This window comes from Emys orbicularis, chromosome 10 (genome assembly GCF_028017835.1).
Source record: "Emys orbicularis isolate rEmyOrb1 chromosome 10, rEmyOrb1.hap1, whole genome shotgun sequence".
NCBI lineage: Eukaryota > Metazoa > Chordata > Testudines > Emydidae > Emys > Emys orbicularis.
Window position 1 is genome coordinate 25,323,106 of NC_088692.1, and position 72,089 is coordinate 25,395,194.

Below are 72,089 nucleotides of genomic sequence, written 5' to 3' on the forward strand. Positions count from 1 at the left end.
AGAGGTAACATTGCAGTGGCTGCTACAGAGCTTGTGGTAGTGTGGGTAACTCCCCCACCAGCCCTGAAAATCAGGAGAAACGCAGAAAGTGCCTAGAAAAGGTTCAAACAGCAATTGAGCTGTATGTGAAAGCCACAAGGGCAAATAAACTGAAGGAAGAGCAAAAGACTGCTCTACTTGTAACAGTAACAGGCACAGAAGACCTAGTTGTATTCAATGCATTCCACATAGATGGAGGGAGGAAAGCTTTGCAGAAATAATGAAAGTGTTTGAGGATCATTGTGTCCCTAAAAAAAAAAAAACGTTAGATGTAAGTAGGCTTGGCAGAATTCGATTTTTTTTGTTATAGGTTAGACAGATAATATCAATGTTTATTTTTAAGCATTTGTTTTGTTTTGTTATCAATTTAAATTTTCACAGTTGCACAAAATTATGGGGTCTACGCTTTTTTTTTCAATTTTCATCAATTTAAATTTTCACACATGAGAAATTATGGGAAGGCTAGTTTAGACAATTATTTAATGACAGTAGATGTTAAGACACAAAAAGTTAAAGCTTTAAAACAAAGTGTTTTAACCATTAAAACACAACACCACATGTAAAAGTATACAAAGTAAATATCTCTACATCAAACTCTAATAAGTTGTCAAGCAGCATTTTCCCTACTTTGTTTATCCGTAAATTTCAATTACTGGCCCACAGACAACCCGCCAACCTTAAGCATATTCTCACCAGCAACCACACACTGCACCATAGTAACGCTAACTCAGGAACCAATCCATGCAACAAACCTCAATGCCAAACTCTGCCCACATATTTACACCAGCGACACCATCACAGGACCTAACCAGATCAGCCACAACCACATCACTGGTTCATTCACCTGTACATCCACCAATGTAATATACGCCATCATGTGCCAGCAATGCCCCTCTGCTATGTACAATGGCCAAACTGGACAATCCCTACGTAAAAGGATAAATGGACACAAGTCAGATATTAGGAATGGCAATATACAAAAACCTGTAGGAGAACACTTCAACCTCCCTGGCCACACAATAGCAGATTTAAAGGTAGCCATCCTGCAGCAAAAAAAAAAAAACTTCAAGACCAGACTTCAAAGAGAAACTGCTGAATTTCAGTTCATTTGCAAATTTGACACCATCAGATCAGGATTAAACAAAGATTGTGAATGGCTAGCCAACTACAAAAGCAGTTTCTTCTCCCTTCGTGTTCACACCTCAACTGCTAGAAGAGGGCCTCATCCTCCCTGATTGAACTATCCTCGTTATCTTTAGACTGATTCTTGCCTGCATATTTATACCTGCCTCTGGAAATTTCCACTACATGCGTCTGACGAAGTGGGTATTCACCCACGAAAGCTTATGCTCCAGTATGTCTGTTAGTCTATAAGGTGCCACAGGACTCTTTGTCGCTTTTTACAGATCCAGACTAACATGGCTACCCTTCTGATACTAAAGTCCCAACAGTCCACCTTGCATGTATTCCATCTTGAAAGGACAGCAATATGCCCTGAGATTGAAGAGCTTAAGACCTTCTGGAGATTCTTGAGAAGAAGCCTTGGCTTTTGAGCCTGCCATAAATTGGGAGAAGCATTCAGAGATTATAAATCCAGAAGGGACCACTGTGATCATCTAGTATCACACAGGCCATCAGACTTCCTGGAATGAACTCCTGTTTGAACTAAGGCATATATTTTAGAAAAATATCCAATTTTGACTTAATGCCTTGTGATAAAGAATCCACCACAACCCTTGGTAAATTGATCCAAAGATTAATTACCCTCACTGTTAAAAACTAGCACCTTAATTCCAGTCTAAATTTCCTTAGCTGCAACTTCCAGCCATTGGATCTTGTTATACCTTTGTCTGTTAGGTGAAAGAGCCCGCTATTATCAAATATCTGCTTCCCATGTAGGGGACTGATCAAGTCACCCCTTAAGCTTCTCTTTGTTAACCTAAATAGATTTAACTCCTTGAGCCTTTCACTATAAAGCATGTTTTCTAATCCTTTAATCATTCTTGTGGCTCTTCTCTGAACCCTCTCCAGTTCATCAACATCCTTCTTGAATTGTGGACACCAGAACAGGACACATTATAGCAGCAGTCACACCAATGAGGTAATATAACCAGACCCTACTCCTACTCGAGATTCCCCTGTTTATACATCCAAGGATTGCATTTAGCTCTTTTGGCCACAGCATCTCACTGGGAGTTTATGTTCAACAGATTATCTACCATAAACCCTCCAATCATTTTCATGGTCATTGCTGCCCAGGATAGACTCCCCCATCCTATAAAAATGGCCTACATTCTGTGTTACTAGATGTATGACTTTACATTTGGCCATGTTAAAACCCATATTATTTGCTTACACCCAGTTTACCAAGTGATCCAGATCACTCAGTATCAGTGACCTGTCCTCTTCATTATTTATCACTCCCCCATTTTTCAATCATCTGAAAACTTTATCAGTAATGAGTTTATGTTTTCTTTCAGCTTATTGATAAAAATATTAAACAGTGCAGGGCCAAGAACCTATCCTGGTAGGACCCCACTAAAAACACAACTTCTCTATAATTCCCTATTTACAGCTCAACCCCGATATAACGCAACCTGATATAACATGAATTCGGATATAACGTGGTAAAGCAGTGCTCCGGGGGGGTGTGGGTGGGAGGGGGCAGGGCTGAGCACTCCGGCGGATCAAAGCAAGTTCGATATAATGTGGTTTCACCTATAACGTGGTAAGATTTTTTGGCTCCCAAGGGCAGCGTTATATCAGGGTAGAGGTGTACCATTAGACTGAGACTTATCAGTTAGCCAGTTCTTAATCCATTTAATGTGTGCCATGTAGATTTTTGTATCACTCTAGTTTCTTAATAAAAATGTCGTGGTACAACATCAAATGCTTTACAGAAGTCCAAGTCTATTACTTTAACTCTATGGCCTCTATCAACTAAACTTGTAATCCATATTTATCAAGCTAGTCGGATGGTTTCTGTTTTCCATAAACTTGCGTAATTAATGTCAATCATGAAATTAAAAATTGCTTCACCTTAATGCCAGGCAGCCTCCCAGATAAAGGAAGAGCCATCCCTGACTGTCAGGCCCCCATCTTCCAAGCCCAGCACAGTAGGTGCCCACAATTGCTATGGGTCAAGTAAAGAGGGTGGGATGCCCCACTCCAGGACTCCTAGTGATGTCTTCCCTGTATCATGTTGGATGGGATCCCAGCTAAGTGGGGGAGCCTCTCTCAACTCCAATGAAAATAAATTCAGATCTTGGAAAGGGGGTCCCTGCTGAATGGCTCCTTGCCATCTGTCACTACACCCAACCTGACAGAACTAGTGGCAAAAAGACTGCACATCATATTCAGGGAGGAGGCACAGACATGCAGGTCACCATGGGTACCTCAGAACCTGGGGCTCTGTCCTCCAAAACTGTAATGAAAAATATTGGTTGTATGTTCATGTTTTCCAGGGCAGAAGCCCAAAACTAAAGAGTGGGGCACTGCAGAAAGCAATCGAATGTTGCCATCAAATGTACTTAATTTAGTAAAAGGATGTGAAATCATTACTGTCCAATAAACGCAGGCTTCCTTGAGGATTTCTTAATCCAAGCAACATACTGTTTGTCTGCCAATGATTTTTTTCCACTCATCTAGCTTTGTCCATGTGCCTGCCCTTTCCCTTTTCTGCCTTTCAGCAGCATGGTTTGTACATATTCTATGGATCAATTAATTTATGCTCCCACACTTTCAGACAATTTAAGCTGATTGCTAGTGCTGGGGTGGGGGAGAGGGGTGCACTTAGATAATGACCCATCTTCCCAATACAATGGAATCTTAAGGCCTGTGCATTATTTTGAGCCTTGTGGCTCAAATCTAAGGTCTTTATGCAAATGTAAGTACATTACATGAGCAGAAGACCGTAGCTTCATATTTGGCATGGCTCAAGCATGCTATTAATGAGAAAGCATAGAGAGAAGACAAATTAATCATTGGACTAAAATATAACTTGATATAAAATTCCAGGTCTTGTAACAGACCAGCTGTAAGCCAGCTTGATTTAGACTAGTGTGTGTTTTCTGTGCGGGAGGAGGAGGAGACCAAATGAAAAGAATAAAAGTGGTCAACACCTCCAACTGCTCAACTTAGCTCAAGTGACATATTGGGGCATTGGGTTCAGCAAAGCAAATAACCATATGCTTAAATTCATTTCCTTAAGCTCTTAGCTGAATTGGGATGATTTGCTGAGTCAGGGCCTCAAAGAGAAATCAGTCATAGCATTGCCAAAACATTCTTTTTCACAAGTCATGTTTTTCTGAAAGCTGAAGCCATGTGATGATGTGATAATCCCAGTTTTTTCTTTTCTTTTTTTTAAAGTCAGCTTTTACCTCTATTTGCTGAAACAACCTGAAAAGCAACAGAGAGTCCTGTGGCACCTTTAAGACTAACAGATGTATTGGAGCATAATCTTTCGTGGGTGAATGCCCACTTCATCGGATGCATGTAATGGAAATTTCCAGGGGCAGGTATAAATATGCTGGCAAGAATCAGTCTGGAGATAACGAGGTTAGTTCAATCAGAGAGGATGATGTCCTCTGCTAGCAGTTGAAGTGTGAACACCAAGGGAGGAGAAACTGCTTCTGTAGTTGGCTAGCCATTCACAGTCTTTGTTTAATCCTGATCTGATGGTGTCAAATTTGCAAATGAACTGAAGCTCAGCAGTTTCTCTTTGGAGTCTGGTCCTGAAGTTTTTTTTCTGTAAGATGGCTACCTTTACATCTGTTATTGTGTGGCCAGGGAGGTTGAAGTGTTCTCCTACAGGTTTTTGTATATTGCCATTCCTGATATCTGACTTGAGTCCATTTATCCTTTTACGTAGTGACTGTCCAGTTTGGCCAATGTACATAGCAGAGGGGCATTGCTGGCACATGATGACATATATAACATTGGTGGACGTGCAGGTGAATGAACCGGTGATGTTGTAGCTGATCTGGTTAGGTCCTGTGATGATGTTGTTGGTGTAGATATGTGGGCAGAGTTGGCATCGAGGTTTGTTGCATGGATTGGTTCCTGAGTTAGAGTTGTTATGGTGCGGTGTGTGGTTGCTGGTGAGAATATGCTTAAGGTTGGCAGGTTGTCTGTGGGCGAGGACTGGCCTGCCTCCCAAGGTCTGTGAAAGAGAGGGATCATTGTCCAGGATGGGTTGTAGATCACTGATGATGCATTGGAGAGGTTTAAGCTGAGGACTGTAGGTGATGGCCAGTGGAGTTCTGTTGGTTTCTTTCTTGGGCTTGTCTTGTAGCAGGAGGCTTCTGGGTACACGTCTGGCTCTGTTGATTTGTTTCCTTATTTCCTTGTGCGGGTATCGTAGTTTTGAGAATGCTTGGTGAAGATCTTGTAGGTGTTGGTCTCTGTCTGAGGGGTTGGAGTAGATGCGGTTGTACCTCAGTGCTTGGCTGTAGACGATGGATCGTGTGGTGTGTCCAGGGTGGAAGCTGGAGGCATGAAGGCAGGCATAGCGGTCGGTGGGTTTTCGGTAGAGGGTGGTGTTAACGTGGCCATCACTTATTTGTACTGTGGTGTCTAGGAAGTGGACCTCCCATGTAGATCGGTCCAGGCTGAGGTTGATGGTGGGATGGAAGCTGTTGAAATCGTGGTGGAATTCTTCCAGAGTCTCCTTCCCATGGGTCCAGATGATGAAGATGTTGTCAATGTAGCGTAGGTAGAGGAGGGGTGTGAGTGGGCGAGAGCTGAGGAAGCGTTGTTCCAGGTCAGCCATAAAAATGTTGGCATATTGTGGGGCCATGCGCGTGCCCATGGCGGTGCCACTGGTCTGGAGGTATATATTATCACCAAATTTGAAATAGTTGTGCGTGAGGATAAAGTCACAGAGCTCAGCAACAAGTTGTGCTGTGTCATCATCAAGGAAAAGACGAACCTAAAGGCTCAAAGAACAGAAAGCAAATAAAAAAAAAACAAATTTATTATTTTAACATCGCATTATTTGTTGAGGCCTGACTTATTTTTGAGTGCTCCAGACTGCCAATAATGCAGTAATTTACTGCATCACCAGCATTAGTTGCTGTAGTAAGCTAGAGTTTCCTTGCAGTGTTATACAGTAAGTACTGACAAGGTGGGACCTTGCTTATCTTGTCAGATATGAGCAATTTAGAGCCTGAGGGATATCACTGTAAATTTTGCCATCCACTTGCAGGATATGATAGGCAAGTCTACAATTCCAGTGTGAAAAAAGTCCTTGTGATCCCTCACTCCTCTTGTTTTCCATGTTCACCCCATAAAATTAAGAAGAAAATGGGGTCATAAACATGGAGGCAGCTATCATTGGTTACACAGAGAGCAGGCTGACATTTTTCCACTGAAACTTTTTTTGAATAAAGACATCTTTTTGACCAAAACCAATATTTAAATGGAAACATTTCATTTTAGTTTAAATATTCTTATTTTACAATGTTAAGACAATTTTAGTTTTCGGTAAAAATTATTTTTAAAAATATTTTTTGAAATATTTTCTTAAAATAATTTCAAAAATTGAAAGTGTTTTCAATTTAAGTTTCAATTTTTTGTTTGAAAAACTGAAACATTCTCACGGGATATTTTAAATGAACATTTTTAAAATTCCCTTCTCCTCCCAAAACAACTGGCTTTTTTGACTAGCTTTGGTTGGATAAGCAGGTTGACTCAGTTGTACACACTGCACATGGTGTATCTGTGATGAAAATGGTGTTCTACTACCGCTGGATGAATAACTCACATTCATTTTCTGTGAGCAAACTGATCAGACCATAATTTTCTTACAACTTATTTGGTATCTGGTTCAATAATATTCATCAGCTTTACGAAATGAGAACTTTGTGTCAGAGCCTTTATGAAACAATTTTCAAATAAATTATCTGAATTTTTTTTTTTTGCGGCTTATGAGGTCTCATCCAAAGCCCTTTGAAGTCACTAGAAAGACTCCCACTGACTTCAGTGAGTTTCGGATCAGGCTCTATTTACTGGGTGCATAAAGCTAACTAAATAAATCCACAAATATAGCCATGGAATTATTCATTTGCAGATTTTACTACTTTAAAATAAACCATTGGATTAATATGTCCCCCCATTATTCACTCAGCTTTAACTAAGCAACTCACTTGTTGACAAACAAGTGCAGCTGAAGCAGCACTGGACTGGGTCAGAGAACCCCTTTCTCTTGAGAACTAGCTCTTGGGTTTTATGTAACTAGAACGACATGTATGGTAAAAGAGGGCTTTGGGTGAGGGATTTGCTGACATGTAATGTATCCGAAAACACACAGAGGAAGTGCTCGCCATTTTCAGTCTGTGCCAAGCACTACAAGTACTAGCAGCCACTGTGTAGGAGCAGCTGTTTGGACTCAGCCTGAGGGATTCAGGCCCTACCTCTTTCTTGCTAAGCAGACACCTACATATCAAGCTCCCTTTCCTGTGACAATAGGATTCCTCTCCCCTTAGTTATGGCAATATGTAATAATCTGCTTTGCCGTGGGACTATGATGCAGTAAACACCTGCACCCTGCTGTAACGATGCGGTTCTGGCGGGACCCAACTGAGAGTGCCAATTCAGGACAAATCGCTTAAAACAGGGCAGTTACAGCCCTAGGCTGGGGTTTTTCCACCTCTAAGGCAAACCAAACCAGCCAGACTAAGAGGACTTTGGTCTCACCCCACTGGCTAACCACAAGTCACACAGGCAATTCCCTTAGACACTCCAGTTTCCCAGTATCACCACCAGTGCCACTTGTTATGGGGACAAATGGTTATGAAAACCAATACCCCAATAAAAGAAAAAAGGTTCTCCTGAACCCATAGGACCAAGCCCCAGACCCAGGTCAATATACAAATCAGATCTTACCCACAAATCACGCTGTTGCCAATCCTTTAGAATCTAAAATCTAAAGGTTTATTCATAAAAGGAAAAAGATATAGATGAGAGTTAGAATCGGTTAAAAGGAATCCATTACATACAGTAATGGCAAAGTTCTTGGTTCAGGCTTGTAGCAGTGATAGAATAAACTGCAGGTTTAACTCAAATCTCTGGAGTACATCCCCAGTTGGGATGGGTCCTCAGTCCTTTGTTTAGAGCTTCAGTTTGTAGCAAAGTCCCTCCAGAGGTAAGAAGCAGGATTGAAGACAAGATGGAGATCAGGCATCAGCCTTTTATAGTCTTTTCCAGGTGTAAGAACACCTCTTTGTTCTTACTGTGGAAAATCACAGCAAGATGGAGTCTGCAGTCACATGGGCACATCCCTGCATACTTTGCTGAGTTACAAGGCGTATCTGCCTTCCCTCAATGGGTCAATTGTATAGCTGATGGTCCTTAATGGGCCATCAAGCAGGCTAGGCAGAGCTAACACCAACTTGTCTGCGATGTTTCCCAGAAGCATAGCATGAGTTTGAAATACAGACAGTATAGAGCCAATATTCATAACTTCAACTACAAAATTGATACACACATATAGACAGCATAATCATAACCAGCAAACCATAACCTTGTCTTAGACACCTCATTTGACCCCCTTTATACAAGATGTAGTGCCACTACAGGACTTTGGTTGCAACCATGTTCTATATGGTCCCAGTTCAAATCAATAACGTGACACCTACATTTTAGCAACTTCCTTCTCCTCACCTTCTGAAAGTTTGAATGTCCCGCTTACTCAGTGACACATTGATCCGGACGCAGCAGCGAAATGAGGACAGGCACGTGGATGGATTTTAAGCCACAGACCTCAGCTTTAATTACATTTAAATACAGGGAAAGGGTGCTTCCTACGCATCACCCATACTCTTCTATACCAGGCATTTAGTTGGTTCCAGAGTTCCCACCATATAACCTGTAACTCAGGTTAGGGTCTTCTCAGCCTACCCCACCCAGGAGTCAGCTCGTTCTGAGTCCTACCACTCCCCACCACCCATGAGGAGGACAGAGGGTGCAGAAGGTCTCACCCTCAGCCTGTGAGGGCCACAAGGTCTCACCTTATCCCATGAGCTCAATGCCTCAGCAAAATCCAAGGTCTTTTGCCTCTGGGGAACTATTCATTTTAACTGCACTGGAAACCGGCCACAGGGGACACCAGCAACTAGCTTGGTTAAACCACCACCACCCAGTCCTCTGATATCACAACTTGTAGGATCACATTGAAAAGCGAGCCAACCACTATGCTCCTGAGTTTCACAAAGGGTATGCTTGCTGGAATGCAGAGCAGTTGGCTGTATCTCTGCTATTTACCTTTGCAACTGCACGCTAGACAGCTGAGATCTTTTATTATTATTATTATTTATTATAAAGATCACCTACTTTATGTGAAGCCCAACAGAAGCAGATTAACATTTGATATAGTTTCCTACGGATATTGTAATTTTCCCTCCTGCACACTCAGCCAAAATATTTGTATCCCAGTGTATCTGATTGAAAACTTGGCAAAAGAACTGACGTGACCCTCCATCAATTTATTTTCAATTCACTGAACAGGTAGATTAGCCAGGGAAGGTGTAGAATACATAAAAGCAAAATACTGAGTCAGTCACTGGCAAACAACTCGCTTCAGAATTAAGACATTTTGACCTTTTATTGCAAATGACTAAAAGAAAATGAAAGTTTCATAACACTGGTTATCTTGTTATAGATATCACAATAAATATGCCGCACATTAAAGACTTCAGTACAAAGGGATGCACACGAAATGCCATGAACTAAAGGCTTTTAATACACAAGAATATTTGGACAGACTAGAGACACAGCATTAGCATATGCTAAAGTAGAAGGGAAGAGCAGGGGCTAGTTCGTTCTCCCACCCCAAAAAGGGATGAAACATGGCAGGGGAGTCAAGGAAGTTTAACGCAGTGGTTCTCAACCAGGGGTACATGCACCCCTGGGGGTATGCAGAGGTCTTCCAGGGGATACAGCAACTCATCTAGATATTTGCCTAGTTTTACAACAGGCTACAAAAAAAAAAGCACTAGCGAAGTCAGTACAGACAAAAACTTCATACAAATGACTTGTTTATACTGTTCTATATAGTATACACTGAAATGTAAGTACAATATTTATATTGCAATTGATTTATTTCACAATTATATAGTCAGCAGTTTTTCAGTAATAATGTGCTGTGACACTTGTATTTTTATGTCTGATTTTGTAAGCAAGTCATTTTTAAGTGAGATGAAACTTGGGGTTATGCAGGACAAATCAGACTCCTGGAAGGGGTACAGTGGTCTGGAAAGGTTGAGAGCCACTGGTGTAACTCACTTTTGATCCCTGGTGTCTCCCTTCATGATTCTCGTGGAGTTTTCCAGACTAAGTTGGCTCAAGGGGGAGAGAGATTCTGGAGAATGTAGAGTGGGGAAGGAATCATTCTGCCAAAATTTTGGACCTTGTATTGTTAGATCTCCAGGGCAATGCTGTCTTGATATCTGTGTCTGATACACGATAAAGCACCTTGCCAGTGCTTTAATTAATAGCGTTGGTACTTAGTATTTATTCACTTAGTGCCCAAAGTCATAATCTGGTTCTTGATCTGCTCCTGTAGCAGCAAAATCGTGCACTGCCCCTTACATGGGACTTGTGATAAAACCACAACTGAGCCCTTAGTGGGTACTGTTCACTGATCATGCCAAATCCCAGCAAGCTGCATATATTTACTCAAGTCTGTTAGTCTTTCTCCACAGATCACTCCCTTGATAAATCTTACTGTTCTTTTCAGAATGCCCGGAAAGCCACTGATGGCCACACGGACAAACACACACTTTGTAGCAGGCTAAAAAGACATTGCAGAAAGAAGGATCAGTCTGGTCTGTCTTAAATCCTTTCAAGAGTGCTGCATTTTCTCAGATTCTTTTCATTTCTGAAAATGCTGGTGATATTTGACAGCGAAATTGCGCTTCAGAAATATTAATTAGCTTGTTTTGTTTCGATCACTTGACCACGTCACTGCTGGGGTAAACACAATGTCCTCCAGCTGGTGGAATTTCAACTATAACTTGTGTCTCTCCAGCTTTGAAAAAAACTAGTTGTACCATAATCCTTCACGAGGCAGGCCGCACAGTAAAGAGGGCCATTCAAGTAAACTTTACACAAGAAAGAAACAACAAAATGAAATGTAAGATATACTGATCTCCAGCCAAGGTTTCAATCATGTTTCATTCCATACTGGTGAATCACGGTGAACTCAGCCATTCATTTTAAAAAGGAGCCGTTCGGGTGGTGCCAGTGGCTTAGGCCATGCAACGTAGATGCTACTGGAGAGAAACCAGAAGATGGCTTATATTAATGTTTTGACAATACTGAATTTTCAGTCTTCATTCTCATTCGCTCTTCCTTTGCTCTCTCTTTTCAGATACTTCCTGACCCCTATTGTCGCGGGTTTTTCATACTGATGTCAGAGAGCTTGGTTGGCAATGTAAAGAGGCCTTAAAGTGAGTGTTAATGACCTGCCTCCCTAACCAGTGTAGAGCTGGGGTAAGGGCTATGCACCAGTACTGCTGCCAGGCACTGGTACAGAGGGCAAATTGGGGTGTGGCTGGAATGCACTGTACTGTGGACCTTCTGTTTCCTATGGCCCATAGGGAGTTGCAGGAACAGAGTGGAAATTAGCCTGCCCCAGAACACGGGGAATGCCAAATGGGCTTATAGCAGCCTTTGCTTTGAGTCTCTCCCCTGTCGCTTCTGTGAATGCAGGAACGCAATAAGAATCAGCCCCAGTGTTTCCTGAAGTGGCCTACTCGGCTCCTCGAGGGACACTTGTATGGGATTGTGCAAATAACTTCCATTCGCAGACTCAACCCACAAGACAAACTCTGCCCACACAAATTCTTGAGTGTTACCTGACAGCACCAGTGGCTGCCTATACACACAGCCCTCACTTCCAGAGACGTGCTGTGAGACTGCAGCTTCAAACCTGAGACAACCAGGGCTCTCCTACACTGAACTGGAAAGCACTGGCACAGGATGATGAACCTATATAAGACATAACTGTAGGGTTCCCACTACTACATAATAAGAAAATAGAGCTCAAAAGCCAAATCCAAGTATAACTGCTCAGACTCCACTTGCTATTACAGTGTATGGGCCCATCTTCAAGCTACTTTGGGGCACAGAAGTAATTTAATGGCATATTCCACTAAAAAGGACTGTATGAGATGGGAAATGTTCCAGTATAGTAAATATTACATTAAAAGTAGGTTCACTAAGGCTACTCAGAACCCTTTCTTCCCCCGTATACAGTACTTGCCATTCTACATACTAGTCATCTTTCAAGTGACAGGCAAGATCTTGCATGTTTTATAGTTTAGAAGTCCTTTGTGCCAAGCAGAGCTGGGACAGTGAAGGGAAAAATAAATGACACCACCTTTGGTAAAAGGTGAGAAATATTAACTGAACCGGGAATAGGTAGGAGCTAAACTGGAAGTCCAGAATGTCACTAGAAAGCGTTCCCCTTGACCCAGGGTTCATGCAGCTGAATGGCACATAAATAGCAAAAATAATAAAATAAAAAAAGGAGGGGGGAATATTTCAAAGTCAGTCTCTGATTTCAAAACTCTGGAGGCTGTATTCAGAGTTGGAACATTCCCACAGAGAAGAGGTGAGGGAACAATGGCCAAAAATAAACAGCTTTTGTTGGGAATTTGTTTCCTTCTTTGGGACAGGTTATGAAATTGGTGAGTTACTTTGTGATTCTTAGAGGCTTGTTTTCCAGACTAAAATTACATGCAAGTTGGGCCTGATTCTCTTTTCCCTCACCTCAGTGTAAAAAAATAAAATAAATGGAGATAATTAAAAACTATAGCATGACATGCTGATTGTCAGCACAATTTGCCTGTGCAGACACAATGGCATTCATAGAACTAAATCATTCTTTACAATCTGTGTTACTACAAAGGGATTATTTACAGTCCAAGCCATTGATTAAAACTTGTCTAGAAGAGAAATTATTCTATAGTCCACAGTCTATTTTAGACACGTGAAACCTTGTTGGCCTTCTGGCCAGGTTTGTGTGTCAAGTACTCCACATTGTAATAATAAACCCTGACTCATGAGTATTCTGACCAGTGGCTATTGTCATCATATACTCTCCCAAACTTCCCACAAGATGCTGAATGAACCGGGCATGACTTATTTTTGGTATGAAACTGTCTGGAGAATGTAACTCAGTGTCATGAAATGTACTGCCCAGAATAACGCTGTTTGCAGAAATGAGAGTTTCCAGGGAAAACTTCCAGGCTTGTGAACGCATGAGAAGTTCCTGGAAAGTGACTGTTCATTTTTGACTAGTGCATCTCCCTCTTCTCTTCCCTTTCTTTGCAGTTATGAATCATTGCTATGAGATATCATGGGAATAAGATCAGAGTAGGTCTGATAGGTCCTGAACCTTTGAATGTTCCTGGGAATTGAAAACAACGTGAGGCAGAGCCTGTGAAGTGTGCACATGAGGCAGTTCAAAAGCCATATTCAGAGGCAATGTGTAGTGAGTGGGTGGAAGTAGGTGTAAGAGAACCTGCTTCTAAGTGAGCATACGGAGTCGAAGATGGTGTAATTTTCCCACCATTCTAAGGAAGTGCAATTTATGAGCTGAGAAAGCCAGAAATAAATATGTTACACCAATTTAGCCTCACTTCTGAATTTGGTTCTAACAATCTATCCATCAAGAGCTTCAGCACGTATAGACAGCTCAGGCTATTTGTGGGACACACAGGGACTGTCAGGGCCGGCTCCAGGCACCAGGCAACCAAGCACATGCTTGGGGTGGCACCTGGTAAGGGGCGGCGGGGGGAGCGCGGTGCGGCATTCCGCGGTGGGGGGGCGCTCCGGCGGCGCGGTGCTCGGCGGGGGGGGGGGGCGGGCTCCGGTGGCGCGGCGCTCGGCGGGGGGGGCGGCGTGGGCGTGGCGCTTGGGGGGGGTTCCGGCGGCGCTTGGCAGGGGGGCGGGCTCCGGCGGCGCGGCGCTCGGCGGGGGGGGGCGGCGCGGGGCGCAGCGCTCGGCGGGGGGGTTCCGGCGGCGCTCGGCGGGAGGAGCGGGCTCCGGCGGCGCTTGGCGTGGGGGCGGCGCGGGGCGCGGCGCTTGGGGGGAGGGGTTCCGGCGGCGCGGCGCTCGGCGGGGGGGGGGGTCGGGGGGCGGCGCTTTTTTTTGCTGCTTCGGGCAGCAAAAAAGTTAGAGCCAGCCCTGGGGACTGTATATAAAGATCACCGTCAACTTGGTTTATTCCAGAATACACACCAATTGCTCTAGACATGTAGCCAAACACCACATCGTATATTCTGATTTTACCTGATGGGGATTCCGTGGGACTCTTAGCACACAGTGTGCCAGCCGCTTCAGAGCCCCAATCTAAAAAGATACAAATTCCAATTGCAACCCATACGTATTCCAAAATGGTATCTTTGGAAAGAGTGCCATGTAATGGGGAAATCAGCAGACAAAAAGTCAGAACTCGTGTATTTTAATCCTGGGTTTGCCACTGATGGGCAGTGTGGCCTAGAGCAAATCACTTCACTTTACTGCCTCTATTTAACCATTTTATAGATGGGTAAACAATACCTGCCTCACAGGGATGGTGGGAGGCTTAAATAGTGCTATAAAGTGGTCTGAAGTCTTCAAATAAAAGGTGCTGCAACCGTGCTGAGTGGTAATATAATGGAACATGAATGGTAGGCTTAGCTTTTAGAGGTCTGAGTTGATGATAGAGATAATGCGCGTATTTCCTACCTGTAATTTCAAATTCACACTAATACAGTTATACGAGAACCTCTGAAACTGCCCCCCGTTAGGTTTAGAAGCAATAGGGATGGATACAATTGATCAGATTCTCTTTGAAGCAGAGACAGTCTTTTTGTTCTGTGCCTATACAGCTCCTAGCACAATGGTGGCCCTGGTCCATGGCTGGGGCTCCTCGGTGTTACCGCAATACAAATAATAAATGCTGACAATAGCCCATCCAAGGCTGAAGTATGTGCTGTGACCAGATCCATTCATTACTTGTACAGAAAATGAATTGAAATTGTGACTGCTTATTGTCATCTGCTCTTATTTGGTTGTCTGCATTATACTGTTTGGGAAGTTCTGAACTACACTTGCTGGAGTAAGGTTTCATGACTGCTGCCGAGTTAGGAAGCAACAGGAAAGAAGACGTGTGTCAGGTGTGAAGACTCCAGGAAGCAACTATAGAAGTAAATAAAATCAGCACATGGCCCTTCTTTTTTGGCAAGACCAGTTGCTGCTCTTAATCCTCCCTCATGGTAGATTGCAGGCACTTTTCTGCTCCTCCTAGTAAGTCTCCCCATACTGTAATGAATTTGCTGCATTTGTGAAGGCTTTCGGCTGCTTAGGCCCCAATCATACAATTGGATCCAGGCTGGCAGACCTCCGTTGACTTTCATTGAAAGAGTGAGGCCATTAAGTCAATTGCAGGACTGGGGCCTTTATATGTAGGGTTGCCAACTTTCTAATCACACAAAACCCAACATCCTAGTCCCGCCCCATCCCTGAGGCCACACCCCTTGCCCCATCCCCCGCTCACTACATTCCCCCTCCCTGTGTGGTTGGCAGTGCTGCGGAGGTAAGGCAAGCTAGTCCCTACCTGTCCTGCCTCCACGCTGCGCTCTGGAAGCAGCCAGCAGGTCCAGCTTCTAGGCAGGGGGACAATAAGGCTCTGCGCGCTGCCCCCACCCCGAGCACCGGCTCCGCACTCCCATTGGCCGGGAATTGTGGCCAATAGGAGCTGTGGGGGCGGTGCCTGCAGGCCAGGGCAGCGTGCAGAGCTGCCTGCTGCGCCTCCACCTAGGAGCCAGACCTGCTTGCTGGCCGCTTCCGGGGTGCAGCGTGGAGGCAGAACAGGTAGGGACTAGCCTGCCTTACCGCCGCAGCACTGCCAACCAGACTTTTAAGGGCCCAGTTGGTGGTGCTGACTGGAGCCACCATGGTCCCTTTTTGACCGGGTGTTCCAGTCAAAAAACGGACACCTGGTCACCCTATTTGTATGTAGAGTATGAAAATGTCAGCTTCCCCAAGTTAGCTGCTGAGTTTTGTCTTTTCCATTTGTAGAAGCAGGACACAGTGACCAATTATGAGCTGTAAAAGGGTAAATTGGAGGAGATCTCATCTCTTCTCTCAGTCTTGCTAGATAAAACTGCTACAAATTTGAGGATAGTTCTACACTGACCGACAGATTCACATCAGAGTCTATGTTAGCTTCTGCTAATAAAGGATGTTGTAGAGGGCCCCCCATCAATGGGAAGTCTGTCGGAGATGGTGTGTGAGGGGAAGTGTGGGGGGCATTGCAGCACCAGAAAGCAGCCTCAATTCCCCCTCCACCATGGAATCAGTGCAACGCCTGAAGTGGGCAGTGCTAGGCAGACAAAAGGCATGGACCAGTCACGTTCCCTGAGCAGCCTCTTTACAATGGACTCTATCAAGGCTGCTTCCCCACTTTGAACTTAGGGTACAAATGTGGGGGCCAGCATGAAGACTTCTAAGCTTAACTACCAGCTTAGATCTGGTCCGCTGCCACCACTCCCAATGGGCTAACTCCCTTCCCTGGGTAGCCTCGAGAGACCTTCACCAATTCCCTGGTGAATACAGATCCAAACCCCTTGGATCTTAAAACAAGGAGAAATTAACCATCCCCCCCTCCTTCCTTCCACCAACTCCTGGTGAATACAGATCCAACCCCCTTGGATCTAAAAACAAGGAAAAGTCAATCAGGTTCTTAAAAAGAAGGCTTTTAATTAAAGAAAAAGGTAAAAATCATCTCTGTAAAATCAGGAGGGAAAATAACTTTACATGGTAATCAAACTTAAAGAGCTCAGAGGACCCCCCTCTAGTCTCAGGTTCAAAGTACAGCAAACAAAGATAAACACTCTAGTAAAAGGTACATTTACAAGTTGAGAAAACAAAGATAAAAACTAACACGCCTTGCCTGGCTGTTTACTTACAAGTTTGAAATATGAGAGACTTGTTTAGAAAGATGTGGAGAACCTGGATTGATGTCTGGTCCCTCTCAGTCCCAAGAGCAAACAACCCCCAAAACAAAGAGCACAAACAAAAGCCTTCCCCCCCCCAAGATTTGAAAGTATCTTGTCCCCTTATTGGTCCTTTGGGTCAGGTGTCAGCCAGGTTACCCGAGCTTCTTAACCCTTTACAGGTAAAAGGATTTTGAAATCTCTGGCCAGGAGGGATTTTATGGCACTGTACACAGGAGAGCTGTTACCCTTCCCTTTATAGTTATGACAACTCCTGTGAAACTCCCACTACAGCTAAAACCGGTTTCACGCCAGTGGTAACCAGAAAAGAAACTGGCTGTGCCAGCAACTGCCCTCCCTTGGGTTGAATCTACTGGGATTGCAGTGTCATGTTTGGCACAAGGAATGTAAATTATGACTTACTGCACCACAACAGGTAAACCTAGCTCAATGTATTTGTTTGTCATGCGCTGAACTGTTATTCATACATACAACTGTTTCCTATAAGTCTTCCTTTCCCATACAGTTTGTTTAAATAATCTATTTAGTGGCGGGGAGAGATGACTAATATCCACTTACTGATAAGATTGGAGGGTTCTTTGCTCTAGTGGATTACATTTGGGACTAGAAATTACCAGAACTTTGTTCTGCCACTGACTTTAGATGTGATCATGGGCAAGCTACTTAACCTTTTCCTTCTCTGTAAGATGGGGATATCAATATTGGTGAAATTACTAAGTACATAAGAACGGCCATACTGGGTCAGACCAAAGGTCCATCTAGCCCAGTATCCCGTCTTCCGACAGTGGCCAATGCCAAGTGCTCCAGAGGGAATGTATAGAACAGGTAATCATCAAGTGATCCATCCCTTGTCACTCAGTCCCAGCTCCTGGCAAACAGAGGCTAGGGACACCCTTCCCATCCATCTTGTCTAATAAGTATGGTGCATCTTACATAGGCATTTTTAGAAAAACTTTACTACTCTCACTCTCCTCTTATCTGGGCCAGGGAGAGTTTGAAAATCCCACTCTCAGCTTACAGGGAAGATGTATTTATATGGCTGTAAAAAGTACTGAGTAGTTGATGAGCATGTAAGCAAATTATAAGAGGTTGATGGCATGGTGACTGACAAGAATGATTAAAATACACAGTTAAGTTCCTCTTAACAATAATATAAACTGCAGCATGTTTGGACCCAGCACTTTTTCTCCAAAAAGAAGATCACTTTTGTGTGATCTAACTGGAGTATGGTGATCAGTTCAACATTTGCAGCCCAGAAGTTTGTTTCCTGAAGCTGGAGTCATTACCTTTCTTGGATGACATTGCCACATCTATTAAAAACAATTATGTGGTGCTAGTTTGAGTCTACTGCAAGAGCTGGTATTTTAAAACCGCTCAGGTGTGAATAACATGGGCTGGCTGGTATTTGAAATCACTTTGGCAATATTAGCCTAGGCTGGCTGGTATTTGAAATCACCCTGGCACTGCAGAGCATTAGTGGCAGATTTAGCAGCAGCAGCCACTGCAGGTGTTGAGATAATGATTCCCGAGGCTAATACTTTACTGCTACTACTAGGAGAGGAGTCCCTGTGCATGAACAAGTACTTTATGGAACTGCTGGGTCTTAAGTTGGTTCTTTGGACAAAAAAACATGTGAAAAATTCAGCAGAAAATGAAACCAGCAACTTTTGATTTTTTTAACAATACCCCTGAAAAGACAGGAGGGGTAAAAAGCCATTCACCAATGTACTTTGTGAACTTTTACTGTTAATGAAAGGCAGATTAAGGCACTAAAAAGTGATTTTCACTTTACAAAAGCAGAAAATGGGATGCTACCCAGGGGCCCAGTCACAGGATTCATAGATTTTAAGCCAGAAGGGATCACTAGTCTCATCTAGTCTGACTTCCTGCACAACGCAGACCATAGAATTTTATCCACTGATTCCTGCTTTGAGCCCAGTAACTTCTACCTGAACTAAAACCTCTTTTTACAAAGGAATCCAGTCTTGATATGTAATTATTAAATCAGGTGCCAGCTGTTGCCATCAACACTGTTGCAGTTTTTTGTTTCACCTTTTACCTTCTCCACTTAGAGTGACATCATCTTTGGCTTGTCATAATTAAGAGAAAATCAGAATGTCTGTCACTATTTAGAGGAAATGAAATTAGAGAATCAAAACAAGAGAAGAGGTGCTGGCAAGCGCAAAGGTAATTCATATTATGGAAATTTCATGAAGCAAAGAAACTGCCTTCCCCCAGATAAACCCTCATGACCTAATTGGCTATGCTAGTCAATTGTTAATGGATCTGAAGTTATGCTTCATTGCAGCAGAGCATGATCTTTTGATCTGTGCATGCTTTAGCCAGAGCAATTCAGCTGATAACCAGACCAATAAACATTTTATTCTAATGATTTTAGAACTATGGTTATTAAAATCATCACTAAATCTAAAAGATTAACTGGAGGTTCAGGTTTAGATGCCCATGCAGAGGTTTATTGTGGGGGATTATTTCTAGCTGCATTCCTTCCATGTAGGTTGATAATCAATAAACAGAAAAATTCATTAACCCTGCAAAGTAACTCCTCTATCCTCCTTCCCAGCAGTCCCTGCTTTGGCTTCCAGTCAGCACAAGCCCCTCTCCCCCCTTCTAACTAAGCACAATGCCACTCTTTTAAAGGTGATGAGTCTGAGTGAATTCAGCTGCATATAATCAGTTCTCAGCTGGTAGTGACCCCTTGCACTCCCTCTGGGAATTAGCCCCTCAATCCTTGGCTTGGTAGGGCCTCCTCCTAAAATCCCTGCTGAAGTGGGGTGTGGTAGGGCTTTTCAAGCTCCCTCCAAGGGCACCAATAGGTCTGGATACTCCTTCACCAGCTCCTTTCTCACACACTAAAATTCAATTAATTTAAACATTATAGTTAATACTCCACCACATGAGCATATCCCACATATACACAAACACACTTCAATCCTGGATGCTCAGCCTGTCTATCATTCTGCAATTCTCAATACATTTTTTGGGTAGCAGATGAAAGAAGAGAATTTCATCCTCAAACCCTAATATGATTTGGGTAATGCTCCTTTGGCTGGGTCATCACAGATGGGACTGAACCAGGACTTCTTGCTATAATGCACAGAGTTATACCACTTAGTTAAATGACTAACACCACTAACTGCAGCAGAGACAGTAGCAGGGACTGAACCCAGGTTCTTTAGCTCTGAAGTACAGACCTCTGCTATGGTGTATTGTAAAGTGTGTTACTTTAAACATAAGGGGTTTCCTGGTCCTGCTTGTATACAGCAGGGGAGCTCTGCAGCAAAGTTGGAGTTCTCAGTCAGTCTGCAAAGATCTGGCCTCCCACAGCAAGGTGTATTGAGTTGTGTCTCTTTGCCTGAGGGAGAATCCTGCTTTGCCTCTCTCTCTTTTTGATTCTTGTGTGTTAAGGGAATAAAGTCATGTTACGTCACGACCTTCCAACAAGAGCGTTTTCTGTTTTTTATCCAACATCTGTGTGTGCGTGCTGTGAACACAGCAGCTGCCTCTTGAGCTGAATGACAACAGAGAGCATTTTCAAGAAGCAGAGGAAGCTAGGAGCATAAGTCACACTGACCTACAATGAGATGACTGAATGGGACATGTGCTGCTCACTGCCTCAGGTGCTTTTGAAAGTCTCCCCCCTCATTTACATATTTAAATGAGGATCCGTTATGATGTTTGGATGATGTTGTCTTCTAAGGTGTTCCCCTACAAACTATAGGGAATAGGCTGAAGATTGAGATTACTTTCAATGAGTTACATATGTGACAGACCCAGACCAGTGGGGTACAGGAGTCTGGTAGAGGGCAAATATACTGGTCATTAGATGAGTAGTTTTCTGTTCCCTGAGTGACCAGACCTATTGGGATCCAGGAAGTGGGCGGGCGAAGCCCGCCCACTGCTAAAGAATCCCCCCCAGCCTAAGGGGGGGTCCACAGGACCTGGAGACCAAAAAATTACGGGGGACAACTAATAAAAGAACAGGGACAGGAGTGAGGTCAAAGGGTCAAACGAAGCGAACCAGACGGGGACACCGAGCAGAGAACCCCGGACAGCGCCCACTGCTCCTCGAAGGCGTCAAGGGAGCCAGTGGACGCCGCCCAGAGGAACTCTGCCCGGATACGTGAAAGAACGGAGGACCTGAAATACACCCCACAGTCACAGGAAACTCCATCGGCCAACCTCCTCACTCTGGTTTTATAGATGGCCAGTTTCGCTAGGGCCAGAAGGAGGTTGACCAGGAGGTCCCGCAACTTTGTGGGGCGACGGATAGGGAGTGCATAAATAAAAAGGTGAGGAGAAAAGTGCAACCAAAATCTTAACAAAATATCCGTGAGGAGCCGGAATAGGGGCTGCAGCCTGGCGCACTCTAGGTAAACATGCGCCAGGCTCTCCCTCACGCCGCAAAAGGGGCAGGTGTCTGGGATAGGGGTAAACCGCGCCAAGTACACGCCCGTGCTCTCGGCTCCGTGAAGGAGCCGCCAACTGATGTCCCCGGTGGGCTTCGGGATCAGAGCAGAATAAAGGCTGGCCCACCGGGGTTCCTCACCCTCCAGAGGTGGCAGAAGGTCCCGCCACTTCGTATCGGGGTGGGACGCGAGGGTGAGGACATGAAGAACATGGAGCACGAGCGTGTATAGATGTTTCCTTGGCGCGGTCCGGAACAGAACCGGCTGCAGATGGTGCAGCCGGCTCATGGCGAATGGACGGCGAGGGGGCTGGTTGGGTCCACGGGGCAAGGGCCCGATGAAAAAGTCTGGAGGGCTCAGAGTGGAGGGTGGGCGGGGCGTGCCCTCTCGCAGGACCCGGTCGAGATAGTCCCGAGCAGCGGGCGGCAAAGCGGCCCTCACCTCCTGAAGTACGCACCGGGGAGTACGAGGTCTGGAGAGCCCCATGCGCTGAGCGAGCGTCAGGGGATCCAGCCAGTCTCCCCGGTTGTAGTCCAGGAGGTCTCCGACTTTGGTGACTTCTGCTAGGACCAACCTCTGGCGCACCACGGGGGACTCCGCCACCTGCACACGAAGCTGGGGGTTGTGTAGCAGGGGCTCCGCGAGGAGATCTGCCCCCACGGTGGCTGCCACGGACCTGGTCACTGAAAACAGTTTCCAGGTCCGGAGGAGGTCCTGGTAGAAGACCGGCAGCTCGGAGAGGCCTCGCGGAAGACCTCTCGGATGGAGACAAAGGAGCTGCCGGTCATATTGGAGCCCTCGGAAGCGGCGCAGGAAGGCGTGTGCCAATACGCTCCATGCCGGACTACCTGCACCATAAAGAAGCCTCTGCAGGGCCTGGAGGTGGAAGACGTGGACCTGAGCGTGCAGACACTTCAGGCCCTGCCCTCCCTCCTCCAGGGGTAGATGGAGAACCCCCGCAGAAACCCAGTGCAGTCCTGACCAAAAGAACTCCAGAATCAACGTCCGGAGGGTGGTCAGGAAACCCGGGGCCGGGACCAGGGTGTTGAGCCGGTACCAGAGCATGGACAGGACTAGTTGATTGAGCACCAGTGCTCTCCCTCGAAGGGAGAGACACCGGAGCAGTCCTGTCCATTTCCGGAGCCGCTCCGACACCCTGCCCTCTAAACCTAGCCAGTTCTCCGGCGGAGACGGATGCGTGGCAGAAAGGTAAACGCCGAGATAGAGCAGCGGACCCGCGCTCCACTGGATGGTCTGAAGCGCGGGTGGGAGGGAGCTCGCCTGCCACCCGTCCCCCACCACCAGGCCAGAGCTCTTGACCCAGTTGACCCGGGCGGAGGAGGCCGCCGAATAGATGGTCTGGCAAGCCTCCACCCACACCATGTCGCCCGGGTCCTGGACCACGAGGAGCATGTCGTCGGAGTACGCCGACAGGACCAGCCGCAGCTCCGGCTCCCGCAATACCAACCCTGCCAACCTCCTACGGAGGAGACAGAGGAAGGGCTCGATCTCCAGAGCATACAGCTGGCCCGAGAGGGGGCACCCTTGACGTACTCCTCGCCCGAAGCTGACCGGTTCGGTCAGGGTCCAGTTGAGCCTGACCAAACACTCTGCGGAGGCGTACAGCACCTGGAGAAAACCCACAAACTGGGGCCTGAAGCCAAACGCTTGCAGAGTGCCCAGGAGATACCCGTGGTCCACCCTGTCGAACGCCTTCTCCTGATCCAGGGACAGGAGGGCGAACGACAGACCATCCCTACACCCGAGTGCCAAGAGGTCCCGGACCAGATACAAGTTGTCGAAGATGGTGCAGCCCGGGACGGTGTAGGTCTGGTCTGGGTGGATCACGTCCGCCAGCACGGACCCTAGCCGCAGAGAGATGGCCTTCGCTACGATTTTATAGTCCGTGCTGAGGAGCGAGATGGGACGCCAATTCCGTAAATCGCGGAGGTCCCCCTTCTTCGGCAATAAGGCGAGCACGGCTCGCCTGCACGAAAGAGGGAGGACCCAGCCCTGCAAGGACTCGGCCCAGACGGTGACAAGGTCCGGGCCGAGGACGTCCCAAAACACGCGGTAGAACTCCACGGTCAGCCCGTCCATGCCCGGAGATTTATTGGTGGGCATGCGGCGGAGGGCTTCCGAGAACTCGGCCAGAGTGAGAGGCAGCTCCAGCCGGTCTCGGTCGCCTGTGCTGACCGTCGGGAGTTCATCCCAGAGCATTCTGCAAGCGTTAGGATCGGTCGGATCCAGGGAGAAAAGGCCTGCGTAGAAGGCCCTGGCCCTCCCGCACATTTCTGCCGGATCCGTGAGGGGGGTGCCGTCCTCTGCTAGAAGGCAGGTGACATGCTTCTTGGCCCCCCTCTTTTTCTCCAGGGCGTAGAAGAAGCAGGAACCGCAATCCATCTCCCGAAGGAGGCGGATGCGGGATCAAACAAAGGCACCTCGGGCCCGATGGTCCTCGAGGGTCCGGAGCTCTTCCCGCTTCTCCCGGCACGCTCCGCAGAGGGATGGATCACCGGGGCTGGTGGCCAGACGCCTCTCCAGCTCTAAGACCTCCCGTTCCAACTGCCCTATCGCCACATCCCTCCGTCGGCTGGCGCCCCGGGTGTAGTCACGGCAGAAGAGCCGGGCGCGCACCTTCCCCAGGTCCCACCACCGCCGCGCCGAGGGAAAGGCACGCCGCTGCCCTCGCCAGGCCAGCCAGAACTCCCGGAAGGACGCCACGAAGCCCACATCCTCCAACAAGCTATTATTAAAGTGCCAATAGGCCGGCCCCGGCCTCTCCGCGCAGAGAGAGGCTGTGACGGTGGCTAGATGGTGATCTGAAAAAGGGGCCGGCCGGACGCTGGAGGAGTGGGCCCGGGAAAGATGGAAGCGTGACATATGGATGCGGTCCAACCGGGAGTGGTACGACCGATGGACCTCCACCCGGACAAAAGTGAATGTCGAAACGTCATCGGGTGGTGGTCGCGCCAGACGTCCACCAGGGAGTGATGTTCGACGATCTCCCGGAGGACATCCGCAGCGGCCGGGTGCTGCTCGGTCCCCAAGCGGTCCCGTTCCTCAAGGGTGGCGTTAAAGTCCCCGCCCAGGACCAGGCACTCGCGAGGATCCAAGGTGCCGAGGAAGGCGGACGCCTGCTGATAAAAACACAACCTCTCCGGGCCCAATGTCGGGGCGTAAACGTTGACGAGATTAACCACTAGCCCCTCCATGCGGACCCGGAGGTGTAGCAGGCGGCCTGGCACAGCCTCGGCGACCCCCAGCACCTCGGGCCGTAGGTCGGGGGAGAACAGGGTCGCCACTCCAGCCGTACGAACTGTGAGGTGGCTAAAATAGACCCTGTCCCCCCACTCCAGCCGCCAGCTAGCTTCAGCGGCCGGATCCGTATGGGTCTCCTGCAGGAAAATCACAGAGTACCCCCTTCCCGAAGGAAGGAGAGCACCTGGCTCCTGCGGAGACCCATCCTACAGCCCCGGGTGTTTAATGTTGCAAAGATGATCGGTGCCATAAGGAGGGCTGAGGGGGATCCTCGCCGGCAGAGACGCTCACGGCCTCCGTCGGGCCGCGCAACAATCCGTGACCTACCCCGTTGGCAATTAAGGAGTCACGGAAGAGGCGGACCCGTTGGTAGGCCGCAGCGGCCTGCCTCCCGGTCCTCTTACCCTCCCCCATGAGGGCCCTCGCGGCCCGGAGGATCTGATGAAAATCCCCCCATCGCTGGAGTGCAAGCTGTACCTTGTTGCGGGAGCCACGGACGTCCTCAAGGAACTCCCGTAGCTCGTCTCTCAGCGTATGGGGGGGTGGGGTCACTGATCTATGGCTTTCCCCCAGTGGGGCCCCTGTCACAGCCCCATGGCCCACCGAGATGGGCAAGCAGGGGGCAGACCCTTGACGTGGCGTCCGATGGGCCGACGCCACGTGGCCCGCCTCAGATCCTGGCTCAATGGGGGGCGGCAGAGGGAAAATAGCAGCCCCTGGTGGGTCGGGACAGGGAAAAACAAAGGCCGCTCCTTGGGGGTCATCCTCTGGGATATAGAAGGAGACAGCCCCAGGGGCGGCAAAAGCATCACGGGAAGTGGAGGGGACAGGGACGGGGTCAGTGTCAGGGGTAGGGCTGGAATCAGGAATAGGGACAGGGGAAGGGGCGATATTGGGATCGGGGGTCCCAGCAGCCAGGCCACTGGGTGGGGGGGGTAACACCCCACAAATGGGCTCAGGGATTTGCGGGGAGGGAGGTGGGCCCTCGGCGATGCCGGGCTCGTGCTCCAAGGCAGATGGTAAGGCCACGGCATCTGTAGGTGGAAAATCAACGATGGGGCCCCCACCCGGGAAGGAGGTTGGCTGCCCCTCAGCCACGAGGGAGTCCCCTGGCGACTCGGGTCCCGGCTGCGTGGCACTGGCCGTCGCCTCAAGAGGCTCGGCGGCTGCTAGCGGGGTGCCATCTGTGGCCTGGTTGGTGGAAGAGTCCAGGGGCTCCTCGGAGGCGGGAACGGAGGCAGTGGATAAGGGGACGGAACACGGGGAAAGGGAGGCTGAGGCAAGGTCGTTCAAATCGAGGCCCACTGGTAGAGGGTCGTCCTCCACCTGGGTAACCGGGGTCAGACCCAGGGCCTCGATCTCCTCATAAATGGAGGGGAGATCACCTTCCACCACCCCAGGGTTCTCCCCGCCAGCACCCAAAGCGACGCTCGCCTTGGTGCTTGCAGGGGCTTCAGATTGTAAGGGGGCGAGAGGGGCCTCAGCAGGGGCTTCCATAGGAAGGCACTCCGGAGGAGGGGCGATATTACCTTCCAGTGCTGCCACGGCATCCCCAGCCGGCACCATTGAATTGGAATCGGCAGGGGGCAAAGCGGAAGGCTCGGCATCGGTGCCCCCCTTCCTGGTCTTCCGGGGGGCTACCGCATCAGGTGGGAGGAGCGGAGCTCCAGCCTTCCGCTTGCCCCGCTTCCCCTGTACTAAGGACCAGCCCTCCATGGCATCATTCGGGGGTTGGCTAACAGGGGTCAGGTCAGGGAGCAAGGACGAAGACTCAGGGACTCGGGGAGGCAATGGTGGGGCAGCATGTAGGAGGGAGGAGCCACCCTGGGGCATGCCCTTTTCTATGCCCGGCAGTATCCCTACCTCACCCTCCTCCACAGGCCCCGCCAGATCGCAGGCGGCAGAGGCGGGGCCCTCCCGCTCGTCTGGGCACACTAGGGGAGATACCCCTTGGGCCCGAGCGGGAGCGTTGTTGGGCCGGAAAGGAGGAGGGGCGGCTTCGGGCGCCGGGCAGCCAGGGGCGCCGGCGATGACGGGGCCGGCGCCCTGCCAGGGCTCGGGGGTCCCGGATGCCCCTCCGTGCCGGGCCAAGGGGCAGTCCCTCCGGACGTGCCCCATCGCCCGGCAGAGGTAGCACCGGGCCTCCCCCGTTGAATAATGCACCCGGTAGCGGGCCCCCTGGTAGGGGACCAAGAAGGACCCCTCGAGCGCCTCACCGTCACGTGCCGCCGGCGGTTGTTGTAACTGTTGTAACTGTACCTGCCGGCGGAACGAGAGGACATGATGGAGGGCGGGGTCTTTGCAGCCCAACGGGAGAGGGCTGACCACGGAGATCGGCCTCCCCAGGGTAGAGAGGGCAGGTAACAGGGCGGCATTAGGAAGGAAGGGAGGGACAGAAGTCAGGACCAGTCGGGCGCCCAGGTCTTCTAGCGGCTCCAGGGGGACGAACACGCCCCCCACCGCCAGGCCCTTCTCCACCGCCTCCTGGGCGGCTGCCTCCGATGCTAGGAAGAAGACGACCTTTCCGTACATCTTGGAGGCCGCCACAATGGCCGTGGGCCCCACCACCCTCGCCAACGCCCGCACGTAGGTTTCCACGTGGGGCGAGGTGGGTACCAGGAGGCAACGGACGCCGTGCTTCCTAGTCAAGGTGGGGAAGGGGCCTCGGCCACTATAGATGGTAGCAGAGGCAGTGGTTGATTGAGATGATGATGCAGCGGCAGGCGGGGGGGCCGCCGCTACCTGGGCATATGCCCTGGGGGCCGGGGGAGGGACACCTACAGAGCTGGTGGAGGGAACAGCGGGGAGGGATGCCGCGGCCGATGGCGGGGCCGTGGCAGTGGGGGCAGCCCCCGCCATGGAGGGCCTGGCCTTCTTGGCGGGGCCTTTACCTTTCTTTGTGCCCTGGCCCTTCCTGCCGGCTGGGGGGGCTCCCCCAGAGTCGGAGGGAGTGAGGAACGTGGCAGCAGCGGAGGTCACCTCGGTATCTGCCGCTGCCGGTGCTCCAGCAGGGGCGTTAGCAGGTGCCACGGCAGCAGCGGTTGAGGTAGAGGCTAGGGGGGACGATGGTGGGGCGGGTGGAGGAGGGGCAGCAGGGTCTGCCCGAGAGGTCCCACTCGCCTCGTCCCCTGCCATAATGAGGACGGGGGCAGAACAAACACCGGAGGGGGCAGGGAGAGGGGAAGCAGGTCGACCACTTCTCCCTGCTAGGCTGCAGGCAGGGGAGGAGGGCGCCAAAAAGGGGTGGGCTGGATGGGAGCGGGACTATCAAGGGCTGGGGTCAGTCACTGACTCGGGGAGGGTTTCCGGCTCCTCTAGTCGCACCAAGGAAGGGGGAATATAACAGCATTGGGGGGTGCAGTGAGACAAGGTCAAACTAAAACGGGAAGGGGCACAAGCGCAAGGGAGGGGACATGGGCGCACGAGGGGAGGGGCTAATCAATGCAAGGTGACCGCAGGGGAAGGGGAACAATCAGGCTGGGAGTGGGGCAGAGGAACCACGGGGCTAGCTTCAGAGGCTGGGGCGGGTCAAACAAACAAAGGCTGCAGAGGGAAAGGGCGGGGCAGGCAAACAAGCTGGAGCTAGCGAGGGGTTGGGGCAAAGGGGAGGGGTAAAAGGCAGCAAGGGGCAAATGCGTAGGCAGCAGGGGCAAAACTGGGGGCTTGCTGCAGGGGGGAGGGGGTCAGTCCAAAAGGGGTGGCACGTGCACCCACGTGCGCTTGCAATGAAAATAAAGTCTTTTAAGGTTGGCTGCTGTTTCAGGCCCAATGGTGGCAACAGGGCGTGGCAAGCCTAGGTGAGCAGCTGAGTCCCAGAGGTAGGAGTTCGAGGCAGATGGTGAGTAGCCGGTGGGGGTGGTGGAGGGGGCAACGATGATGGTGGTGGTGGGGGTCGGGGGGGACACAGATGGACCAGGGGGCAGGCTCCACGCTACACCCCCTGTGTCCCCACAAACACAGTCTAGATCCCCACCACAAGAGCACAGTTCAAAAGTTACTCAGTCCGTAAGGGCCCCCTCCACGGTGGTCTGTGGAATTCCTACGCGCTCCCCACTGGTAGATGGTCCTCTTCTTCTCCTCCTCCTCGGGGCTTCAGCAGCTCCCAGCAGCAAACTCAGCAGCTCCAGGCAGCAGTCCGGTGGCCAGCAGGAAGGACCCCTCTCAGGTGGAGATGGTGGTGGTGGTGTCCACAGCAGCAAGAGCAATGGCTGGGGTTTCTCCCTCCCCTCCTCTGGGGAGTGGGCTAGCAGCCCCCCCCCCCAAGGGGCTGTAACTGGAGCAGCAGCAATCAAGGGTGCGGGGGGTCTAGCAGCCAGCCAGCAAGTTGGTAGCAGAGAAGGGGAGGGGGGGGTTCTGGCCCAGCCAGGGGAGTAGCTGGAGCAGCAACAGAAGCTGCAGTGGTAGGGAGAGCCCAAGGCCTAGTAGCAGGAGGAGCAGGCCCCTACCTTCCTCCCTCCAAGCCAGAGGGCTACAGGAGAGCGATCTATGGGACAGATCTATTAGTCCCAGGTCAAGCAGGGTTTCTGTTCCCTGAGTGACCAGAGCAGGGGCTGCACTAGAGTAATCAGGAACCTGCTAGAACCAGTTAAGGCAGGCAGGCTAATTAGGACACCTGGAGTCAATTAAGAAGAAGCTGCTAGAATCAATTAAGGCAGGCTAATCGGGGCACCTGGGCTAATCGGGGCACCAGTTTGTGGTGCGAGTGTGAGGAGCTGGGAGCAAGAGGTGCAAGAAGCTGAGAGCAAGTGCTGCTGGAGGACTGAGGAGCACAAGCGTTATCAGACACCAGGAGGAAAGTCTTGTGGTGAGAATAAGGAAGGTGTTTGGAGGAGGCCATGGGGAAGTAGCCCAGGGAGTTGTAGCTGTCATGCAGCTGTTACAGGAGGCACTATAGACAGCTGCAGTCCACAGGGCCCTGGGCTGGAACCCGGAGTAGAGGGTGGGCCCGGGTTCCCCCCAAACCTCCCAATTGACCTGGACTGTGGGTTCTTCCAGAGGGGAAGGTCTCTGGGTTGTTCCCCAACCCACATGGTGAATCTCTGAGGCAGGAAAATCCGCCAATAAGCGCAGGACCCACCAAGATAGAGGAGGAACTTTGTCACAACTGGTGTCAAAGGTGGGATCTTGGGGTGCACAGCGTGGCGGAAGAAGGAGGGTGATTTAAAAAAAAAAAAGAGAGGGTTTATTTTATTTTTTTTCATCACAATGGATGACGTAGTGCGGGCACTGATACAAGCCACAGTGGCCCAGCAGGAGGCTACCTGTGTGCAGGCAGCCGCCCAACAGGAGGCAGGGCGGCTGCAGCAAGAGACTAATCACCTACTGATGGACCAGGCTGCCCAAGACCGAGCTATGTTGCAGGAACTGGTAAACCATGTAAAGACCCTTACAGAGCTGAACCGCGGCCATGAGGGGACACGGCTCATACGGGCCAGCCATTGGCTGCAGAAAATGACGCGGGAGGATGATGTAGAGGCATACCTTCTGGCCTTTGAGAGGACAGCCCTATGGGAGGCCTGGCCTCGAGATCAGTGGTCTGGCATCCTTGCCCCATTCCTGTGTGGGGAGGCCCAAAAGGCCTACCATGATCTGCCTGAAAAGGCTACAGCAGACTACCCCCAGCTGAAAGCAGAGATCCTGGCCAGATCTGGGGTAACGACCGCAGTGCGGGCCCAGCGGTATCACAGTTGGAGGTACCAGGAAGACAAAACCCCACGGTCCCAATTGTATAACCTCATCCATCTCGCACGAAAGTGGTTGCAGAGTCCCGGAGTCCGGAAGAGATACTAGAGGTTCTGGTCATCAACCGATACATGAGGAGACTACCGCCAGACCTTCGTGCCTGGGTAAGCCAGAACGAACCCACCACCTATGACGAGGTTGTTGCTCTGGTAGAGAGGCGAAGGACAGCGAGGGAGCTGACCCGACCAGTTAAGGAAGAGGCACCCTGGGTTAAACTAGCAGCACCAAGCCCTAAAGTTCGGGTGACTGGGCCACCAGGAGGGCCCAGGTGGAAAAAGAGAGAGGCTGAAGGCCCATCAGAGGCCACAAAGAGTCGGAGCACTGAGGGAGAAGAGGATCGTGATGTTAGATTGCCCAAACCAAGAGACAGAGGAACGCCTAGGGCTCCATACAGATGTTATGCCTGCGGGGAGTGGGGACACATAGCTGCACAGTGTCCCAATGCTGAGGAGCCTATGCAGTGTAACCTGGGGAACTGGGCAGATCCATACTCCCTAATCCACCTTGTGGGGGTCTCACTAACCCCACATATGTATACCAGACCAGTGAAACTAAATGGGGTAGGGACCACGGCACTGGTTGATTCGGGGAGTGCTATCACGCTTATCTCAGGGAAGCTCGTGAAGCGTAGTCAGCTGCTACAGGCTAAACATACGGGGATAACATGTGTCCATGGGACAGTTAGTTACTACCCCACCATCCCAGTAAAAATCAAGATCCAAGGGAACACTACTGAGGTAGCAGCAGGTGTAGTCCCTAAACTCCCATACCCGGTGCTCATAGGGAGGGACTTCCCAGGGTTTGGAAACTTACTCCCAGTAGGGGGATTGGAGAAAGATGGGGACCCTAAAATTGGTGAGGCATCCACAGCAGACTGTCAACCCCCAATCTTCTCTGAAATATCCCCAGATTTGTTCTCCACTCCCAGACAGGGTAGAAAGACAAAAAGGGAAAGAAGGGCAGCTAAGGCCTTGGGAACCCGAATACTGACCCAAAGCCAGAGGGTCACTCTTGTAGGTAGGCGGACCCGCGCAGCTGAAAAGGAGGCCACGCAGGAGGGAGAAGCACCTGAGTCTGACCCCCCACCCTAATGCTTCTGAACCCGTAGAGGCAACAGAGACTGGGCCCCTAGATCTTAGGCAGATTAGCCCCGGGAGAGGAAATTTTGGATGGGACCAGGCAGAAGACCCAAGGTATGACAACATTAGGAAGGAGGTGACTGAAATAGATGGGGTCCCCGTGGAAGGGAAAACGCAGGGACCAGGACCCTACTTCATAATGAAGAAGGATCTCTTATACCGGGTTGCACCAGTACAGGGGCAAAAGATACAGCAGATCCTAGTACCTCAAAAACACCAGAACGCTGTATTAAGTCTTGCTCATAGTCATCTTTTTGGGGGGCATTTGGGGGTAGAGAAGACCCTGGCACGAGTCCTACGACGGTTCTTCTGGCCCGGAGTACATGAAGAAGTGCGGAAGTACTGTGCCTCCTGCCCGGAGTGTCAGCTGCACAGTCCCCGTCCCCACTTGAGGGCACCTTTAGTGCCCCTTCCCATCATAGAGGTCCCCTTCGAGCGAATAGCCATGGACCTAGTGGGACCCCTGGAGAAGACGGCTCGGGGCCACCAATATATACTTGTTGTTTTGGACTATGCTACTCGCTACCCAGAAGCCTTCCCCCTGCGGAACACGGCCACTAAAACTATAGCCAAAGAGCTGGTGGGGATCTTTGCCCGAATGGGGCTACGGAAGGAGATCTTAACCGACCAAGGAACCCCATTTATGTCGAAGCTAATGAAGGACCTCTGTACGCTGCTCCATATACATACCCTGAGAACTTCGGTCTACCATCCGCAGACTGATGGGTTGGTAGAAAGGTTTAACCGAACCCTCAAGGCTATGATAAGGAAGGTGGTAAGTCGGGACGGGAAGGATTGGGACACCCTACTACCCTACCTTATGTTCGCTATCCGGGAGGTATCTCAGGCCTCAACTGGGTTTTCCCCCTTCAAGTTATTATACGGGCGTCACCCCCGTGGCATACTAGATATCGCCAAAGAGATCTGGGAAGAGGAACCCAATGAGGGGAGAAATATAATAGAGCATGTAATGCAGATGCAAGACCGGATAGCCCGGGTTACCCCTATTGTACGGGAACATTTGGAGAAGGCACAGGAGGCCCAGCGAACCCATTACAATCGCCAGGCAAAAGTGCGACAGTTCCAACCAGGGGATCGGGTTATGGTGTTGGTACCCACGGCAGAAAACAAACTTCTGGCCCAATGGCAGGGGCCCTATGAGGTGGTTGAACCCGTGGGGGAAGTAACCTACAAGGTGCGGCAGCCAGGACGCAGAAAACAAGAACAGATTTATCACGTTAACCTTCTGAAACCCTGGCATGCACAAGAGCATGCACAACGGTCCAAAAAGACCTAACCCAGGAAAACAAGCCTTCCAAAGAGGTGCGAGTGTCTCCCGATTTAACACCAGACCAGAAGAATGAGGTGTCTGAGATGATCTTCCGGAACCAAGATGTGTTCTCGACAAAACCGGGTCTAACAACCAAGACATATCACCACATCATCACGAACACTGGGGCCAGAGTAACAATGAGGCCCTATCAGGTGCCAGCGGCAAAAAGGGAGGAAATAAAAGCAGAAGTAAAAAAAATGCTGGAGTTGGGGATCATCGAAGAATCCCACAGTCAGTGGTCCAGCCCAATCGTGCTGGTGCCCAAACCTGATGGCACCACAAGATTTTTGCAACGACTTCCGGCGACTAAATGAAGTATCCCAGTTCGACGCGTACCCCATACCTCGCATAGATGAGCTAGTGGACCATCTGGGTAATGCCCGGTACTTGACTACCCTAGACTTGACAAAGGGGTACTGGCAGATTCCCCTTGCAGAAGACGCAAAGGAAAAGACTGCGTTCTCTACACCAGAGGGTCTTTTTCAATATACTGTCCTCCCTTTTGGACTACATGGGGCCCCAGCTACCTTCCAGCGCCTCATGGACAAGCTATTATGCCCGCATAACAGTTATGCTGCTGCCTACTTGGACGATGTGGTCATTCATACCCCAGACTGGGAAACCCACCTGGAGAAGGTGGAGGCAGTCCTCTATACCTTCAGGCGAGCTGGCCTTACAGCAAACCCTGCCAAGTGCGCTGTAGGGTTTACAGAGGCCAAATATCTTGGCTACATTGTGGGAAAAGGTTTGGTAAAACCCCAAGTGAACAAGTTAGAGGCCATCCAAAATTGGCCCCGACCAAGTCGCAAGAAACAAGTCCGGGCGTTCCTAGGTGTGGTGGGGTATTACCGACGATTTATCCCCCACTTTGCCACAAGGGCAAGCCCCCTGACAGACCTAGTGAAAGCCCGTGGACCTGATCTGGTGAGATGGTCTGACGCAGCAGAGGACGCATTCACAGACCTACGGACTTCCCTCTGCAGTAACCCCGTACTGATAGCCCCTGATTTCACCAAGGGTTTATCCTGCAGACGGATGCACCGGAAGTAGGGTTGGGGGCCGTTCTATCACAGATGGTCGGGGAGGAGGAACACCCAATTCTATACCTCAGTTGGAAACTCCTTCCAAGGGAACAAAAATATGCAGTGGTGGAGAGAGAATGCCTCGCTGTAAAATGGGCCATGGAAACATTGCGCTACTACCTGCTCGGGCGCAGATTTGTCCTCGTGACCGACCATGCCCCTCTTCAATAGATGCAGCGGAACAAGGAGAAGAACACAAGGGTGACCAGATGGTTCTTATCCCTCCAACCTTTCCAGTTCCGTGTGCAACACAGAGCAGGGAGCCGTCATGGCAACGCCGATGGCTTGTCACGTGTGCACTGTCTGGCGTCCCAAGCTGCCCAACCCCTTGGCATTGAGCAGGGGGGAGGGATATGTGACAGACCCAGACCAGTGGGGTACAGGAGTCTGGTAGAGGGCAAATATACTGGTCACTGGATGAGTAGTTTTCTGTTCCCTGAATGACCAGAGCAGGGGTTGTACTAGAGTAATCAGGAACCTGCTAGAACCAGTTAAGGCAGGCAGGCTAATTAGGACACCTGGAGTCAATTAAGAAGAAGCTGCTAGAATCAATTAAGGCAGGCTAATCAGGGCACCTGGGTTTTAAAAAGGAGCTCACTTCAGTTTGTGGGGCGAGTGTGAGGAGCTGGGAGCAAGAGGCGCAAGGAGCTGAGAGGGAGAGGGAGTGCTGCTGCTGGAGGACTGAGGAGCACAAGCGTTATCAGACACCAGGAGGAAGGTCCTGTGGTGAGAATAAGGAAGGTGTTTGGAGGAGGCCATGGGGAAGTAGCCCAAGGAGTTGTAGCTGTCATGCAGCTGTTACAGGAGGCACTATAGACAGCTGCAGTCCACAGGGCCCTGGGCTGGAACCCGGAGTAGAGGGTGGGCCTGGGTTCCCCCCAAACCTCCCAATTGACCTGGACTGTGGGTTCTTCCAGAGGGGAAGGTCTCTGGGTTGTTCCCCAACCCACATGGTGAATCTCTGAGGCAGGAAAATCCGCCAATAAGCGCAGGACCCACCAAGATAGAGGAGGAACTTTGTCACACATAAGAAAGACAACCTAGTTTACTATAGTGCTCCGCATTATAAATCTACAGTGACCTTAGCCATGATATTTTTTGTCAGTCCAAAAACGTAATATTGGTTCTTGGTCAGCCCAGGTGATTTAATGGGTTCTTTAACTGTCTTGCCACAGACCATTTCATCTGTGTCTCCCATTTATTCTTCCAACATCGCTGATCCAGATAATAAAGAATCATCTCACAGCTATTATATCCGGTTAATCTGTCATAATTGTCTACATCTTACATTAGGGATACTATGCTGAATTGCATTTAATATAGTAGATTCACCATGTGCAACTGACACTAAAAAAAGTGACCTTTGAAATCTAAAATGGCTTGTGTGTCATCAATCTATTTAAAAAAATGAATTTAGAAATACTAGGCAGATGAAGACAATGAGCTTTGTCCTTCAATCTTTACTAAGAGTTTCCCTTGTGCACTGAAGACAGCCTTGTGCAAAAGAGAACTGCCCCAGTGCAGCCTTTTCCTCACTATAAAAAGTATCTATTGGTGACAGTAGGTGGTGGCAACACGTGTACTTGCACTGATGTTGAGCATGTTTTGTCCTTGATTGCCCTTGCAGTTAAACCATGTTCTTCTCCAGTTCACCCGGGGCTGTTGCTGAAACCCATGGTCAAGGATGGATGCTTTTCTTAGGCCTTGTCTTCACTTTTACATCTTAACTTTATGTAAAATCCTAGTGAAGAGAAGGTAATTTGTAGTTTTCACATGAGTTAGCAGGGTGAGTTAAAGAATATTGGGGCACCTGTGCTTCTACTGCCATGTCACAATATTAGGCAAAAAGATGAAAACATATTGTTAAATAGTAACGTTGGACCCTTTTTTCTCCTGCAAATCAAAGAATACAAGTAGAAAGGGGTACGGCACCAAAAACATTAGAAAAAGGAAAGAGAAATGGGTGTCAGAAGCATCAGGTTGAGCTATCGTTGTCAATTCAGAAAGCAATTGCTCATTCAGAGTTATTTTCCCCACCTGGCCAAGAAACATACAGCATGTGAAATATGTAACTAGAATTTCTTCCCACCATTCCAGAATGAGACGTGGAAGGCATATTGGAAAGGTGACACTTTCATTTCACACTGATTAGTTACACACTCTGGGAAAAGTAAAATATCATCATGATGCGCTCAAAATAAAAGGTAGTTATCTTAGATCCCCAATGGGAATACACTAATAGTACACTAAAGGCCTTTAAGATTCTCACTGCCAAAATGAGGAGTTGAGAAACCTTCTTTTAACACAATGAGTTTTAGTATCCATATGGAGGTCCAGATGCTGACTACGACCTCTGTCTGGCAGATGTCAGTGACTAGCACTAAAATATATTCAGCCCATTATATGTTATTTTGTGCAAAGTACACCTCCAGGACTGCAAATGGAAGAATCCTGTGGTAGGAACAATCTCAATGAACAGCATTATTTAAATCTCACCATGAAGCCAAGGGGAGTAATTACACTGTAATAATGCACAATGTTTTTAAAAGGCAGAAAAATTTTGCATATTTTAAATGGATATAAATTATCAGTTGGTACTTTTGGGTTTTAAGCAGCCTCTAATGTGGAAGTTCAAAGGCAGCCTGTCCCACACCGTTATAGCCTACACTAGACAGCTAATTAATTCTCTTTTCTTATGAACCTGTGACTGAAGATGACTTTTAGCTAAATGCTCTCACCCTAGCTCTCCCCTTGATTAATACTGAACCATCAAAGCATGAATTTTACTACCGGCTCTGGGACTCAGTCAACCAGAATGTCACTTTGGAATTTAATCTAATGCTAAAATAAAGTAGCCTAACCTAGTGGTGATTTCCCCCAGTGTTCTCAATACCACCATTTATTTCAATTTTGAAACACACCTTTTTTTTTTTAAATGGATTTTCAAAGAGCTCGGATGACCACTCTGATATCACCTTCTGAAATCCCTTCTAAAATTATACACAAGTCTGTCCTGCTTAAACACTGACTATCACTGATGTGGAATTACATTCCCTATAGAAAAATCTTAAATCTACTTGCAGTTTCTTTATGCCTGTCTAGACAAGAACAATCTTCTTTATGAACAGCCCCAGTCGCCTCAAGATCATCATTAAAGAGGACACTGTCTCCTAGACCATTTGTATTTCTGTCAGGCCCCAGTACAAATCTTCAAGGAGAACACAGGGTCTTGTTTTTATTTCTCTGCTTCATAGAGCCAGACAACTACATCTTCACTAACTTTTCCCTCAAGGAAATAAATGCAATCATTGTAAAAGAGTCACCGCCTTTTGTGCAATATAATTAGCATATAAGGCAGAGTGCATTAATTTATATCATTCCAATGTTACAGATGGAAGAGACACAGGAACTTTAAAAAAAAAAAAATTCACTGTGGCAAACTTCCAAAGTTTCAGGAGGTCCCAGCAGTCCTTTCAATGACAGCAGTCTCAGTAGGTTGCCCTGACAGTACCTTGGTTAATTTGGTGACCTAGCAAGTTTTTGCTTTCATTAAAACAACTCACAAATATTAAAGGTTCCAAGACAAGCACCTGTCTAAATTAAGAGTCAGCTGTTACTATCTAATCTAGGAGTCTCCAAGATCTCTCTGTATCATTTATAGAGATGTATGAAATAAAACAATTTTCAGAAAACATGAAGATGGTGGGGGTTCTCTCTGAAATGGTGCAAAATAAAATTACTTGCTATGAAGCTTTTTGCCATTTTTTTGCTTTTCCGTGAAACAAAAAATTGTCAATACAGTGAAAATCCAAAACAAAAAAAACATCGACATAAGAAAGTCAATAGGAATTTTTGCCAGGATCCTGCCAATTGCAGGATCAGGGCCTGCAGGCCAAAATTTTCATAAGGGTGCAGAACCCACAGTTGGGATCAGATTTTCCTGAGAGCTCAGATCCCATTTAGACACCTAAATAACATGCCAGAGTGCTGGGCACTTTTGAAAATCTGATCCCCGTTTTGGGGGCTGAGGACTTACGGAGCGCTTAGTGGCCATGTGCATTCTGATACCTTGCACAAAGAGTTCAGTGCACTTTGAAGTATACATAGCCTGTTAACGTCAGTGTGCAGTACAGTCAGACCCTGGCTTAAGTCACCAGGTAGAAATGCCCTGAGTTTTTAAAGTCTCGTTGAGTTTTTTGGTGTGGGAAGCTGACTCACTTTGAGTCAGTTGAGATCAGCAATACTGTCCCCACTCACCTCACCGATCTCCCCTAAGGTCCCCATACTTATACTTATACTGTTTCTTTTATGTGCTCAATTATCTCTTCATTAGGTTCCCAAGTTTCTAATTGATCACTGATCTGAGGACCAGTCCTAGTCCACTGAAGCCAATGGGAACAGGATCAAGCCCTTTGGGATTGAAAGATCTGACTCCTCTGTACTGGTTTTGCCATTGGCTTCTGTGGGAGCAGGATAGGGGCTAATATGTTTATAAGGGATGATCTTGGGCATTCCTTCACAGTTTTTGTACTGATAGCTATTCAGTTACGGGTATGATTTTTTTGCTGAAATAATTTAACTGGTACAAACCCAAGTGGATGCAGTTATACCCCTTCCCTATGGAAATAGCTATCCCAGCATAAGAACCAGTATACAGGTATAACTGCATCCACACTATGGAGATTGTACCTCTTTAACAATACCAGTATAGTTTAAGCCGTGGTTCTCAAACTAGAGCCGCTGCTTGTTCAGGGAAAGCCCCCGGCGGGCCGGGCCGGTTTGTTTACCTGCCGCGTCCGCAGGTTCAGTCGATCGTGGTTCCCTCCAGCTCCTTTGCACCATTAAGGGACTGGAAAGCAGCTGGATCTCCCCAGCTGGGGATTCCTCAAGCAGGCAGAGAGCAACAAAGCCGGCTTCCTTGCCACGGGCCCCTTGCAGAGCTAAACATTAGGAGGCATGTGAGAAAGGAGGGGGTATGGCAATGCCCAAGGTTGCACTCCAGCAATCCCTAGCTGACAGCCAGCCCCTAGCTGAGCAGTCAGCTGCCATAGATCGGAGCAGTCCCCAGAGGTACTGGATTCAGCTTAGAAACTGGGCCCATAACTTTTACTGCATTTTTTTTTAAATGTAACATCTTCTAATGTCACCCAGTAGAACACCACCCAGCTAGCACGGAGAACCCAGTAATAGAGTGTATCAACAGCTATGATTGAGAGCAAAATGATAGCTCTGCCTGTGCCATCCCAAGGCAGCTAAAACTCACATTGATAAGAAACAGTTAAGTCCTTGGCTTTTTGAAGCTCATCTTATTATCTCATCTGAAGTGGCTAGTACTCGAAAAGTTTCCTTGTTAATGTGTTATCAAAATGCCTGTAACTTTACCTTAAAACATTCATGTGAGAGCACTGGGGGGATTTCTATACAACCAAACAGCTTTTCAAAGCTGTTATAGAACACATCTTCTAAATAATGAACAAGCCGAGGCAGAGCCATATTGATATGCTCACTTATTGTAATAGTCTTTCCTGCTAATTAGGACTAGTGCCAAAAAAGTAACATGGCATTGTTTCTGGCTCTGTTGTTTCTGCTAATGTTATATAGTGACAGGTCTGAAACAAAACTCAACTTGGGGAAAGTCTGGATTTGAATTTAGCCCATCGCCTGCTTTGTAACATGAAAGGCAGAGTTGTCCAGTGGATAGGGCATTGGACTAGGATTCAGGAGATGTAGGTTCTTTTTCTGGCTATGCCACTGGCCAGCGGGGTGAACCTGGGTAGGTCACTTCTCCTCTGTGTCTGTTTCCCCGCCTACTTGGACTGCAAGCTCTTCACAGCAAGGACTCTCTCTTGTGATGTGTTTGCCTGGGGCCCTGTTCTCAGCTGACCCCCGTAGGAGCTACACAAATAGAAATAATGTAAAAATCACAGGCAAGAGAAAGCGGATGATTTTTCTATCAAATATTGTACAACTCAGTCAATCTATATTTAAAAGCAGATGTATGAATACAAATTTAACTAGATGCATATTACTACATTAGTGACTGTGGGAGTTTTAAAATTTTCATACCAATGGGTGACTGAGGCTGCTGTGTTATTGGTAAACAGATCACATCTGTGATGGAGGAAATCTATTTAGCTGAAAAAGCTTGTGTGTTTGAAATGCCATTGTAAGTTGTGTCTGGAAGGATTTTACAATTTTGGGGGGGAGTAAATGTAGATTTTAGTGCTGAATGAAAAACGAACATAATTTTCCCCACTTTTTTTCCCTCGTCAATTTCAAGTTTTGAAAAGTTTCAGCCAGCACTAGTAGTTTTGTTTTAAACACGTTTTAATTTACTTTGCAGGCAGAGGTCTGGGATTTACACATAAAGGGTGAGATTTTCTAAGTGCTTAATGGAGTTGGCCACTAAGGCCCAGATCCTCAATGATATTTAGGTGCCTAACTCCCACTGAAACCAATGAGAGAAACCAACAACCACTGAAAGTCAATGGGAATAGGATGCCTAACTCCCTTATGCATTTTTTTTTTAAATCACACTGAAATATTAATAAAAGGCTGGAGGCAAAGTTTTCTAAACAGCTGAAATGACATAGGAACCCATATTTAAACCCATAGGTCCCATATTTAAAGACACATAAGAACATAAATCCCATTGATTTTCAATAAGATTTAGGCTCCTAAGTCACTTTGGGGGGAAAAAATGACCTCGGTCCTTACCTCATTTAGGTGCTTTTGAAAATTTTGCCATGCACCCAATAAGTTGCTAAGAACTGCTGTTTGTTTATGCGCTCTGCAATACTTCTGTCACCCCACACTTTCATACTCCAAGCCTAATGCATGGGGTAGGGGAGTGAACGTATATATACCAAGACTCCTCATCATTATAACATCAACATCTGTCAGTGGAACCAGAGACACTTTTTGGTGGTAGCCAAACTATAGCCAAGTCTATCTAATTATTTCCGAGTAATTGTCCTTACTTGATCAATGGAAGGAGGGAGGGAATTCCTTTTCCTATTCCAAATGTTTGTGTTTCTTTATTGTACTGGACATCCTGGAAACAAACCTGTCTGAATGTTATGTTTATACATGACTCCTAATTGGTGCCATATTCCTTTGAAAAGACTATAGCATTCAGAATGATTAAAAGACCATCTGAGACAATAGTGTGCTTCAAAGACAAGAGGATGAAACCGGAGACAATCTCTGCAAAGTCAAGCTTCTTTGAGTATTTCTACACTTAAAAAACAAAAACCCACTCACCTTTTGCCCTCCCCTTCCCGTCCCCCTCTCCCCACACACGCACACGGCAGTAAGTCTCAGAGCCCAGGTCTACATGGCTCGCGCCATGGCACTAAAAATGGCCATGTAGATATTCTGGCTCAGGCTCGCCAGGCCAAGCAAGGTGGGAAGGGGGGGGACCTGCAGACCCCAAGCCGTAATGTCTACCCAGCTATTTTTAGCACTGTAGTGCAAGCCCTGCAAGCTCAAATATGCAGACCCAGGCTCTGAGACTCTCTGGTTCGGATTTGGGGCTTTTGGGGGGCAACGTAGACATATCTTTTGATGCATATTTTAATTGACAACGGGAAATGTGGTTTATCATTACGTTTTCCCTCTGAACAAGTTACTTCATGATGCAGGAGGCTGCTGGCCTCCTATTTTTAGCTGCAGAAGGGGAAGGAACAGCAGCCTCATTAGCCTGTTCTGAATGAGTTCAGGCAACCCTGGGAGTTAAAGTGCAACTATTCAAATGTATCAACATGCAGGTGAATTAGCACTGGCACCCTTTTTAACTTGCCTCCTGCTTTGAACGTTGATGGAGCAGCTGCTTAGCTCTCACAGAGGATATTATTGACATTTCTGAGTTTGCAGTTTGACGCAGCATCACATTTCCAGTTGTACTGACTCTGATGTATTTGCACATGACAATGAGGTCTACAGCAATCATACAGCACACCCGGATGAACGGATATCACATTAATAGGCATATGCCCAGATCAAACCAATGCTAACCAGATTCTTTCCTTTAACAATTATATTGATTTTTACAAGCCATGTAAATATGAAGCATTGTGTACCAGATTCCTGGTGATGAATGAACTGGTTGCACTTGTATAAGGGAGGGAAGAAACAGGTCCATAGTGTATAATTTGCTCTTGACTCCTTTGTTGTTACATTTTTCAAGAAAGGTCCAAAGAGCTTCATTATATTGTGCTCTGTTCTGAAGTGGTCTGTTCCCCTGCTTAAGTACAGAATACTCACCAAGCAGTGCAGCTGTCCAGTGTGTGATTATCATATACTGACTACCAAGCAAGCAGCCCTCTCTGTAAGTAAGGGTAGAAATGGGCCCTATCAAGTTATTATTCAGTTAAAATAACTATTTAGAGAGTGCCTTCTGTTCTGAAGGAGCCGCAATCAGCCACAATCTTACACAGCCATGTAAGCAAGCCATAGAGATCACTTCACCAGCCACTGAAATGTTGTTGCCCCTGTAGTGCAACGTGACTGCTCTTTAGTAATGCACAGTAACAACGACACTGTACAAACATAGGTGCCAACTTCCCCTCTGCCCCGTGGGTGTTCGACATCCCCTGGCCCCGCCCCTGTCCCACCCTCGCCCTACCCCAATTCCACCCCCTTCCCCTAAGTCCCCTCCCCTGCCCCTTTATCACCTCCTTCCCCAAGCGCGCTGCATCCCCACTCCTCCCCCTCCCTCCTGGAAAGTCCTAAGCGCTGCCAAACAGCTGTTAGGCCGTGGGCGGGAAGCACTGAGAGGGGGAGGAGCGGGGATGCGGTGCGCTCGGGGGAGGAGGTGGCAAGGAGGGGGTGGGGGTGGGGGAGCTTGGCTGCTGGTGGGTGCGGAGCACCCACTAATTTTTCCCTGTGGGTGCTCCAGCCCCGCAGCACCCACGGAGTCAGCGCCTATGTGCACAAATATTTAAGGCCCTGATTCACGATAGCATCCCTGTTCAGGAAGAGCATATAAGCAATTGCTTAACTTTAACCAAGTGCTTAAGTTCCATTAAAATCAATGGGACGAGCTTAAACGGTTTCCTGAATAGGGATGGTTTTAAGCATGTGGTTAAGCGTTTCCTATATCCTGTCCTAAGGCTTGAAGCAAAGTGAATACAATGGGTCTGGATCCAGAGCCCACTGAAGTCAATAGAAAGTCTCCCATTGACATCAATGGGCGGTAGATCAGGCCCTGCAGCTATCTGAAACTGCAGCGAAAAGTAGGTAGGAGGTAGCTACAAGGTAACATCCTTATGTGTGTGTGAAAAGAGCCATGCGAGTTCTAAGGGCAGGTGGCCAAGACCTCACTTTTGTGTCTCATGTGAAAAGCAGCACTTCCAGAAATACTCTGCCCCCGCTCCCCACCCCCCCCAAAAAATGTTCTGAGGCATTAGCCCAGTATCATCTCATAGGCAAGCATGAGACTTGATAGTAATGAATCATCAACCCCGCTTCCTTCCCTAGATATTCCTGGAAGGTCTCTTATCCAAATAATGGCACTACTCAGTGCTGCTTAGTGTATGATACCTGATAGGATTGTAGCAACAAGTGATTCGCCTGCGGATACCATGACTAACAACCTCACACTGAAACCTTTATGACAGGTTTCAGAGTAGCAGCCGTGTTAGTCTGTATCCGCAAAAAGAACAGGAGTACTTGTGGCACCTTAGAGACTAACAAATTTATTAGAGCATAAGCTTTCGTGGGCTACAACCCACTTCTTCGGATGCATATAGAGTGAAACATATATTGAGGAGATATATATACACACATACAGAGAGCATGAACAGGTGGGAGTTGTCTTACCAACTGAGAGGCCAATTAAGTAATTACTTAATTGTAGCAACAAGTAATTAAGTAATTACTTAATTGGCCTCTCAGAGTTGGTAAGACAACTCCCACCTGTTCATGCTCTCTGTATGTGTGTATATATATCTCCTCAATATATGTTTCACTCTATATGCATCCGAAGAAGTGGGTTGTAGCCCACGAAAGCTTATGCTCTAATAAATTTGTTAGTCTCTAAGGTGCCACAAGTACTCCTGTTCTTTTTGTGAAACCTTTATGTGCTTCAACAGGGAAAAGCAGCAGAAGAGAATGTAGATATTGAATCGATACATTCTTTGGGGGGGGAAACTCTCATTGCTGCAGTACCATATGCAGCAAACTAATCACTTATGCATTATTATAATCAACTCCCTGCCAATTATTTTCATGAAAAGAGTTGGATTGTGTGTGCTGACAAAACCGAGCAGCAATATCAGGCTCCTCGGAGACGACACAAGTATGCTTTTCAACAGCCGACTGTTTTCAGAGCAGAACTTGAAACAACTGACAAAGCAATACTTACTATACGACAGACTGCTAAGCAGCTATGAAAAAAGAAAGTTATAGAACTAAGCTATCATTAGGGTTCTTACTGGCATATGGAATCTCCTGCTTTAAGAGCAGCAGTTTAGAAAACAGGTCCCCCAGGGGCATATCTAGCCAACAATTTGAATATAACTGTGCACTAGGACAATATTTCAAGTAAAGTTCTTGCACACGTCCATGGTAATATTACTATTTTTGTGTTGTTCAGTAAGCCATAGTACAACAGGCTGTCCGAGACTTCTGGTGATGCAAGCCCCAACTGTCTATCCTTCATAAACAGGGCTAGTGTTCCCCATGACAATTTGAAAGAAAATGTATCAAAGTGATATTGAAGTTGGCAAATAAAGTCATTGTGAACGCAAACCCAGCAATGCTTTTTTTGGTGTTTGTTTGTTCCCATAATAACTTTTATTTTTAAGGCTGTAACTTAAAGTTTTTAGTGCAATAAGAACTGTGAGATAACCCCGAAGAGTGTCAGATAATTGTCTTTATCCATATCTTTAAATCCAAGATCTTTTTTTCCCCTCCAGACTAGATTAGAATTGTAAATGATGCTGAATGGATCAAAAAATATAGACTTCACCTTGAGTAGTACTGTTCACACAATTCCTCAGGACAACTAGACTATTATTCTTCCAATACTTTAATTATTTTGCCCTGTTTTTTAGTGCCCCTGTGAAATGCAGCACCATGTGTGCTCCCAGCCTTAAACCTTTGCCTCCTGCTACGTTAATAAGATAGTCAGTATGAGACATACATATGTCCATAGCTCAGAGTGTTTTGAGTGCAATGAGACAATACACTGCTTTAAAGGCAGGCAATTTATCAGGGGAGATGAATTCTTATTTTCCTCATAAATAAATAAGAGACTAATATTCACTGCCTGCATTGGTTTGGATTCAACGAGGCGTAATGAGAGATCTCAGTTCTAAATTCCCTAATTCCAAGGACATGGTAAATAATAAAGAAAGGCTGTGTGGGCTGTGGGTGAGTCAGCAAGCTGAGTAGCTTGTTTAACTGGGGGAGTTTCATTTCCACTGGAAGTGACACCATAAAAGAGTCAGGACATAACTAAGAGTCCTTGCCAGACTGTAGATCCAAATGATATATTGTGGCTATTACACCTGTGCACTTAACTATAGTTTGCTACTGAAACTCTGGTATACCTTCTGGGTGACATTTATTAGATATAAGCAACTGTTTTTCGTCCTCATTAAATGCCACAGGCAGCGTTTCTTAAAGACATCGTAGAAATATATAGTATAATACAGATCTTGCATTACTGAAAAGGCATTGGGTATGATTGATTTCATTTTCACAGAAAGAAATCTGGGGTGAAATCTTGGTTCCACTGAAGTCAATGGCAAAACATCCATTGACTTCAATAGGGTCAGGATTTCACCAGTGGGAGTATATACAGTAGAACCTCAGGATTATGAACACCAGAGCTATGAACTGACCAGTCACCCACACACCTCATTTGGAACTGGAAGTACGCAATCAGGCAGCAGCAGAGACCAAAAACAAAGGCAAATACAGTACAGTACTGTGTTAAATGTAAGCTACTAAAAAAACTAAAGGGAAAGTTTAAAAAAAGATTTGACAAGGTAAGGAAACTGTTTCTGTGTTTGTTTCATTTAACTGAAGATGGTAAAAAGCAGCATTTTCTTCTGCACAGAAAAGTTTCAAAGCTGTATTAAGTCAATGTTCCGTTGTAAACTTTTGAAACAATCATAACATTTTGTTCAGAGTCACGAACGTTTCAGAGTTATGAACAACCTCCATGCCTAAGGCGTTCGTAACTCTGAGGCTGTACTGTATTGAAGTCAGTGGACTACTCTGAACTTACACAAGCATAACTAATATCAGAATAAAGTCCATACCCTTCTCTATTGCAAGGGATGTTCTTGTGCAGGTGAGGAATTTCCACATGACAGGCACCGATAATGCTGCAGAATATAGTCGATGGCCAAGATTTTCAAAAATGGGTGCTAAAGTTAAGCTCCAAATGTCACCTAGGACCTTCATTTTTGTAAGTGGCTAGAGATTTGGGGCTCTATTTTGGGGGGCCCAACTTGACATACTTTAAAGGAGCCCAATTTTCAGAAGTTACTGAGCACCCAACCCTCTGAAATTCAGGCTCCTTGAAGATTTCTTCAGTTGAGCACCCGAAAATTAAGGCACCCAAACGCAAACACTTTTAAAAATCTTGGCCTGTGTCCTTATTAGGTATCTAAATTAAGTGACCTCGTTATCAAAACCCTGAGCTCCTAAAGAAGTCAATGGGACTTTCGGGGCACTCAGCACTTTTGAAAGTCAGGCCCCTTACTTTGGTGTTTAAATAAAGGTATTTAGATGCTTAGTGGGATTTTCAAAAGCATCTATATTCCTTGAAATCAATGGGAGTTAAGCACTCTTGAAATCTTCACTATCTGCATCTTTGGGCATCTAAATGCCATTAAAAATCTAATCCTCAAAGCCTAATTTCAGGAATTTGCTTTAAAAATCTTGACCCATTTGCTTCAAGACCTTAAGAAAAAAATGTTTTAGATCAATGTTGCCGTCATTTTAATATGAATGCCATTAATGGAGGGGTATGAATACTGACTAGGCGAAAAGGGGCTCTCATACCTTTGTCTCTCCTAGGATACTAACTACTATTTGGTCAAAGATCACAGTGTCCTTGTTAACAGAACTGGCTTTGTTGATATAACCCGCAAGTCTGGATTCAGCTCAAGGAGAGTTATCCTTCTGAAGTGAGCAGTTTCTCTCTTACAGCCCCCAACAGATTCTAAGTGCAAGCTATTTGCAAAAAAAATATGTTTTCACCAAAGAATGAGGAGACTCCAGTAGCCTCAAAGGAGCAGTTCTCTCTCTGGTAAATTGTTTTATGACAGTCAATGAAATAATTCCCCCCCCCCCCCGTGTTGTAAACAAACACAAAGAATTGCCTGCAAGGAAAAGAAATCCAAGAAAAAACTACATTTAAACAAGGTGAATATGACAGAAACCAACCCACAATGCATGTTGTCGCGTTTCTCCTTTTAAAATTGCATGAGTTATGCAGAGAACACAACTTTCTTCCTATTTTCTGATTTGCTTAGAGCTTGTCTGCGTGGCTGCACATTTCGGACTATGGGGGTGTGAATTGCAGCATGCACTAGCATGCTATGTTGTGACTGTCCTGGGTGGATGCTGGCAGTGTGAACTAAAAAGTACCAAATTCATGTTAACGTAATCCTGTTTGAAAGAGGACCACATTAACGCAAACTAGGTACCATTCAGTTCACTCCTGCAGTGTGCACATGGGGGAGTTACAGCACAGCACGCCAGCATGCACTGCAATTCACACCCCCGTAGTGCGGAATCTGGGGCCATGTAGACATAGCTGGAGTTCTAGCTTCAGGTTTAAGGTTATTTAAACGTAGTTTGCAGTTATCTATTTAGGGACCAGTCTTCAGAGCACCCCCTGTGGGAGGGATTTGGCCACTATCAATAGGCGTGGTCAGGATTCTTGCAGGAATAGATCTCTAGTTCCTGTTGCCAATTATCTGCTCTTAGTCCTTGAGTCACATAAGGATGGAAGAATATGGAAATAAGCAGCATGGTTTCAGATATGAGCAGTAACCATTTGTCCAATTTCTACCAGCCTGTCGTCTAGCCAACTGACAGTAGTGGGACCTTGGGCAAGCCATTTCACCTCTGTGACTCAGTTTCTTTATCTGTTGCTGTAGCATAATGCTACTTACCAACCTGTGGGAAGGGCTTGTGAGGCCTACAAATTAAAAGGACTGTGTCAGAGCTAATTGTTACTTGTGGACATTTTCACAGTTGTACAAAGGGAGAGAGAGCATCCCCGTGTTTGTGTGCACATCTCCCTTCCATTGTTCTGGAAATACTCCCATATTTATGATTTAAAATGAAACATTAAATCTCTGAAGATGAACAGTGGCAAGCACGGCTAAGTGCTTAAAAAGCAGCACATCATCATTCATCTATTGTCAGCAAAGGATCTGAGTTGCTAGGCCGTGAAATCCTGCACACCTATAGTTTTTGCAGCTTTTTTGCTCTGTTAACTTTCAGAAGCAAAATGAACAGAAGGTACAAAAATATAGTAAGGCATAGGCAGTTTGTTGAACTGAAATAATGTGACTAACTGGCAAGCCCTCCTCCACGACAATCTGACAAAATATGCAAAACCAGGCACAAAGCGCTTTTCAGCCAAGATCACTATGGTCAGAAGAGATGTTGCAAAGATAAAAGGGACAGAAAATAGCTATTATCCCCCACTCAGTAGCACTAATGCACTTCTGTAATACCCAGAGTTATATTTTGCTATTCCTTCCATAACCGAGTAAAAAAATAGAAGCATCAAGTTAATAACCCGCACCCCCATCCCAAATACACTATGTATGGGCCAGATCTTCAGCTGGTGTCATAGAGCGAGGCCAATTTACACCCATTGATAATCTGGCCGATATGTCTGGATATGGATAAGAGAAAAATATAGATATGCAAGTCAATAAATTATGCCCCTAATCCAAGCCATGGAATAGATGAACGCTTAATGTTCCAGTACTCCAGTTTTGTAAACAGTTCTAGATTTCCCATTACAGAAGGGTAGAAGAGCCCCAGCTGTAATTACGGAGGGCCTGCTCCTGGGCCTATTATAATCGATAGCCAAGATTCTATTGACTTCAATGGAGGCCCCAATGCATGACCTTACAGTAGAAACTGGAAAGCAAACATCTTCTGTTCAAGTAACAAACTATTAATTGCACTGAAAGTATGCCACTAAAAGAACAGCATCTAAGAATAGTAAACTTTTTACCTTATGGGCTAAATTCAGCCATGGTGTAATCACATTGGCTTTAATGAAATTATAGCAGGGTTGAATCTGGCCAATGAATAAGAACAGAACACATTTTAAAAGTACACCTCTACCCTGATATAACGCGACCCGATATAACACAAATTTGGATATAACGCGGTAAAGCAGCGCTCTGGGGGGGACGGGGCTGCGCACTCCGCTGGATCAAAGCAATTCGATATAACACGGTTTCACCTAGAACGTGGTAAGATTTTTTGGCTCCTGAGAACAGCGTTATATCGAGGTAGAGGTGTATGGGTAAATGTGTTGACCTTCGAAAAAAAATCAGAGTAAAAACTTGATATTTTCTAAACTTTCTCTCCCCACTCCTACCCAGTAAGTTCAGGGCATGGGGAGAAGTACAAGAGACAGCCATGGTGGAGAATATGCCAAGCCAGCAAATGTTTGTAGTCACCACCAGTGTGACATTGTACTCACAACAAGAGATTTCATGGACTACACTGAGAACCATCCACAACTGCTATGAGATAAACTGTCCTTTGGGACCAATTTTAGAAGTGTGCAGGCTGAGTTCAATATGCCATATTCTCCCCATCCTAACTCTGATGAAAACAGAGGCGTGTTACACTGTGCATGAATTTCTCCTGTTATGCCTATTCCGCTCAATTTTTGCTTCAGTCCACTTAAACCCTTAGAGTACGCTCTCCTGGAATTTTGCAATATTAATTGATCTAAAGCTGTGTTTGTGTGTCAGTGCATTGCAAAAAACAGCTCCTGGTCCAAATGCAAAGAAGAAACCGAAGCCTACCAACCAAGTCGGAGCACTAGCAATGCTGCTTATAGCAAGAAATAGATATAGGGTCATTTCAGAATATTGTGTAGCATCCTAGGTGTGTTGTGTAGGTGAGTATCTGAGTGTCTGTTGCTGGGACAGTTTGTCAGTTTGACCGTGTGCTTGATTGCTTGCTTGCTTGTTTGTTTGAAAAGTGTGAATTGGGAGTGCTTTGTTCCAGGTGGGCCTTGAGTGGGCCTGACTGGTATATAAGGGCAGTCAGCAGCGAACCAGCTGAGCGGCGAACAGCAGAGGCTAACAGAGGGAGTTTGCCTGGGAGTTCGCCCGTGGAGAGCTCACTGAGGCTTTCATCTGCAGGTTTCTCTGAGTAGTTACTGCAACAGCTGAGGAAGCTCTTAAGAGGAAGGTGATATGGAAGGTGAGCGATCAGCTGTTGTAACCTGCACAGGTTGTGCCATGTTTGTCTTTCTTCCACAGGACAGAAGCGACTTTGTCTGTACAAAGTGCAAGCTGGTCTCCATATTGGAAGAGAAGGTTCGAGGTCTGGAGAAACAAGTATCGACTCTGCGTTGCATAAGGGAAAATGAAGATTTCCTGGACAGACGTCAGGAGATGCTTCTACGGCCACAACGTTCTGAAGATTCAGAGCAGGCGCAGCAGGGACAGAAGGATGGTGAAGAAGTTTGGCAGCATGTGCCCTCCAGAAGGAGAAAGAAGAGCGTCCATGTACCAGCAATGGAGATACAGGTGAGCAATCGTTTCCATGTTCTCTCTACAGGTACTAATGCGGAGAGTGAACTAGATGACATATCTGAGGGAAGGGAGGAGAAGGAGACTCCACCGGTTGGAAGGCAAAAGATGCACTGTCCTAGGGATGAGGGTTCCACAACCACCACTCCCAAGAGGAGGAGGAGGGTGGTGGTGGTCGGGGACTCCCTCCTCAGGGGGACTGAGTCATCTATCTGCCGCCCTGACTGGGAAAACCGAGAGGTCTGCTGCTTGCCAGGAGCTAGGATACATGATGTGACGGAGAGACTGCCGAGACTCATCAAGCCCTCGGATCGCTACCCCTTCCTGCTTCTCCACGTGGGAACCAATGATACTGCCAAGAATGACCTTGAGCGGATCACTGCAGACTACGTGGCTCTGGGAAGAAGGATAAAGGAGTTTGAGGCGCAAGTGGTGTTCTCGTCCATCCTCCCTGTGGAAGGAAAAGACCCAGGTAGAGACCGTCGAATCGTGGAAGTCAACGAATGGCTATGCAGGTGGTGTCGGAGAGAAGGCTTTGGATTCTTCGACCATGGGATGGTGTTCCAAGAAGGAGGAGTGCTAGGCAAAGACGGGCTCCACCTAACGAAGAGAGGGAAGAGCATCTTCGCAAGCAGGCTGGCTAACCTAGTGAGGAGGGCTTTAAACTAGGTTCACCGGGGGAAGGAGACCAAAGCCCTGAGGTAAGTGGGGAAATGGGATCCTGGGAGGAAGCACGAGCAGGAGAGCATAAGAGGAGAGGACTCCTGTCTCATACTGAGAAAGAGGGACGATCGATGAGTTATCTTAAGTGCCTATACACAAAGGCAAGAAGCCTGGGAAACAAGCAGGGAGAACTGGAAGTCCTGGCACAGTCAGGGAACTATGATGCGATTGGAATAACAGAGACTTGGTGGGATAACTCACATGACTGGAGTACTGTCATGGATGGATATAAACTGTTCAGGAAGGACAGGCAGGGCAGAAAAGGTGGGGGAGTTGCGTTGTATGTAAGAAAGGAGTATGACTGCTCAGAGCTCCGGTATGAAACTGCAGAAAAACCTGAGAGTCTCTGGATAAAGTTGAGAAGTGTGAGCAACAAGGGTGATGTCGTGGTCAGAGTCTGCTATAGACCACCAGACCAGGGGGATGAGGTGAACGAGGCTTTCTTCCGGCAACTAACAGAAGTTGCTAGATCGCAGGCCCTGGTTCTGATGGGAGACTTTAATCACCCTGATATCTGCTGGGAGAGCAATACAGCGGTGCACAGACAATCCAGGAAGTTTTTGGAAAGTGTCGGGGACAATTTCCTGGTGCAAGTGCTGGAGGAACCAACTAGGGGCAGAGCTTTTCTTGACCTGCTGCTCACAAACAGGGAAGAATTAGTAGGGGAAGCAAAAGTGGATGGGAACCTGGGAGGCAGTGACCATGAGATGGTCGAGTTCAGGATCCTGACACAAGGAAGAAAGGAGAGCAGCAGAAAACGGACCCTGGACTTCAGAAAAGCAGACTTTGACTCCCTCAGGGAACAGATGGGCAGGATCCCCTAGGAGAATAACATGAAGGGCAAAGGGGTCCAGGAGAGCTGGCTGTATTTTAAAGAATCCTTATTGCGGTTGCAGGAACAAACCATCCCGATGTGTAGAAAGAATAGTAAATATGGCAGGCGACCAGCTTGGCTTAACAGTGACATCCTTGCTGACCTTAAACGCAAAAAAGAAGCTTACAAGAAGTGGAAGATTGGACAAATGACCAGGGAGGAGTATAAAAATATCCCTCAGGCATGCAAGAGTGAAATCAGGAAGGCCAAATCGCACTTGGAGTTGCAGCTAGCAAGAGATGTTAAGAGTAATTAAGAAGGGTTTCTTCAGGTATGTTAGCAACAAGAAGAAAGTCAAGGAAAGTGTGGGCCCCTTACTGAATGAGGGAGGCAACCTAGTGACAGAGGATGTGGAAAAAGCTAATGTACTCAATGCTTTTTTTGCCTCTGTCTTCACAAACAAGGTCAGCTCCCAGACTGCTGCACTGGGCAGCACAGTATGGGGAGGAGGTGACCAGCCCTCCGTGGAGAAAGAAGTGGTTCGGGACTATTTAGAAAAACTGGATGAGCACAAATCCATGGGGCTGGATGCGCTGCATCCGAGGGTGCTAAAGGAGTTGGCGGATGTGATTGTGGAGCCATTGGCCATCATCTTTGAAAACAAATGGTGATCGGGGGAGGTACCGGATGACTGGAAAAAGGCTAATGTAGTGCCCATCTTTAAAAAAGGGAAGAAGGAGGATCCGGGGAACTATAGGCCAGTCAGCCTCACCTCAGTCCCTGGAAAAATCATGGAGCAGGTCCTCAAGGAATCAATTATGAAACACTTAGAGGAGAGGAAAGTGATCAGGAACAGTCAGCATGGATTCACCAAGGGGAAGTCGTGCCTGACTAACCTAATTGCCTTCTATGATGAGATAACTGGCTCTGTGGATGAGGGGAAAGCAGTGGATGTGTTATTCCTTGACTTTAGCAAAGCTTTTGATACGGTCTCCCATAGTATTCTTGCCGCCAAGTTAAAGAAGTATGGGCTGGATGAATGGACTGTAAGGTGGATAGAAAGTTGGCTAGATCGTCAGGCTCAACAGGTAGTGATCAATGGCTCCATGTCTAGTTGGCAGCCGGTTTCAAGCAGAGTGCCCCAAGGGTCGGTCCTGGGGCCGGTTTTGTTTCATATTTATTAATGATCTGGAGGATGGTGTGGACTGCACTCTCAGCAAGTTTGCAGATGACACTAAACTGGGAGGCGTGGTAGATACACTGGAGGGTAGGGATCGGATACAGAGGGACCTAGACAAATTAGAGGATTGGGCCAAAAAAAACCTGATGAGGTTCAACAAGGACAAGTGCAGAGTCCTGCACTTAGGACGGAAGAATCCTATGCACTGCTACAGACTAGGGACCAAATGGCTAGGTAGCAGTTCTGCAGAAAAGGACCTAGGGGTCACGGTGGATGAGAAGCTGGATATGAGTCAACAGTGTGCTCTTGTTGCCAAGAAGGCTAACGGCATTTTGGGCTGTATAAGTAGGGGCATTGCCAGCAGATCGAGGAACGTGATCATTCTCCTTTATTTGACATTGGTGAGGCCTCATCTGGAGTACTGTGTCCAGTTTTGGGCCCCACACTACAAGAAGGATGTGGAAAAATTGGAAAGAGTCCAGTGGAGAGCAACAAAAATGATTAGGGGTCTGGAGCACATGACTTATGAGGAGAGGCTGAGGGAACTGGGATTGTTTAGTCTCCAGAAGAGAAGAATGAGGGGGGATTTGATAGCTGCTTTCAACTACCTGAAGGGGGGTTCCAAAGAGGATGGAGCTCAGCTGTTCTCAGTGGTGGCAGATGACAGAACAAGGAGCAATGGTCTCAAGTTGCAGTGGGGGAGGTCTAGGTTGGATATTAGGAAACACTATTTTACTATGAGGGTGGTGAAGTACTGGAATGCGTTACCTAGGGAGGTGGTGGAATCTCCTTCCTTGGAGGTTTTTAAGGCCCGGCTTGACAAAGCCCTGCCTGGGATGATTTAGTTGGGAATTGGTCCTGCTTTGAGCAGGGGGTTGGACTAGATGACCTCCTGAGGTCCCTTCCAACCCTGATGTTCTATGATTCTATGATTCTAAAACCCAAGGCGCTTTGCCTGCCTCTGTCATTAAGGAACTCTGCATGACTGATGATTTGTAGGTACTCTCCAAGTAGAGAAGTAATGAGTAGAGCTGTGCTTTGCTACTTTGAGAGCCGGCAGACAGGAGTCTCTTCTGATTTATCTTTCAAACAGAAAGGGTCAGTCTCCACTACAATAAATAATGCTTATTTGATAAGAACTTACTGTTATGTATTTCCTCTTACTGTTGGTAACCTTGCAATGAATTCTTCTTTGGTTTTCTCATGCTTTCTCTATTCTTTTCCCTGAACCTGGGGGGTGGGGTGGGGGGAATATTTTGAAAACCAATTTGTTTTTATAACAGATAGAACCATCCTGAGGTTGGTCTTTTTTGGTGCACGTTAGCTGATTGCCAAAGTTTAACCTCCTAAATTCTTAAGTCACTTTTGAAAGTGCGCCCCAGCCTCCTGCATCATGAAGAGCCAGATTTACAAAGGCATTAAGGTGTTTAAAAAGGCACATAGGCACATAGCCAGGTTTAAAAGAGCACCTAAACAGATTAGGTGCCTAAATCCCATTCAATTCATTCTATTTAGGGACGGTTGTAAATCCTGTCTACATCTTTATGTACCTAAGCACTTCAGTAAATGTGGCCTTTAGATGCTATTGAAAATTTTACCTGTGTTTCTCTAGGAGCATTGGCAGAGTTGTCAGATAGGTCTAAACTTTGAGCACCCCTTGTCTACCCGGAGTCCTACAGATTTCTGTAACACTGTACTCCACCCCACCACCCTCCTAAGTTGGCTTTTTGTCTACAAATAGAAGATAAGTGAGGAAGAATACAATATAATTGTCTTTGTAATTCTCCAGAAGCAGGCATTTCTTACCTTGAGCTATCATTCTTTAATAAGAAAAATTAACTTTGATCCTAATAATGGCATCCAGAGTATTCAGAAAATAATGATAACAAGGGTTCAAGTCTTAACCCATGTTTAAGAAGCTAGGATCAAAGGGGTCCAAGTGCTTTGCTCGGCTGTGCCCACAAATCCATAACACTCTCATGCAGTAGATCTCATGTTCTATGGAAGTTGCGCACAGCAATAGCTGAGGATGGAATTTGATTCAGTATATAACAAATTATTTAATGCAAATTTCTAATTGCTTAAGCTGTTCATGCCAGTGTATTTAGTATTTCCTGTTCCTAATTTGATTTGGTTCTATACATTCTTCCCTAAGGCATTAGTCCTGCAACTGACTCCACATGGGCAGACTGTGCCCTGAGCCCCACTGTAGTTTGGGGCAAGGGGTGTCAAGAGCCAGTTGCAAGGTCTGGGTCTACAAACAAATTAATAAGTGTATAAATGCTAACCATACATTAAGGAAAATTCATGTTTCATAGAATGTGGAACTCAATAAAAACCACATATACAGCTTGTTCGCCTATTAATACCTCACCCACCCACCCACCCCTGAAACCCAGTTCCCTTGTTAGCAGGCCCAAGAGACAGCATAATATCTCCCAGCTCTTTTCCAACTATATTCTACTCTTCCACCAAGTCTTCCTTCTAGGTATGCCCTTACGTGTAGCAACTTGGTGCTTTCAAACATTAATCTCATGTTCCCTCACCAATTCCGTTTGTAAATGTTCCTCTTTAGTTTAGAAAGGTCCCACCAGCACTTGCCAAAGGCATCAGCCTGACAGTACTAGAGACTGAAGGCCTCTGTTTACACAGAGGCTAAAGACAGCTCAGGGAGCAGCAGCACAAGCCTTCCCCATACTTCCCTAAAAATATGATCTGGAGGGACTACTCTGCCTTCAAATGATGTGACGGGTCATTAGATTACCTAACAATTCAGATCTAAACCACAGCCCCTAGAGTTGAGGCATTTGGAAACATTGGTTTTGTAGCATCTCAAGCAAAAAACTCTATATTCAGTATAAGTTGGATTGTAATAGGCTACCATAAAGGCACTGGCTGCCCCTGCACACACCCTTCCCCTCACAGGCCTGTGTGGTACTGCAGGTGTAAACCCCACCCCCCAATTTCTCCTAGTTGAGATAGAAATAGGTTCACTTTACCAGTCCAAGGGGGAAGAGGCAAGATGAAGCCAACACACAATAGCATGTTTTTTTTAAATAAGGCTTCAGGACAAATAAACAGTTCATAAGGTCCTCATCTCGGAACTCTGGCTCAGCTCCCAAACTTAAAGACCACAAACAAAGCCCCTGGTTAGGTTACTCTCCTAGAGCCTGAAAACAATACCAAACACCCATTGCAGCCTCCAAAGCTTTGATGCACCCCCCTCTCTCTTGCTTAATTGTCTCTTCCTGTTTATATATAGCCAAGCCCTAGGGCGGGGCCTCCTTCATTACACCCCAGACTGTCTTCCCTGTAGGCACCAGCCTCTCCCTTAAAAGGGAACTATACTCCTTCACAGTTACATTTTGTTCTAAAGAGCGTATTGTTTGGTTTCAAGCTCACATCAGATAAGTCAAAGATGGCCACTGGCAAGATTTTTCTTGCATGCTCAAAATATTTGCTATTCACAGTTTTTAGTTCTCTAGTCTGCAACATTGCCATGTAGGCTTAATTCTGCAGTTTTGCAAAAGTGGCTACTGAAAACATCCCCAAGGCAACATGCATAGATACATTAAATTAGAGGGGGGATATGTATTTGTTACAAACCTACTAATGAAAACAAGACATACAGTATTTTCCCATTGACAATTTTGGAATACTGTCTCATGTTTTTTGAGGAGAAAAACCCTGCATTTCTCTCTATATAGATCTTTCTGTTTTGACACTGCATGAGGGAGACTTTATGGGTGACATGCTTCCTTCCAAGTTTTTTACTTAGAGCATGTGTGTCTTTTTATAAAATGTTGGTGGTTTGTTATGCAATTATGCCATGATCCTGTAAACACTTGTGCACCTATTTATGTTTAGCCACATGAGTCTCCTTGAGTTTGAACATGTGCTTAATGTTAAGCACATGCCTAAGACCTTTGCTGGATCAGGGATTTAGACAAATATGTGCAAACCTGGGAAGCATGAATATATAGTTTGCTTTCTTGTTCCTACTGAACCTTAATACAGCTCCATTTTTAAATACAGACTAGATGGAATTCTTAGGCATCCTTTTCTGTAAATAAGTAAAAATAATTGCCTGAGTGCTGAAAACAATTAATTGGTGTAAATTCAACTGAGTTTGAAAATTGCCTCTCATTCAAGAACCTCTCCATTCAGTTACAACCCCATTCTCCTCTGGCAGCATTGCTTCAGCCTAGAAAATGGCTGTTACATCAAGTGACATCAGCTCCACTCCAGCTTGATCAGTTGCTCTTCTTCTGCTTGATGTGTTCTCCGGGCAAGTTTCTTTGTTTTCAAGGTAGATATAACCCCTGTGTTTCTTCTGCTGGCTTCTAACATTACTCATTTAGAAAGTAACAGATTATTCCAGGACATTAGAACCATTACAGATCACTGCCATTTCAAAGTTCATGGGGAAAATATATGTCACAATTGTTTTATTCCATTGTTTATTGCTCTAATAATAACTGTTGTACAGTAGTCTTGCAAACTAGTCCCATATCATCTCCATGAGCAAGATACAGCTTGGTGCTAACCTTTGTGAGAAGAATTCAAAAAGCAATGGCAAGGCAATATACGACAGTAACTATGTGAGCTGTTTTATTGCCAGTCAGCTGGAGGAATGGGATTGTATTCTAGAAGAGAAGTGCTGTTTGCACTTTGATCCTAAGGGGGTCTTTATTTTAATAAGTCAGACAGTTGAATAGGATAGCCATGTCCATGGTAAAAGATTATAGCCATGATCCTGTGATAAGGTGTGCAGATGTTTTCCTGAGACACACATTTTTATTTGACCATGTATTAGAGGGCAGGAACAAGATATATGTCTCCCTTCTGTAGTAACTCTACTTGTGTGATGTTCCTTAGTGGAGGTGAGAGGAAGATAAGTTTATTGGGAAAAGGTTTATTCTATAAAATAACAAATGTATCAGCATTAGCTTTACATTTTGATCTTCTGATTGAATAAGTGAAATAATATTGCTTTGGTTTATCACCAATACTGTTGGATTAATTTCAATCTAAACTCTACATTTTTCTTTGTTTTAAACTCTGTGTAATACTAAAAGAAACATAAATCATATTAAATTGAGAACATCTGCTACTCAGAATAAGTGGTGAGTGGAGAATCATTCAGGCAAATTAAAGAATTCAGGGCTTTCGAGGACTGGTGGCATGTAGTTCAACACCAAGGGTGAAATACTGGCTCAGTGAAGTCACTGCAAAACTCCCATTGACTTCAATGGGTCAAGATTTCACCCCCATAGCATGAAAACAGTCTAATATTTTAGGCCCTTTTTAAGGCTTATGGTTTAATTGTATGAAGTATCAATTTATCAAGAACACAACAAAACAGATATTGTAAATCAGGTATCTTCATTTACCATTGACGTGAATAGAAGTTAAACATATACAAGAGAAGTGGAATAGACCCCCCATTGGCTATAATAGTCAATAAAATTTGTGACAACTTAAAAAGAATTAAATTAAACCAATAGAAATGAAAACCTCATTTGACCCCAGTGTCATTTGAACCATGTAATTGGGACATAGCAGCTGTTTCAGCAGGGTAGGAGGGGATAGACGGGAGCGTCAGGCTTTCCTATCACACAGAAAACACAGAGCAGAGTAACATACTAATATCACTAGCACAGATCAAATGTAAGAAGCACCAGGAGTCTACCTAGTGGAAATCCATTTGGCTCCACACAAGGATGGGCACTTGCGCCTCAGCACCGTCTTGGGTGTTACATCACAATATTCACTACGCTAACTGTACTGTTCAGGATGCTCACCATTAAATGTACATTGGACATGACCGGAGTAAAGATGGTCCAATCATATATCTGGTTTATGAAGATGCAACTGTCCATAATGCTAGCAAAGAAATGTACTATACACTGACCAGTGGAACAGATAAGAGACAAGACCGCCATGTTCCAGGAAGTCATTTTAAGAGCAGTAGAGCTTGGTGAACACAGCAACAAGTTGTTTGCAAATACATGTTGACTTTTAAAAAATATATCCAGCTGTGTTTGGAGCCATTTTGTGGCCATAACAACTTAACACTGGGTGAAATTTTCAAAAGCACCCAAGTGATTTAGATGCCTAATTCCCACTAAATTTCAATGTTCAGGGTTTTGTGCTGCCCTCTGACACTTACTGACATGCTTTCTTCCAATAAATCTAGGATCCCCTGCAAGCACTCCATAAGAGAGGCTGTTTCTTCTGCAGTGTCTTGTGAGTTCCCGGCTCCTTGTTGCTATTACCAAGAACTTTATTCCTAGATCTGGGGGCCCAGACTTGACAGATTTGGGTTGGGGAAATGTTTAAAACTGACCATCATGTTTTGCTTATTCTTGTTTCTACCGCTGGTTTTGCACCTTTTAAAGGGATGCCAGGGAGTCACACTCCATTTGCTTCTATTCTTGCAGCATACATGTAAGTACTTTCATCCTGAACACTAGGTTGAGCATAACTCAGAAGTGGGTGTCTGTACATGGGACAATGCTTGAGGAAGGCAAAGTAATGAAAAAACATGTTGTTCACCATAGTTCACTTTAACCTGAACTTTATCCTGTAAGCCAGGAGCTGTTTCAAGGCCTGACCCAATGCTCACTAATACAATAGAAGGACTCACATTGACTTCAGCAAGCACTGTATGAGGCCCTTAGAGGCTCTGGCAGAACCCCATAAGCAGTGAGGTAGCATATCCTGAGCAGCACATACATATTTCTCAGCTTTGCCAATGTTTTGTTTAGAGTCTCCGGCTATGTTTTTTACTACAAAAGAGATGTATTTTTACACTCAGGTAGCTAAGACCTTGGCTATACCTATTTTACACTCATTTGTTGCAGCGAAGACATAACCTGTACGGTTTCAGAAATGCACTTTCAGCTGCAAACGTGGTCCCTACTTGTCTTTAGTTTGTGTGTAGATTTATTCCAGTTGTTTGCTTAAACGATGGGGATGATTAAACATGTTAACTTTGGGGGAATTTTGAACCCACTCAAACATCATGGATTAGACAGTCTCAGAATAAGAACAAAACAGAACTTTCAAGGGAGAGCTACATGGCACTATGCTCATGCCTAACATCCCATCAAACAAGTAGTACAATGCAGAGGAAGTAAAAGGATAAGGAATAGTGCTGGCATTTGGCATGTTGTTGTGTTGCAATTAAACTGGATAGTATCCAGAGAAATATGGGTAAGAAAGATAAACTTCAGGCAATAGGAAGATGGAGCAAGGAGGATGTGGGGCTACTGTGGCTTTAAGAGAATGAATTTAATCTTCAGGACATGGGAGCTGACAGTAAGAGGATGTAGTGAGGATATCTGGAGGAAGACAAGAGCCTAGAACGTAGCAGAAAGAGTCGCCTTTCCTGCACCCTCCTCAGCTCAGTTATGGATTTGGCCCCATTCTAGGGAGTCATTCTAACTTTATCTTATTTTTTTCTTCTTTAGCCCAGATGACTTCCCCACATGCCCACCCCCTTTCATCATTGCCCCTCCCCACACACACACACCATGGCCCTGCTCTACCTCTCTAACTGAAATGTTCTAAGGAAATAGTCAATGCCATTCTATGAACCTAATAGAAAGACTCACTACACAGAAACATAAATGGTTGCCTCCCCTACCTGGCTGTTTCCACAGATCCCTGAGCTCCAAGGCTTCAGAATGGAGCTAGTTGAAAAAGGGAACACTTTTTTCACAGGTTTTTTTGGGGGGGGAATCCCTTTTTGAAAGTCAATATTTTTTAACCAGATCTACTTGAAAAATGATCTCAGTGCTGAACTCAGGTCCCGCTGCTAGAGCATGAAGCAAGGGCACCACACAAGCTCATATATTTTGTTCTTAGAGCTATAACTGAACCGCATCCCGAGGTGAACACCCCAAAAGTTTGGAGTTGTTTGTATTTGGGACCTCATCTGACCTTGATAGCGCTCTAAAATTGCATTCACATCCAATCCTACTAACAGTTTGGGCCTTCTATCTAGTTAGCTGAACATGATGTAATGATATACATCAAGACATTCACTTTTTAAAGAGATTTTGTAATTACTTTTTCAAGTTCCCATATACTGCAGAGCTGAATAGAGGGAGGATAATATTTATACTTTGCAATTTTTATGCCCTTAGATTCTCTTCAAATTTCAGTGACAAGCATCTTTTTTAGATGAATTAATTTCTGCAATGTTTATTATCTAACCTGTTCCTGGCTGCAGCTTTGACCTTAACTGAACAGATCCATAAAAATAGTAGAAATCTATTTTTAAAAATAAAGTATCTTGTAAAGGAGGTACATTTGCTATAATGCTTTGAAGTAAATGGATTATTGCAGATCATTACCACAATGCTTTCTATCCCTGACTGCATCTCTGCCTTGTTGACGTTCTCTTGTTGACTTAAATATATAAAAATCCAGTAGTTTCTCTTGCTATTAGATATTGATGTGGTAGCTGAAAGCTGTAAAATCTTGAAGTCTATGGATGGACTGAATTCTTTCTGGCTTATGGAAAGAAACACTTCTTCGTGGTCATTTATGACTTTTCATATTCTCTGGTCCATATACTGAATGTGTTTTAAGACAAGTCCCAGTTCACAAGCACAAATGGTGTATGGTCGGGGAGGAATGGTGGAGGGCAGAATCCAGAGAAGGGCAAGTATAAAATCTAGCCTTTTATTTTATTTTTTTGATGATCACCCTCATCCCAAGAGGATGTCCTGTGTCATGGAGGAATGACTGGGGAACTGAAAACTGGTCAGGAAAGGGGGAACCACTATTAAATGTTCACTCTCATCTAGCACCTTTCAACTGATTGTCTCAAAGTGCTGTTTCAAATAATCATTACACAAATCTCACGGCACCCCCTGTGAGGTAGGTAGGTATTATATGCATTTTATAGATGGTGAAACTGAGGCATATAGAGGTTACTGGCTTGATCCTGTGAAGCGCTGAGAGTACTTAGTCTCCACTGAAGTCACCTGTGTTAAATCCAGAAGGAATCACAACCTGAAGTTGAAACTGAAAGACCTGGAGAGAGCAGGACCTATTACACTGCCACCGTTAATACATATCACTGACATTTGCATCTGGTCCATAACCTGGAGGTGGGGTTCCCCTTCAATGATGTCTTCCTATTAGTCCTTTCAGCTTTCTCACTAACAGATAAGGGTCAGATGGTGGTGCTCCTACGCTCACTGAGTAGTACCTCACTCTGCAGATAGTCCCATTGACGTCAACGGGATTACTCATGGCATAAAATACGATTCAACTTGAGTAAGAGTATCACAATCTGGCTCTCAGGTTTTTAATCACAGTTACCCATATCTGAGCATGGTCACTGCATTGCTGCGGTGGTCTCTCTTCCTGTAATTAACAGTGCTCCCTCTGCGACTCAGCCCTCCAGCTAGGCCACTATATAATCGCCCCTTCCAGGGTATCAGAGTTTCACTGGACCAGCTGTCTAGATTACATCTCCAACTGTCCTGTGCCACGTCCCAGTGGCTGGTAGGGGAACCCAGGCCCTCCCACTACACTCTGGGACCCAGCCCAGGGACTCTCTAACCAGCCACCAAGGTCTGCATGGTCTCCCTCCTTGCTGCTGTTTCCCTGGGATTCTTCCTACCCTGCCTTCTCAGGCTTTCTTTCTTCACAACCCTTCTGGCATTGACCTTTCCTCCAAGGCTAGAAACCCAGAGGCTACTCTTCCATCGTGGTTATTTGTTGCTGTCACGTTACCTCTCCCAGCAAGTGACTGCAGACTCTTCCCTTGAAGCCCCCTGATTCTACAAACTTCTTTTCTTTATATTCCTTGCCTAGCGTCTCCCATAGCTGGGCTTCATCAGCAATTAATAATTTATAAATCGCTGGGCCTCCTTCCCGGTGCAACCATGAAGGTTAATTGGTCTCTTCTGGGCCATCTTCACCCCTTCAGGTCTGGGGTGGGGTGAACACCCCATCACAGGCCATTCCTAGCTCTGCAGCTGTATCTGATAAGTTGGTGTCTTTGAATCGACTTTTTTGCAGGCAAGGAGAGAAGTGTTCTATTGTCTGAGCAATTCTCTGATGGGGCATCTGTACAACTGGCCCATATTGGGCTGTGTTTGGCCAGGTTTCCTGCTGAACAGAGAAATTATATTAAAAAGGAAGCTGCAGTCCTATGTGGGCTCTTCATGCAAATTGCAAACTCTAACTATACTAAATCAGGATTATCTGTATGTGAGCTATTCCCCCTGCATCTGAAATCATAGACGAGAAGGGCAATAAAGCCCTTAAGGCAACTAAAATTAATACACAGTCCTAATAGGGTGCTTTGCCAAATTGAGTGTAGCTCAATGGGAATGCTTGTGTGACAAAAGACTGTGTGAACCAGCCCTTAAGTAAGCTAAGCAACGGAATGCACAAAAACATTTTCTTAGTATATTTATATCAGATGAATGGTACGTTAATGTTAAACAAGCAGGAGATGTTCAGGCCGGAATCTCTGAGAGAGATGAATAGATTGAGGTATTTATACATGAAATGTATCACCTGTCCTTGTTTCCACCCATGCACCCCCACTGCAGATTAACATCAATGTATGGGTGTAATTGAGGGCCAAATTTGACCCACTATGTTTAAGTAACTTTAGAGTTACCTAGGATTCCAACTTGTATTATCCTTAAGAACGAAAGGAACGGCCATACTGGGTCAGACCAGTGGTCCATCTAGCCCAGGATCCTGTCTCTGACAATGGCCAGTGCCAGATGCTTTAACGGGAATGAACATAACAGGGCAATTCCGAATGATCCATTTCATTATCCAGTTTCAGCTCCTGGCAGTGGGGGGGGGATTGTGTCCCTGACCACCGTGGGCAATAACCATTAATGGACCTATCCTCTATGAACTTATCTAATTTTTTTTTTAAACCAGTTATACTTGGGGCTTCACAACATCCCATGGTGACAAGTTCCACAGGTTGACTGTGCGTTATGTGAAGTACTTCCTTTTGTTTGTTTTTAATCTGCTGCCTATTCATTTCATCAGATGACCCCTACTTCTTCTGTTATGTGAAGGGATAAATAACACTTTCCTATTCACTTTCACTACACCATTCATGATTTTATAGACCTCTAACATACCCCCTTAAGTCGTCTCTTTTCTAAGATGAACAGTCCCCATTTTTTTTTAATTTCTCCTCCTATGGAGGTTGTTCCATACCCCTAGTAATTTTGTTACCTTTCTCTGCATCTTTTCCAATACTAACATACATATATATATATATATATTTGAGATAGGGCAACCAGAACTGCATGCAGTATTCAAGGTGTGGGCATACCATGGATTTATATAGTGGCATTCAGGGACAACTCTAGCTTTTTTGCCACCCCAAGCACGGCAGGCAGGCGGCATGCCTGCGGGAGGTCCTCGGTCCCGCAGCTTCGGCGGCATGCCTGCGGGAGGTCCGCGGGTCCCGCGGCTTCGGCGTACCCGCTGCCGAATTGCTGCCGAATCCGCGGGACCGGCAGACCTCCCGCAGGCAAGCAGCCGAAGGCTGCCTGACTGCCGCCTTCACAGGGACCGTCAGGGTGCCCCCCGCGGCTTGCCGCCCCAGGCACGCCCTTGGAGTGCTGGTGCCTGGAGCCGCCGCTGGTGGCATTATGATATTTTCTGTCTTATTATCTATCCCTTTCTTAATGGTTCCTAATACTGTTAGCTTTTTTAACTACCACTGCATATTGAGCTGATGTTTTTCTGGGAAATGTCCCAAATGACTCCAAAATCTCTTTCTTGAGCGGTAACAGCTAATTTAGACCCCATCATTGTATGTATAGTTGGGATTATGTTTTCCAGTGTGTATTACTTTGCACTTATCAACATTGAATTTCATTTGTCAACCTTAGTAAACAAGAGCCCAGTTCTGTGAGATGCTGAGCTAGATATCTTCAACTTCCTTCTGAGCTGCACAGTGGGTGCTATGCTAGCTACTGCAGGGGGAAAGGGCCCAGTGGAGCTGGTTGGGTGCAGATAGGAGCACACATTTCATTCCTTGAAAAGGTGATGGAGCTGCTGCTATACTGTTCAACATTGGAGGCATTCTCATTGTGTCAGCCAGAATTCTTCCTGAGGGATTCTGTTGCCATTCACAATCTCCAGCATGGGCCCTGGCTTCAGAAACATAGCCTGGCCCTCAGTATTTAACCTACTGCACCCCAGCTACTAAAGGAACCCCTGTAGGGAAGTAATGTTTTAAAAGATTCTAACAACTGAGAAATGCATTGAAAACATGCTGGATAATCAAGATAGGTATGTATCCCTGGTGAGGGCAGGAATGTGTATCTGCATAGGGTTCATTCAGAGGTCCATCTGTCTTCTACACACCAAAAATGATAATCCTCATCTGCCATATAAACCAGACATAAGATGAGAAAAACCAACAGAACAATATATCATGCAATAGTTCCAGTTCAGCAATATCTAGCTTTTCCACCAGGTAATAACCAAGTATATATTTTAGCATAGCTTTTGAACAAACACTACAGAAAATGAGACAGGTTGTGAACAGAGTTGGATGAAAATTAGAATTTCTGTCCCAGGGAGAATTCCACTGTTTTGAAATTTGGTTTCCTTCCAAATTCAAAATACTGTATCAACAGTTTTTATGGATGGGAAAGATACAAAGAAGTTTAGATTTGTAAATGTCAAAGTGTTTTGTTTGGCTTGGTGTAACATTAATCTGTACCTTTGTGCTGCCACAATCCTCGGGGGAGCTGTATTTAGAGTGCGTCCTGCCCCCATTCTTGTCTATGCATGAGGTGTGCAAACTACAACTCCCATGAATCATGAGGCCCTCCAGGCAGACATAGATTGAAGCCTAACTGACCCAAAACAAAACATTTTCCATTCAGATCAACAAACTGAAATGTTTTGATTGGGGGTTTATCAAAACCCAGAAAAAAAAATCTATTTTCCCACCAGAAAATGTTTTTAAAATGTCAGTATAATCAAAAATTTTCATAGAAAATTTTGATTTTGTGGCAACTACATTTTTGGTAGAAAAAACATTGATCGAAAATTCCCAGCCAGCACTAGTTATGAGTAAGGCTAAGATGGGCTAGGAAACAGTGAGTAGTTTCCTTAACTTCAGTGGGTGTATTTTTAGTTTACAGCTTTACTATGTAAGCAGTTTAGGAGAGGGACTGTCTTTTTGTTATCAATAGGGATAAGGCCTCCAGGCACTATCACAATACATATAATAATAGCAAAACTATTTGTGTGTAAGCACCTCTCAACATGAGTAAGGTTAGTCAAATTGGACCCTAAAATGAATAATTTAGCATATATATAGTCCTTTAATTTTTCAAAGTGTGGTACAAAGGCCAACTACCAGTACAAGAATCACAATCTGTTTTGAAATATCCTGGTATTTAGGAAACCAGATCATAACTAAGGCTGCAATTTAGTCACGGAGGTCACTGGAAGTCACGGAATCCGTGACTTCCAAAGACCTCCGTGACTTCAGCTCCCATCTGCTGCAGGCGGCATGGGGGGACCCCCACCACTCCCAGCCATTGTGGGCGGCAGATGGGACCCCTGTAGCTCTCAGCGGCCCAGTTTCAGAGTAGCAGCCATGTTAGTCTGTATCCGCAAAAAGAACAGGAGTACTTGTGGCACCTTAGAGACTAACATAAATTTGTTATGCTAAAATAACAAGCTATCACTTTAAATGTAAGGACTTTTCTGATCCCAATTGCAGACTAGGGGACTCTGCAGGGAAATGTGTGATCTGGGCCTAGCAATAGCCAGTCTGCAAAGAGCCAGCCTACAGCATGGTGATCTGAGCTATGGCAATCTGTGTTAGGGAGCAGCCTGTTTTGTCTCTCTCTTTTTGTTACTTGTGTGTTAGGATTCTGGATTTTAACAAATAAAGTGGTGTTATGTTGCAATCTTCCAGCACAAGTATTTTATGTTTTCATCTAACTTGTTGTGAGCCATGACCATAACACTCACATAAGAGCTACACCACATAAGGAAAGGTTGCAGAATGGGGCCCTATGAGCCTAATCCGTTTCCCACTGAACTCTACTCACAGAACAGTACTGTTTCATTGTCATGAGAAATTGACATGAAGTCTACCTAAAATGTATTTTATCATAAAGAGAACTAATACCAGCTGCAGCATATCCATAAACAGTGGGCCTATGCCAGGGAATCCCTGATTCCCTGTCCTAGTTCCCTCTACTTGTATTGTACTGTCAGCAATATCACCTGTTAGTGAATAATCATGCAAACGGCAAAAGAGTGAGACCCATCATGCCTGTGTCAAACTCTGATGCCAAGTGATTTTGCAGCTGTTGCCAGAAGTGCCTCTGCTGCTAATTGCTTTTGCCATTTCAAAAGCGTTTGTGGTGCTGGTAAAATGCCTAATCATCCCAGCGAATAAAGGGGGTATTTTTTGGCCTTTATTCAGGCATCCCACTTTGGAGTTGATAACATATTTATATGATTAGAATGGCAAATGACTCTTTTTGTCCTCCTTCGTTTGCACTGTAGATTTAACATGAGTTGGAAATGGGGAGGGAGGAGTTTTCAGAAAAGGAATTCACAAAGGGCCCTGATCATCAAAAACATAAGGAACATCATGGGTCTGACTGTGATCCTCTTACCGTCAAACGACTTACAGGATATGTGTGCACTGTGTTTTAAAACCTGCAGCAGTGAATCTCAGAGACCACTTCTACACATTCAGGCTTGTGCTACAGCACTAAAAACAGCTGTGTAGACATTCAGTTCTACTGGCTGGAGTTCAGGCTCTGAAACCCACTCCACATCCCCGGGCTTCAAAGTCTGAACCTGAGTGTCTACACAGCTATTTTTCGCGGTATGTCTGATGTAATCAATGATATTACTCCAAATCCAGTGAAGTGACAGCAGAATTTGGCCCACCGTGTTTCATAAATTGATGCTATAATAGTTATGGGCTGCTCTTGATACTAATGCTAACTAGTGGCATTTCAGGAGTGTACTGAATATCTGTGTTGTGTATTCTTGCCTTCCATGATACTAGTCACAACCAGATTGCACAGAAATCAGTGCCAGAATTGGAAATTACTAATGGTTTCCTTTTGTTGTCTATTGGACACTTTGCACTATTCCACAATAGTGTTTCACTTTTTAATACAACACCCTAGTAAGGCATTTAACATCTACAAACTTTCATTTTTCCCCAGAAAAAAATATTCAAAGCAATTTGGTGGAAAAAATGTAAGAATTTCACGTACTACCAAGCTTAAGTTGAAATTTTGTGAAATAGGTTTACCAGTCAGTGCCTGGTGAATCTATTAAAGGCATAGGCTTTGGTGTCATATATAGTGTGACGGTGTGCCCCATAAGGCTTCATGGGAATATGCTTATGAATGTATATATGATATAACTGGAATATGTTTGATGCTACACACACCATGTAACATATCTCTGTAAAGGTTATGATCTACTGAATCTATTAATCCTATTTGTATGCATGTATCATTTTTGTATTCAAAGTTATGAATACTGGCTGAGCACTGGCTTGATTTTGAAGTAGCCTTTGTAAAGCATTTGGTCAGCTTCTTGAGAAAGGAATGTGCAAATTAAGTGCCCAATCAAGAAGCACTTAAGGGACAATGGATCTTGGGAGGCTCCAATCCACATAAGAAGTCTACATGAGGATGTTCAAGGGAGCAGGTAAGCAATGGCTGCTGCCTGTAAAAACAGAGTCATGCACGGACATGTGACTTGCCCATGTGACTCCAAAACTCCATCTTGGAGCTGGACTTTTCATAGGGGAGAGGAGGTGGTCTCCACCCAGAGGAAAAAGTCTATTTAAGCCCGTGGGAGACTCCTCCATTTGGTCTTCATCTGGCTAAAGAGATAACCTCTCCACCCGCAAGGATGGTTTGAGCATTGGCCTGCTAAACCTAGGGTTGTGAGTTCAATCCTTGAGGGGGCCATTTAGGGAACTGGCATAAAAATCTCTGTGGGCATTGGTCCTGCTTTGAGAAGGGTGTTGGACTAGATCACCTCCTAAGGTCCCTTCCAACCCTGATATTCTATGATACCTGAAAGAGACTGGAACAAAGGACAGTAATTACAGGGGGGGTGAGTGATTGCTGGTCCCAGACTAGCAGGAGACTAGTCTGTAAAAGGAAGCTTACTGGAACTGGTGAGGTTTTTATCTGTATTCAGTTTTCTTAGACATAGACTTGCATGTTCTATTTTATTTTGCTTGGTAATTCACTTTGTTCTGTCTGTTACTACTTGGAACCAATTAAACCCTACTTTCTGTATTTAATAAAATCACTTTTTACTTATTAATTAACCCAGAGTATGTATTAATATCTGGAGGGGTGGGCATACAGCTGTGCATATCTTTCTGTCAGTGTTATAGAGGGCAAACAATTTATGAGTTTACCCTTTATAAGCTTTATACAGGGTAAAACGGATTTATTTGGGGTTTAGACCCCATTGGGAGTTGGGCATCTGAGCGTTAAAGACAGGAACACTTTTGTAAGGTGCTTTCAGTTAAGTGTGCAGCTTTGGGGCACGTGGTTCAGACCCTGAGTCTGTGTTGGAGCAGACTGGCGTGTCTGGCTCAGCAAGACAGGGTGCTGGATTCCCAGGCTGGCAAGGAAAGCAGGGACAGAAGTAGTCTTGGCACATCAGTTGTCTGTTCCCAAGGGGATTACTGTGATCCAACCCGTCACACATAAATCTCTCTTTTTCTTCTTTCCAAAACTCAAACTGTGGTATTATTGAACTGATCCATTTCTCCACTAATCCTAATTCTGCTGAAGTTAATGATGATGCCTCTCCACCTGGCAAGGCCCAAGAATGGGACCCAGTGCATGACAAACACCCAAAATGATGTACAAATCATTCACACAGCAAACTTCCTTTAGAGGATACAGTTCTCTTTAGAACCTCAGTTTCAATACTCTTTATTTCTGATGTAAGTAATTTGAAGCAATAAAAATGAGTGATGACCAAAAACGAATGGAAACCCTGGGACCAAAGTGAGTGAAATTGGAGAGTTATGTCAGTGAGTTAGGTCAATACTAAATATTTATTTATCAGACATCTCCACTGCTATGATGACCAATACACTCTACAACACACTTTCAAGGTCTATGAGCGAACACTTTGTCCTACAGAGGTGTTAGTGAGCCACTTCACCTTGAATTGTCACTTGCAACATGTGTTAGCCCCTTATGCTTAACAGTCTGTTCCACCTTGTATTTAGTTGTGACACTCAGAGTACCTTTCCAAGACCTGAAGAAGAGTTCTGTGTAAGCTCAAAAACTTGTCTCTTTCACCAGCAGAAGTTGGTCCAATAAAAGATATTACCTCACCCACCTTATCTCCCAAGTATTACTAGAAGCAGTTATGTGTGGTTATCTAAACTTCCATCCATTCAGATACTTATATCACCCTCACTCTAGCATTACAGCACCTAATCTATACTTCTATCCCTTACAGGAATGTGACATTAACAAAATATCTACATTCTACTCATATGCTGCCATAAAACACATATAGACAAGAATAATGTTTAGATGATTCAAATTAATGAAATATCTTTTACTAGAATCGTAATGAAAAAGAACCTTATTGAATTTCCAAGGACTGAACCAAATATGATGAAGCTGAGTGAACGCAGGAAAACATTCTTGTAAATAAGCTCACTGATTTGCTTTGCTTATTCATGAGCCCTTTCCTCACTCATTTACAAACATTACAGTGATGAATCTATTATGTGGCTAAAAAGGATAGAGAAAAGCTTTTCAAATGGCTACAGGAGCATTTCTGTTGAGAATACTAATATTTATAAAATTACATTAATAAATAAAAATAGCCATGAAAACACTGTGGGGGGCCAATTCCTTGGTTTTATTTGTACAAATGTTCACAAACTTTTGATTTCTTTTGCAATATCCTTCCAGCTCTGCCATACAGCACAAAGTACCGTCTACATTCTCTGTGAACGGGGCATGGAGTTTTCTTTCCATATTATTTATTTATATGTTTGCTCATGAATGCATCGCTAATGACATACATCTACCAAGAGTGTTTAGAGAAAAATCAAGGTGAAAGCAAACAGGAAATGGAACCACTCAATCTCTTTCAGTTAAGAGTCTGGTCAAACAACCACATTATGATTGTCACAACTGCAATATGACCATTACTAAAGGGAGAAGAAGAACTCAGAAGACACCTCCCAGAGCTGTTAGATCATTGGGGAAGAATTGATGCTCACAAAATAGTTATTAAAAATTTATTTAATTTAAAAAAGAAAGAAAACCTGAAATCACAGCATTTTATACAGTGCACGACTCTGAACAATATGATAACTAAACAAAAGCAATGGGTAAAATATAACCCAAGACAAAAGGCTTATTGACAAGAGGTCCTCGGCTTTCAGCTGTGAAGGAGAGCAGATACAGGCATATACCAGTCCACTGTGGCCAAGCGTCATGGGAGAGGGGGGAATAGAGCCATTATCCCATAAACTCCACCTCTTCCAGAGCCAGCAAAAGACCCTCCCTCC